The 53,073-nt window shown below is 56.3% G+C and overlaps 1 protein-coding gene across 10 annotated transcripts; it reads left to right on the forward strand.

Moving 5' to 3' along the window:
• CAPN15 (calpain 15) lies at positions 3,353 to 48,173 on the forward strand. Of its 10 annotated transcripts, XM_021411153.1 has the most exons (16): positions 3,365 to 3,869; positions 3,957 to 4,139; positions 6,731 to 6,783; positions 7,831 to 7,976; positions 12,868 to 13,187; positions 35,522 to 37,019; positions 39,989 to 40,197; positions 40,401 to 40,584; positions 43,077 to 43,300; positions 44,192 to 44,317; positions 44,431 to 44,583; positions 44,966 to 45,127; positions 45,411 to 45,640; positions 45,844 to 46,004; positions 46,267 to 46,445; positions 46,595 to 46,772. In XM_021411153.1, exons 5-16 carry the CDS (start codon positions 13,012 to 13,014, stop codon positions 46,770 to 46,772), a joined length of 3,480 nt encoding a protein of 1,159 aa, XP_021266828.1. In that variant the 5' UTR covers positions 3,365 to 3,869; positions 3,957 to 4,139; positions 6,731 to 6,783; positions 7,831 to 7,976; positions 12,868 to 13,011. The 10 variants fall into 10 exon arrangements, with proteins under 10 accessions (XP_021266836.1, XP_021266833.1, XP_021266828.1 ...); XM_021411154.1 differs by lacking the exon at positions 7,831 to 7,976; XM_021411158.1 differs by lacking the exons at positions 6,731 to 6,783; positions 7,831 to 7,976 and having other exon boundaries at positions 3,362 to 3,869; positions 46,267 to 46,452; positions 46,595 to 46,766.

Genomic DNA, 53,073 nt, shown 5'->3' on the forward strand with positions numbered 1-53,073 from the left:
TCGCGGTTCCGAGGGGGCTGCGCGCTGCGGGGCCGGCGGCCTTGGGGCTGCGCTGCGCGGGGCTCCGTACCGCCCCGAGGCTCCGCTGCCGCCCGGCCCGGGGGGAGGAAGGGGCTCCGCGCTCCCCGTAACCGCTCCGTTTGCTGAGCGACTCGTCCTCCCCGGGGCCGGGCAGCAGCGCTGGGATGGCCGTGAGCTGCAGCCGGGTGCGTGCCGTGCTTCCAGTGTCGGGTTGGTGAAATCTCGGCGGTGCCCGGCGTGCCGCGGGCCCACGCTGCGGGCGGTTGGTTTTCCGTGGTCGGGCAGAAGGTTCGGCCGGGGAGCCCCTGGGAGGCAGCGGGGCCTGGGCACGGCGCTTGTTGAGCTCGGCGTGGGATCGCGGTCTCGCGGTGGAGCCCCTGCTCGGCGGCTCCTCTAGGATCTCTCATTGCCCACCCCGTGGTGGTGAAGCGCAGCAGGACCGGGCTCCGGGCGAGGAACGAGCTGCAGGAGGGTGGGTGAAGCACCTGGTGCTGCTTTCCTTTGGCTCTGGTGCGAATACGACCCTAACGCGTGTCAGAGGGACGTGATCCGAAGTGCCGTGGTTTCAAGTAACCGGGGCTGTTAGCTAGCTGAAACTTGTCTCAGCTGCTGTTCGCATCCGAGGCTGATGTGGCTTCTTCCCCAGGTGGGCCCCGAGGCTGCGGAGCCCTTTGGGGAGGTTTCATGTGACTCGGCGCCTGCCAGGCCGGATTGCTTGGTCAGGGAACAGGAGAGCTGCGGGCTCAGTCTGGTGACTTGGAGCGTACGGGAGCCCGAGGCGTGCGCCAGGCATCGTGTCTTTTGAGTCAGAATAACATAAAAGTGCTCAAGTTGCACAATATAGGGGAAAAAAAAAAAAAAAACCAACAAAGTTTGGGTGTGCTGTTCAGCCTGGGGCTGCCTGGCAGTGGCTGAGGGATGGGGCGAGCCCCTGGGGGGGCTGGGCTGCTGGGGGCTGTATCTGTGGAGGGAATAGCCCAGAGCCTGTGGCTGAGTGAGGGGCTTTATCATGGGGAAAATCCACTGCTTTTGGCTGTCCCAGAGGCTCTGTGGGCTTTGTCTGGGGGACCCAGAGGTCCAGAGGCAGCTGTGTAACAGAGTGGGAGCTGATAAACAGGAGGGAGAACGACTTTTTTTACACGGGCAGATAGTGACAGGACAAGTTGGAAGGGTTTTAAACCTAAAGAGGGGAGATTCTTCGCACAGAAGGCGGTGAGGCACTGGCACTGCTGCCCACAGCTGTGGGTGCCTCCACGGATGGGCCCTGGGCAGGCTGAGCTGGTGGGGGGCAGCCAGCTCCCAGCAGGGATGGGTCTGGGGGGGCTGTGAGGGCCCTTCCCACCCAAGCACACCGTGGCTCTGTGCTGGGGCAGCACTCCTAGCAAGCAGCATTGCACACTGTCCTGACGAACCGGTTTGCTGGAACATGGAGCTCTGGGGAAGGTCGCGGGTAGCACAGCCTTGGGCAAGCTGCTTTTGTGGGTTGGACGTGGGAGTTGGGGGCTTCCTCCTCCTTTTTCCTCCTCAGCGAGGCGTGCTGTCTGCCTGCTCTCCCTCCTGCACTTGGCTGCTTCAAGTGGTGTTGCTCGCCTTGTGCTCAGCTGGGGCAGCAGAGGAAGGCAGAAGGGCTGCTGGCTGTGCATCAGCCAGGAGCGTTTCACTCTTGCCTTCACAGCTCCCCTCCCTGCGTGTTCTTGTCTTGGGTGGTGGGAAATGACGGGCTCATTCCCAAAGCTTGCTCACGTTTGGTTTCTTAGAGGCGAGGAGAGGTTTTGTTTGCCATTTCCTCTCGCTCCGGAAAAAAAGAATGCTGCTGCCCGGGTGCCTGGGCAGAAGGGGAAGCCCTGGAAAGGAAATAAGATCTGAAGAAATGTGTCACCAGCAGAAAGCACAATTGTTTTTCTGCACTTGCATCGCAGAGCGTAGCCCCGCTCATCCAGCTGATGCTTGACAGCCAAGATAATACATTTATATTGATGCAATTAGCAGGACGTGGGTTTTGCTGGATGGCTTGGGGGCAGCCTGCTTTTCGGGCCAACTCCAGCAAATAGATTCGGGGGGGGAGGTTGGGGGTTGGAAAGCTGCCGTGGGTTGCTGGAATTGGCCCTTTGGGTTTCTGGAGGTTGAGTACATAACTGCTGCTATTTCCTATTGTGCCGTACCCTGCCTCGCTGAAAAGAAAATAACTTGAGGGAACACGGGGTTATTCTTGCCAGCTTGAGATGGTCGAGTTTGATTTCTAAAAACCCGAGTCTTTAGGCTCGTCCATTACAAACAGCATCGGAGCCGTATCTCTGTTCCAGTGCGTGCCTGCGCGCTTTGCCGGTGGTACGAGCTCTGAAATGCGTTCGTAAAAAAGAAACGGCTCCTCTGTTCTCGCAGCGCGGCCCCTTTTGTAGAACCCAGGGTGCCTGCTAAAGGCTGGGATCCTGCCTGGCGCTGGCGTTAGGAGGGGATGGAGGCCGTGCAGCAGTGGCTGAGCCGGCAGCGCTTGGGCTCTTTACTTTAAGCCGCCGGGCGTTAAGCGGTTTCTCTTCCTAGACAATGCGTATGGGGACGCGTCTCCTGCAAGGAAAGTGACGCGGTGCGGCGTCGGCTGATGCAGGCAGCGATGGGTGCCCCGTCCTCTGGTTTTTATCTCGCTGTCCCCGCAGCTCTGAGATGACCTGTGGCTTTGCCGTGAGTGCCTCGGCAGTGCTGCGGGCCGGGCGCTCTCTGTGCGGCTGTGCTGTGCAGAGCCTTGGGCCAGAAGGGTCATTGTGGTCCCCGCAAACCTCAATCAACCCATTATTTGGTTTCTGCCGGTCCCTAAGCGGCATCTCTTGCCCGCTCCGTAGCGTTCTTCACGTGCTGGCTTGCTGTGGTTAGCAGCACGTGCTGCAGGCCCAGCTGTTGGCGCAGGTCATCCTTTTCCCACTGCCTGGAATCTCTGCGTTGTGCAAGGAGAGAAAGTCTGTGAATTCGCTGTGACCTACCCCAGCAGCAACCTGACAGCGTGGCTGTAGGGGCGAGGTGGTGGGCACAGAGCAGGGTCTGTTGCTCTCCTGTGCTTCTCTCACCCTTCCCCCCTGGAAGGCTCAGTGATGGCAGTGTTCTGGCTCAAACCTTTGCTTTTTTGCCTCCTCCCCAGTCTAAACCAGACAAAGCAAAAGCGTGCCAGCAAGCCGAACAGCGGTGGGCAAGGGTTCTTGTCGCTCTGTCTTATAGAAACCTTTCAGCGCTTTCTGTGAGTGCGAGTTTCACTAAAACACATCGCTCCGAGAGCAGGGAGTGTGAAGGGGTGCGGGGCAGTGCCCTGCGGGAGGCAGGGTAGCTGGGTTTGGTGCTCAGACTCCACACCTTCTGGGGACGGGGCGGGCACGTTGGACCTAATCACATTTGTACTTGGCAATTTCCAGCAGCTGGAAGTGCTAACGATGCTCTGGCCTTGATGCTCTGGCCGTGCAGCGTGGTTAACGTGTCTCTTTGTGTTTGAACATGCAGGCAGCGTGCCCCTCCAGCCTTCCCTGCGCTGCTGTGTGGCTCTCCGGGGGAATCCTGCCCTCCTGCTCGTTGTGGAGAGCTGCCCAGAGCCCTTCTCCTCGGGATCCTGCTGCGCTCGTGAGGCGCTGCGTGACCCAGCACAGCGCTGAGCGGCCGCCTCGCGTGCAGGGGAGCGGGGCAGTACATCACAGCCAAAGGGGCTGAAACCGCCGGTGAAGCGTCCGAGTCGGCTGAGAAGCAGACCGAGCCCTGTCTCCGGGCGGGATCGAGCGCCGGCCCGACGCCAGGCTGATGCTGCAGGAAGCACGGAGCCTTCTGGGAGCTGTAGTTCAAGCGGACGCCGATTGAGTGACCCAAAATGTGAGGTCGGTGGCGTGGGCTGGTGCGCTGCTGATGAGCCCGCGGGTCTCAGCAGCCCTCATTCTGACGTGTCTCTCCTCTCTGTTCCCCAGCCTGGTGCAGCTGCCGCTCCTCCTGGCAGGCGCAGCACGTTGCCAGTGCTCTGTGCAGACCATCTAGCATGCTCCTCCAAGCGGGCCGTGCAGCTGGCGCCAGCAGCAGCCGTTCCATTCCGGGGACGCCGGGCTGAGCTCACACCAACTGGGCATCGGACCCGCGGAGCTGAACTGTTTTGGGTGAGAGGCTTTTCTGGCTGCAGCTGGCTCCGTGCTGGGCTGGGAGGGACTGGAAGGAAAAAAGGCCTTTTCTCCTCTGTTTTGTGAGCATGGTTACCCCCGCTTCTTCTCTCCCGTGCCTCTTGTCCTTCTCTCTTGTTTTAGTTCCGTCCCTAAGTGTTCTCTCTCTGTCTGTGTGAGGGCCACAAGCTCTTAGGGGCAGAGATGCTGGCTTACCCTCGTGTTCTCACGGTGAAGAGGAAACTGAGAGTGGAAGAGAAAGCGTGTGGTCATCCAGGGCCTTGCAGCCTTAAGCCGTGGAATCCGTGTGGCTGACTGAGGATGTATTTGAGGCAACGCATGGGTGGGAAAACTAATCGAAAAAATTCTGCATTGCATTTCCTGTGATAACCACAGTGCCGTGGCAGTTCCCGGCACGAGCACAGCGAGGGGCTTTTTTTGTGTGCCTCCTGCAGCTTGGCTGCTTTTAGCTTGGTGGTTCAGGGCCTGGCCTGCAGGGCCAGGTGGCGGGCACCGGGCTGGGCTCGTGCTGAGGACATGGCTGGGGTGTCCCATGCAGGGGGTGGTGTTCTGGTGGTGTAGACCTTGTGTGTGGCCGGGCCCCGTGGCTGTGCTGGAGCTGCGTGGCTCAGCCTGCCGGGGCTGGCTCTGCCGTGTGAAGGCTTCCTGAAAGCATCTGCGTTAGTTTTCAGCCCCCTCATCTCGAGCGTAGCGTTTTCCTCATGTGATGGTTATATTTGTTCAAATAATTGCTCTCATGGGCACATGCTGCTTAAGGCCCTGCGTAGTTGAACACATCCTATGGCTTCAGCTGTATTGGCGAAGCAGACAGCAAACCAGTATGGTTATTCCAGTGAGGAAAGGGGAATGTCATAGGGGGGTCAGGCCCTGTTGTATCTACATCACTTCAGTTACATCAGATGTTATTCCAGCCATATAATTTCAATGACAGTGTCATCTCCTGGCAGAAACAATGGCATGGCCAAGGCACCAGTGTGCAGAAGGGTTTGTGTGTTTTTCAGGATGACTTAGATCAGGGTGCAAGCGAAATCTGGAGGTGGAGAGAGGAGTGGGCAGGAATTCGGTGCTTTTCCATAAGGTTACAGCACTGAGCTGTGCCTGCAGAGAAACCATCTTCATGGCCCCTCGGGTTCATTCTCCCTGTCCCTCCCTTGTTCCCTGTGCTCCCAGAGAAGTTCTCAGTAATACTTATGCTTTTATCTCCTGGTTGTTTGTGATGGAAATGCCAAATGCCACTGTTCTCTGTCAGGCTTATCCTACCTCTGTGCTTGCTTGAGGCACAGCCAGAGACGTGGTGGCTTAAATTGAGGTTGATTGTTTGGAAACTGGGACATGGTGCTTGATTAAAGCAAGGAAAGTCTAAATTGTGTTAAAATGGCAGGAGGAGGCATGCGGGTAGTGCTGCCCTTGTGAAAGGAGGCTTTTTTTGGCTCTGGACGTGGCACTGCACTGAAGACTGGGATTTGTCTCTAGTAAAGGAATGCAACTGGATGTGGTTTGGGTGAATTACATATTTATTGTTGGTCTAATCTCTTGTTGAATTAAAGCTGTGGCTGAAGTGTCTGGGGACAGTGTGCTCAGGGCACATCTCCTCCTCCCTCTTCCTCTGAGACTGCTTTTCAAGTCTGTGCCCTGGGCTTTCACTGGTTCTGAGACTGCACTTCTTGCTGCAACTCTCTTCCCCTCCCTTCCTCAGTGGCCAGCGCTTCATCTGCTTATCTGTCAGCTTAGCATGATCGGAAGATGCAATCCCTGGTGTCCTTTTGGGTCTGACCTTGTGTTTTTTGCCACGCTTGGGCATCTCTAACTCTCCGTGAACTCGAGTGGCTGATGTCACACAGCTAAGCTCTGCCTTTCTCAGTGACCAGGAGGGAATTCCTGGGTCAAGCCCAGTTCAACACTGTTGAAGGCGGTCATCTTGTGCAGGTCATGAGCTTTGCCAGGAGCTGACTGTCAGAACTAACTGCGTGCTTTTTCCCCAGCGCTTCTGGAGCAATTGGTCCAGAGATCTCCACTTGGAAAGGTTAGAAACTCTCCTCTGACTTCCAGCATCCAGTTCTCCTGGGCTGGTTTCTTGTTCTTGTGCCGTAGCACAGTGTTGTCTTGCAGATGAGAGATGACTTGCAAATTTTTTTTTCCTTCCCTGGTTCATCGTAACCTTTACGTCCTGCCACAGCCGTGGCTCTCGGCGTAGGTTTATCCTGAGCTATGTGAAAGCTGGTTTGTTTTTCTATCGTTTCTTTCTGGGAGGTTGGTTTTGTTGGGCCCGTTTATTTCCGTGTTGTGCTTTTGGCTTTTTTTTAAGTGCAGGTGGAGCTCTGAGCTGCACAGTTTGAGTGTTAGTGAGTACAGAGGGGCACTTTGTGCATGGCTGTCACTGCTGTCTTTTTGTAATGTTTGTCCTTGCTACTTTTGCAATCTTGCCCCTTCAGGAGGGAGAGATGTTGTCAGAAACACTTGAGTCAAGGTGAACTTGATAAAGCAAATGCATTGGAGAGCCAGTGCCTGGCTCTTACTCATGTTTATCTCTAGCTGTGAATGTGCAATAACAACAGTTCTGTTCTGCACAGGCTGGCACAGCCTCAGACTGGAAGATCTGCTGTTTACCAATCAACACTCTGCTGTAAGTGAGAAGGGGAAGAAAGCGTTTTATTGCTGCTGGGTAACCCAGAGTCTAGTTAAACCTATCTGGGGGGGGGGGGGGGGGGGAGAAGAAGAAAAAGAAAACTAAGAGCACACGTGTTACTCAAGATGCATTTTGCTGGCAAGAGGCCCACGTATGTGTTTTTCCTGCAAAGCATCCCTGCTTATGCTGCTTCCCATTAAAGCTGTGGCATATCGGTAGCATGCAAATAAAGGCATCCTGGTTTTCACAATGCGACTGGTCTCAGCAGGCAGTCTGTCAGGGTGATTTTTTCAGCCTGGCATGTTTTGTAGCTGGGGTAGTCTGTGGGCTGAGGGGGATGACAGAGCTCCGCTGCCAGGGTTATAAACGCACAGAGGAAGAGATCTGGAAATTGGATCTGCTGGTAAAGCTTCCCAAGGCTGGATGCTGTGGCTTGCCTTGTTTTGTTTCTTCCCCTTGTCTTTCTGTCTGTGGCATTACTGCGATGTTGCTAATGAGATGAACCGTGCCAGCCCACACACACTTCTGTTAACACTGCACTCAAAAGCCAGCCACAGTTGGCCGGTAAACTGCAAGATCCAAGTTGCCCTGTTGCACTTCACTGAAGTAATGTTAATTGACTGAATAGAGCCCTCGGCTGTAGAGATTTGTTTGTTTTGTTTTGTTTTTTATTCTGTGCAAATCCAGACCGTGCTTCTGCTGTGCCTTTGTTGCCCTTCTTCGTGCTTATTCAGACAAGGGCCTTCCCATTCTTTAGTTATGGAGATGGGTTTGAAGCTCACCTTTATTTTGAGGAAACCTTCCTGTCCGTCTTCTTCGCCCCAGCTTGCAATGAAGATGCCTGTTTCCCCTTTGGAATCTGTATAATCCCCCCTCTCAAAGTGACCGTGATAGATTTCCAGTAGCTCACTGGATAATCTGTCACTGGTTTACAGTGTGCTGTGCGAGGGAGAAGAGGAAACTTTTCAGGCTTTGACGCTGATTGCTTTGTGGCTAAGCTGGCTCTGCAGTAAATCTACTTTTCCTATCAATCTTTTGCTTCAGACTTTGGACAACTCTTCCTCTGCCTGCATACTTGTGAAGAGTCAGTGCTGGGCATTGAGTGCAGCTCAGCCCAACTCAGCTGACGTGTATGAGTTTCTTCTGTGTTAAAGTTGGGCCAGAACCTGTTTCAAGGCAGGTGAAAGAAGGTAAAGATCCTCAAGCTTGCCTTTGCATGTTAATGTCTGTGGCCAGAAAGATGTGCTGCTGTTCTGGACTTTGCTGAAGCGTAGCATGAAGTATGAGGTCCTGTTATGTGCTGGTCTAGGTTTCCAGGTTAAGTTATCTTGTTACCTCATTAATAACCTGTCTAGAAAACTGTATCCAGGCAGCTAATTTCATCTAATTGTATCTCCACGAGTAGCTCACCAGCGTTGTTCCTCGCTGTGATTGGGAAAACAGCTTATTTGCAGCTTCCAGTCCCCTAGATTTTCATCTTGGGCCAGGAATCCTGACTGGCCTCTCTTCTCCCAGCCCTGCTGCCCTGTAATGAACATTGGAGTGGGTAAGCTACTCCCTTTTCTCCACCTCCCTGCTCCCCCATTCGTGGTGCTGTGTAACGCCTGGCATCCTCGTGCCTTGCGAGCCTGAGTGCTTCTTGGCCCTGGCAGGTGGAGCAATGCCTTGAGTCCCAGGACTGTGCCCTGAGTCACACAGGAAGTTCTGTGGTAGAGCCTGAAGGCTGGAACAGCATCCTGCTGGGCTGTCCTTCCTGTTAGACCTATGCTTCACTCTGTTCCTGAAGGGACATTCCCACCTCTCCCTTCCGGCAACTTTGCAAATTAACTGGAACTTTCTGACAGCTTCATTTCCTGCCAAGGCTGCAGCACTTGGGCTGCCTTGGAGCGCTGGCTCGGCAGGTGAGGGCAGGAAGAAAGAGCAGCAGAACTCCATTTCTTGTCACCAAGATGCCAGCTTTGTGCAAGGCACTTGCCTGATCAGCGTGGGGCGTTTGGTTTGCTCGGCTGTTTTGCAGCATGGGTCTTGCTGGCAGCAGTGGGAGCTTTGCTGTGCTCGAGCCATAGAGCTCTCCTTCAGTTGGGGTTTAGCATCTTGGATTTCAGTCTGGCCTGCTTCTGTCTGATGTGGATGTCTCACTGCTTGTCTGCTCTTTTCCTGCCTTATGGGAAAAAGAGAGCTTGTTCTCCCATCCTCCCCCGCTGTCTCTTCTTTTATCAAGGTCCTCTCAGCATGGTGAATGCAGATCGTGCTCAGCTTGGTGCCCGTGCCTGGCTTTGCACATCCACAGGTTTTGCCACCCTGCCCTGTGCAGTGAGGAGCTTGGCTGGTTGTCACTGGCTGTGTACACAAATGCTTGAGCTGCTTTTACTTGCTGGGTTGGTATGACACCATCAGGCCTCTGCACTGCAACCATCTTTAGTTTCCTGTGCCTGACCTCTGACTTCAGGTGGGGACATCTCAGAAACCCTTGTTTCTGCTTGCAAGGAACAGGTTGCATGTGAGTGAGAGCAGGGAGCTTTGCTCCTGAGGCTGATAGCAGGTCCAGCCTTTGATTCCCAAGGCAGGGACATGCACACAGCTGAGGGAAAAGAAGAGCTGGTGCTGGCAGCCTCTGTGCTGTAGCAGGAGGCTCTCATCTTCCTCTGGCACAGCTCTGAGGATGCTTTTCCTCCAGGTGCATGGGGGACACTGTGAACAGAGCTGTCTGGTGTGCAGGATGGCTGTGGTTTCGTTCCTGGGTCCTAGCAGAGAAGGCAGTAGCTCAGAGGTGACTTCATAGGGTGGAGAAACTAATGAGGTGACAAACTCTTGGCCTTAGGTCTGGGAGGCTGAGAACAGTGAGATGTTGGAAGACCCAGGCAGGAGCTGAGCTGTGCTACGTGAACAAATAGATAGGTAACAAAAGGAGCTGGGGAGCATCTATCACATACCAGGGGGCTTCTGCACACGGGACCAAGTGAGGTGAATCTGCCCTTGGCATTCTCAGGGGCTGGAGCAGCTCCAGAAACCTGTCTCTTCCTGCTGCATGCCGGAGGGAAGAGCTTGGGCTCAATCCTAGGAAGATCTTGGGACAAGCTGATCCTGCAGTTTCCTAGATGCTTTGGAACATGTGAGCTAGGTCTTGTTTTTTTTCGTTTTTTTTTCACCTAGGGTTTTTGTTTTGTTTTGTTTTGTTTTCTCTTCAAAATGGAAATCTACTTTAGAAGGGAAGGTGACTGAGGACATCTGTGCTTGGCTTTGCATGCTGTGGCAGAAGGACAGGGACCCAACCTGCTGCCTGGTGTTGAGGTGTAGGTAGGACTCGTCCTGCACCCAGGCAGCCACTCTGCTCTCCCAGCAACCTCCGCAGGGAAGCTCTGCTGTCCTGAGCTTGCTGCCAGTGCCTGCTCCTGGTAGGGAGTGGTGATGTGAGGAAGGGTCTGCCTCGCAAACCGGCATAAATGCACACGAGTGACTCGGAGGCGGAAAGATGAAATCTATTTTAGTTTTGGAAGCAATATTTTGGGAGCAGTTGAGCGGTGCCGGTTGAAACCTGATAATTATTGCAGCTGCAAGGGGTGAAAAAACCCAAAATCCCAACTCAGCATCTTAGTAAGGTGCTTAACTGCTCATTTCCATGAATGAGTTCCACCCTTCCCAAGACACTTCAATCTAATCGCTTTGTTGCTTCCTGTCCTGATTGTAGGTGGGAGCAGTGCTTTATTTATTAGGAGGAAAAATCCTGTTTCTTGGTGCCAAGGCAGAGGAGCTGTTGGCAGTTTGCTCCCCTCCTGGGGCTGAGGTCTGCCCTGCTCAGCACGGGCTGTGTACCTGCGTGGGGCATCTCCCTGCCCAGTGGGAGAAGCTCCTAAAAATAAAGCTCAGTGCTTTCAGAGAGGCTTTCCTCTTCGCAGGCCTTTTTAATTGACCCCTCCCCTTGCTAGGGTGTAGTTTGCATTCTCATCTTTCCATCTTGCAGACTCTTCCTTTGCTTATTGTTGGCCGAAGGCGTTTTCTGGCTCAGCGTGGCAAGCAGGTACGTGCTTTGCATTGAGCTTTAGTGATGCCTCTCCTCCTGTTTGCAAACGGACTTCGGCCAGTGCTCCCCTCTGTGCACTGCTTGCTGGCTGCTCTCACCTGGCAGGTGAAGGGTAACCCTGGAGAGAAGGATTTACTGCTTTGCCCAGGGAAATCCGATTTCACGCAGCGCTCGCAGCCAAGCAGCCCACTTAGACCAGACAGTCTTGGAGATCACCAGGACTTAGCAGGGTTATCCTGCCCCTATTTATAGGGCCCTGCCCAGCTCCGCCCACTGCGGGGTCTTACCGCAGGGTTTTAAAGCAGGATTCCCAGCCTCTCTCCTTTCTGCAGCGTGCTCGGGTCCCGGTGCAGAGCTGAGGAGGAGGAAAGGCCGAGGCCTGAGCGACGCGCTGGGAGCCAGCAGTGATGCTGGCAGCAGGAATGTCCTGTGCCTGTTGTGGTGAGCTGAAACTGACACTTCTGCACGTAGGAGGAAGAAGCGAAGGGCTCTGCTTTTCCAGCTCAGGACTCGGCGGAGGAAGCGGTCTCGATCCTGCCCGTGGAACGGCTTCGTTAGGCAGTTTGGCTCTGTGCAGAGGAAAAGGCTGTTAACGAATTGAGCATCGCAGCTTCTGCTTGACACTGCCTGGGGTGAATGCTGCCCAACATGCTTTAACGTTCTATTTTTTTTCTTGTGGGAAAACACAACTCCGAAGGTGAGGCAGCTTGTTCTCTTCGCGTGGTGTGAAACTGGGCTGTCTCAGTCAGACTTGAGCTCGTGACGCTGGGAGATACTTCCCCTCCCATCACCGCTTTCAGTTAGCCAGAAAATCAGATTTATTGCAAGCTAATTGCCTGAGTTGCAGGAAGTGAGAGGGGAAGTGCCAGGGATCCACGTTGGCTGGACCTGCAAGAAATCAAAGTCCTGCTGTTGTGCAGGGAGCTCGGTGTAGGGATGCGTTGTCTTCAGTCTGCCCGATGCACTGCAATTAGGCAGACCAATTACAGCGAGGTAATTGAGGCAGGGAAAATTGTGTTGTCGAGCTTTTATTTTTACCAGTTCTGTTTCCTTAGCGCAGGCTTTGCAGGTTACAGAGAAGACACCATGACAAAGTAGCTAATGTTCTTCAGTTAATGGCCTTATGCAGGCACGTTTCAGTATTAAGCTTGTAGCAAAACTGCACCTGCTCCTTGAGCTGCCGCGTTTGAGAGGCTGTTATCTATCAAGGCCTTTCTTGGTCCCTTGGAACAACCCCGGGGTTGAAAAGCTGTATTTTAGGAATCTTTGTTTCAGCCTTTTCGCTGTGCAAAGTAGATTCTTCGCAAAGGTCTTTCTACAGTTCATTCATCTCTGTAAATCCTGGTGGGTAATTGAATAAGCTCAGCTGTGCTAGTTTTTCCTTCTTCCTCGTTTCTTCTTTTCTCTCTGTTAAATGTGCCCTTGATCCATTCCTTCTGACACACGTGCAGATTGCCATGCCTCTCTCCTTTAAGGAGACATATATGTTTAAACTTCTTTCAATGTCAGAGGACAAGAAATGTGTTTGGGCTTTAACTGTGAGATTCTAAGAAGCGTGAAGGAGAGAGGGTGAAAAGGAAGAACATTCAAAGCCCCAAACCCACTTCTTTGGGTAGGGGAATGCTCAGAATCTGCTAAAAATTGGCTTGAGCTGAAAGGGAGTATTTCATTGCCCCGTGTGAGAGGGTCACAGGAACCATACTTGTGCAGACAGCTGGGCAGCCCGTCTGCAGCGTTAGCGCGGTGTTAGCAGGAAACAGGAAAAGAGGAATATTTAGTTTTACATACAGGAAAAATGAAATCTCCTCCCTGCAGACAAACCGGAGCCTGGAAACTCCTGGTCCTTACCTGGGGAGATCCTCCTCTGCAGCTCTGTGCTCCCCATCTCTAGGCAGCAAAAGCTGGCTTCAGTGACACGGCCCTGGTCAGAGCATGCATTAACAGGCTTCTAAGACTGGAGGGGTGTTGCTGCAATCATACCTTATCTTTCTCTCTTTTTCCTTTTTTTTTTTTTTTTTCCTTCCCCTTTTCTCTTTGTTTTTTTTCCAACCCTTGATCAGAACCGACCTTCCTTTCTCCGCTGAGTCGGGAACCTGGCAGCAGCTCATGCCGCAGCGCCTCGCCTATCCCACCCGACCTGCCTGCGCCGCTGCCTTGGACCTAACCTAGGATAAACCTCTGCGTGGCCTGGGTAGGGGGGAACCATGGGGAGCTCTGCCTCATCGCTGGCCACAGAGACGGAGTCGGACCATGGCTTCACTAGCCCACCCTACCCAGGGCACCCAGCTGTGGGCTGGTATAGGAGTAGTCACGGTGGCCCCGTTTGGGAAAGTGACCTTATAACGCGGCAGCAACAGCATTTGCACCACCGGCTGCGAAGGTAAGGAGAAGGGGAAGGAGCCTGCTTACCTGCTTACCTCTCAGCTTGAACCCTGGGCAGCGCAGCGGGGATGAGTCGCTTTGCATCCTGTTGAGTGTCGGGCTCGTTCATCCAGAGGCTCAGCTCTCGCCCTTGTGAAATTGAGAGCTGAATTTCCACTGCTTGGAGTGGTGTCAAGCCATATCTCGTTTATCAGGCTGCCAATGTCTCCTGCAGAATAACTGCAGGACTCATCCCACCTCTTCCTCACTCACCCCGGTGGTGATGGTGTCTGCCTGGGAATGGGATCTCCATTCCACTAACGAGCTTGCCGCCTTCTTGTGGCTCCCTTTTCACCTCCCAGCTAACTGTAACTGTCAGAGATGAAGCATTATGACTCCAGGTTGAGTGGGGAGAAATAGCAAGAGTCTTTGCACTTAAAAGAGCGAGAGATGCTGTTTTCATGAAAATGCAGTGAAATGCTCTGAATATCAGATCACGGGGAACAAACCGCACCAAAATGACAGAATGACTCTGAAAGAGAGCTCGGTGTTTCCTTCTCTTGCTTTCTGTCCCTCCTTGATAAAATCAGCATCTCAAGACGTGCCTCTGAGTCATTTGCTTGCGCTCATTCCCCATCAACCACCTGAGAGTGAGGAATATTTCCTCCTGTTGGAGGGCTGTGTGCTGTGTTCAGGCTCTCCCAGGCTGAGAGGTACGCCGAAAGCAGCTAGAAATCCCCAGCCCGGGGGCCTGACTACAGAGGCTGCCGTGTTTAATGCTAACACTATCTGAGCCTTGGCCTGAAGCCCGCTTTCTGCAGATGCCAACCTGGTTGGGTGTCTGTACTTGCCTGAGTCTGTTTGGAGCCACTAGTATTTTAGGAATAGCTGCTTGCTTCTGAGTGTCCCCAAGCTGTCGTGGCTTTCCACCGGAGGCGTTTGCTGTGATGGTCACGTCCTGTCTGCGGCGTAGTCCTTGTTTTTGTTGTTGCTGCTGCCAGTCCCAGCAAGTTCACTTCCCAGTGTCTGCTGTACAACTCGGGGAGACCTCGAGGCACACAGAGTCATGCTCTGCTCCTTTGTAGGCCCTGCCTTGGGATTCCCTGTTGGGCTTATAGCAGCATGGAAGCAATTAGTCATTGTCTTTGCTCTCGGTCTTGTGTCTGAGTTCTGGCAATGCCTAAGAGGCCTTTAAAGGCTGCTTTGTGCAGTTCCCCACCACCACTGCTGTGCGTCCCAGCCTGCAGGGCTGGCCGTCCTGCTTGGCAGCCTGTGCTCTGCCACTCTCGAGGGATCCTGCAAACAGAGCTGGGCTCTTCCTGCAGGATTACTCCCTCCAGACTGCTGCTTCCTCCTCTCTTCCCTAGATGAGGTGTGGAAGGTGTGGAAATGGCAGCTGACTGCCCTGGTTCGCCTGTGCACGGCCAGCACTGTGATTGAGGAGCTGGCAGTGCAAAACAGCACTCGGTGCTGCAGGGCCGTGTTTGTGCAGCCCGGTGCGTGCCGGCTGTGCCTGCTGCTCCCAGGGCTGAGCCTGCAGCTTGCTGGAGCTGGAGCTGGAGAAATGACGTGAAATCCTAACGCACAGAAATGCACTTCGTGCACAGCCAGCCTCCGCAGCGGGGCGGATGTTGGGGCAAGCACAGGAACCGCTGCTCTCTGTGCAGATAAAGGCAGCGTCCTGTTAGGAGCGGTTTGGTGAGAATGATGCTTTTCCCCCGCTGAAGGAGAGAGCTCATCCCGGCTGAGTGCTGCGTGGTTCCTGGAGACAGGAAAATAGCTGGCCATGATTCACCGAGCAGCCTCTGCGTGGGAAGGCCTTGCTTTAGGCGGTGATTATGGAAGCGGGTTCAAAAGACGTGCTGAGATCAGCCGGGCTGCCAGGCATCAAAGTCCCCGCGGTTCCCATGGTGAGACTGGTGCAGCAGCGGGGTGAAGCAGAGGCAGCTGCTTGGTTTCCAGAGAGAAACAGATTAATATGCTCCAAAAAAAAAAAAAAAAAAGTAAATAGACGAAGTCCAAGTAGGTGGGTCCGCCTCTTCACGGCCTCATCCCTGGGGCTCTATAGCGCAGGAAGGAAGTGCAGTACTGGGCAGTCAGTCTGAGGCCGGCCAGGAGTTCTGGGATAGACTTTGCTTTTCCTGCTGGTTTCCTGCCCCTGCCTGTGGCCGCCTTCAGAGCTGCTGATGTTTGGCTGCCGAAGGCCAGCACAGAGCCAAGGATGCTGTGGTGTGCCCCGTGCCTCAGGGATGAATGCACACCTTCCTTGTTACGAAAACAGGGGGTGGGAGCGCATCACGAGCGGGCTGTTGTTGGAGGGAGGCCTCCCTCACAGTGGGGGTATGAGTCAGGGAAGAAATCAGCGCTGTGTGGTGTTTGAGGTGTGCTGGAAGCTGGGAGGAGGCTGTGGTGCCTCGAGGGCTGAGGCTGGTGGTGTGCAGCCCTGTCTGCTGGGAGCAGATGGACACGGGAGCAGCAAAAGGGACTTGGTGATGGAAGCAGTAGCCTTGTGACATCCAGATCTGAGTCCCTGTTCTCTTCTGAACCAGGCTGTGTAGTCTCTGTACATGTTAGCATCTAATGTTTTAAACAAGAGCATGCCCCTGCCCTCCCCAGTGTACCGGGAGGCTACAGCTACCTATGGTTAAAGGTACAAATACACGGTAGGGAAAGGAATCTTGTTGCTAAAATCTCTGCTTGGGGCAAAGGTTTTATTTTTAAATAAATCCTCGATAGCTGCGTGTACATTCCAGATAAATTCTGGCTTAGCTGCAAGTCTGCTCGGGCTCCTTCTTGCTTGCGTACGTGGAGGTGTTTGGGCTGCAGCTGGGTGAGAGCATTCGGCTGAGCCTGCAGACTCTTCATGGCCAAGGTGACGTGCCAACCCTTCATGGCAAGGTTCCTGGCACGCCAAACCCTTCGTGAAGCTGTGCAGTGTTGCAGGTGCTGGTGGCAGGACCTTGCTCTGCTGCTGCTATTGAGAGCTTTGGGAGCCAGGGGCTGGCAGTGCCTTCTCGTGCTGCTGCTGCTGGAAGTGGCGGTGGCAGCTCTTTGCCGTGTGTCCTTCCGTACCTGTAAGGTGCTAGGAAGGGGTCAGGGCACTGATGGTCTTCGAGGTGAGATTTTAGAGAGTGTTTCTGTTCACCTGGTCCCCATTCCCCATCGTTCATGAAGAGGGGCGGCAGGGTCCTGTTCTGGTCGGGTTTTTGATGGTTGCTTTTGCATCGCTGCAGAGAGATGGGCCTTTCCCTGCTGGGCCCTCTGCTCACTCTGGGCCTTTGCGAGGTCGCTGCCAGAGCTGTGCAGATGTCAGCACGAGGCTGCTGGGGCTGGGAGCACCCCTGGGTTGCAGCATGCTTAAACTGTGAGATCTGTGCAGCTGAATCCCAGCGGTTCTGTCCACTGCTTGGTTTGACCGAAGCTTTCTGGATGCCTTCCCTTTTCTGGAGAATTGGCATTTTCTGGGGTTTCCTGCAGCATTTTGGAAAGGTTCTGTACTTTTCTCTAAAAATCCTTTTCAGAATGAATACCTCTTGTGGAGGGCCACAAAAATGATCCAAGAGATGGAACACCTTGCCTATGGGACAGGCTGAGAGCCTGGGGCTGTGCAGCCTGGAGAAGAGAAGGCTCTGGGCAGACGTGATAGCGGCCCTTCAGCATGTAAGGGGGGCTGTAAGAAAGAGGGGACAGACTCTTTAGCAGGGACTGCTGTGACAGGGCAAAGGGAAACGGTTTCAAACTAAAAGAGGGGAGGTTTGGATCGGTGCTAACATCGGCTCTGATGCTCAGGACGTGCCTGTTCATCGTGCTGGAGCGGAGCTGGCGCTCCCCAAGTGCTGCAGCGAGGTGGCTGTGTCCCTGCGTGGGTTGTGGTCCACTGGGAGCTGTGGCATCTGAGTTCAGCTGGGATGTGGTAGGGGAACCGTGCTGCGGGTGGTTGTGGGTACCTGCTTGGTGGGAGCGTTGGGCTTGGAACTGTTTGCTTGCCAGTTCTCACCAAATCACGTGGCAGCTGGAACGCTGCCTTGCCCCAGAGAGCGTGCAGTGCCGAGGAGCTGGCAGCACTCCGTGCTGTGGCTTCCATCCCTGCCCATCCGCTTTCCGTGCTGGCTGTTCCAGCAGTCCGTTTCCTCTCAAAGCCTCTTAATTGTCTAAATTGAGACTATTTATAGCTCTGGAGCTGTAAAGAAATGAGAGGATGGCACAGAGGAGTAGAAACTGAAGTTCTTAGTATGAACCCAAATGGCCCCAGTGGTATGAGGGCAAATTTCCCTTGCTCTCCTTTTCCTGCCCCATGCCCCCAGGCCACCTTCCCCATCTCTGTTTCCCACAAGCGTGGGTAAAAGCCAGGGCAGGGAGGCAGAGAACGTGCTAAGATCTTACCAGAGATGCCTGAACCCCATGCCTGGAGTGTTGCTGTCACACTGTGGAAACTGCAGCAGGCCTGTCCCTTCAATATGCTATCAAGAAAGGGCAGCAGCACCTTTATGTGGTTTTGGGATGCTCTGCAGTAGCTGAGCCCCCTTGTTCACAAAGGTAGGGTCAGGTCCTTCTCTGGTGCAGGAATGTAGGGTCAAGTCCTTCTCCAGGTGCAGTAATTGGGTAATTTTGCTTTGGTGCTCTCAGGATGCAGGTGTGCATGCAGGACGTTGGTGTCTGTCTGTGGCTATGCCCAGATCCATGGTCCTGTCCTCTTTCTCTCTTTTGGGAAGGGATCCCAGGGCTGTGATCTTGCTGTGAAGGGGGACAGCCTCTTGTACGCTGTGGTCACTCGTGCTGGGAGGGCACTTGGGTGTTGTACTTGGAGCAGGTTGTTCCCAGATGTGCATATGCTGGGGTGAGCTGGGAGGCGGATTGGCAGGAAGTGAATTTGCTGTTCATTTTTTAAGAGTAAAAAAAAAATAGAGCAGCCAAAGCAGGAATTTTTCTAGAGCAGCCCTTCTGCCTTGCTCCTTTGACTTTCCTCTTGCTGCAGAGGCAGAAGCCTGGCCAAGTGCTTCATGGCAAATCCCTTGGCCCCTGCAGGGGTGTCATGCATGTAGCCTGGAGCTGTTGAAGCAGTCTCCGTCCTCCAGCAGGAGCTGGTGAATGGATGCTGTGACAGCAGGAGCTCAGGAGCCTGCCTGAGTGCTGCAAGGAGGGAGCTGGTGGAGGACATGCAGTGTGTGGAGCAGAGTCACTTAAAAGAGCCAGGGTGGAACCACACACCCCTCCAGCTGATGCTGTGCAGTGTCTGTCCTGCAGGGAGATGTCCTTGTGTCAGGGCTGTGCTCCTGCTGCTCTGGGCTTGGCAGAGAGGGCTGAGGGCAGGACCAACTTGCTGCCTGCTCCAAGTGAGCTCCCTGCCCCTGTGAGCTGTTCAGCGCTGCCAGGTGCCCTCTGTCTTCCAGGCTTGTTTTGGAGCTCATTCCTTCCTTCCAAAAGTAGCAGGCACCAGTTGCTGCTGGATTTCCCCCACCGGTAACTTAATCCGGTTTGACACCTGTGGGTCTGGACTTGGTTCTCTGACTTAATGTGGTTCAGAAATGCGGAGGAGAATGCATGAAGCTGCAGTGTCCTTTAGCCTGCCAGGACCGAGGTGATGCTGATCCCATCTGGGCTTGGGGCCGGTGCTGGTGCGTGCTGGGACGGGGCAGCACGTGCTGAGCAAACCCTCTGAGGCCTTTGTTTGTTCGTGTGAAACCATCTTGCTGTGTGGGACTGCCACGAATAAAAGGGCGCTTGTTCAAGGGACACGGAGAGGAAAGATAAGCTGTGGTTTGATGCTGTTTCAGTTTGGCAAACTGAAGCTGCAAAACAAATGACACATCTGTCTGCTCCTGCCCAGGGATCTGCAGCTTGCCCGAGGAGATGGCCTTATCAGCATCTCTTCATCTCAACAACCCACCCTGGGCTTGTATTTGAATTGGGATCCTCTCCGTGCTCCGTTCTGACCCTGCTGGGTACAGCAGGGCCGCGATACCGCAGCCAGCAGCACTGAATCCATGTGAGGGGCAGGTGCTGCAGGCCACGGAGGGGTGGTGTGAAGAGCTGATCCGAAGGAACTGCTCCTGCCTTCCAGATGGTGTTCATGAGGCTGCAGTAGGACGGGAAAACCAGGAGGAAACTTGAACTGTGAACGCAGCCCTTCTGGATGGCGGTGGGACGAGCAGCAGGAGGCTCGGGGCAGTGCCTGGGGTAGGGAGGAGAGTTTGGGCTGCAGGTGCTTTGGGGCTGCCAAGCTGGCAGCTTGCTGGGAGCCAGAGGGGCCTTGCCTGCCCTTGCTCAGATCTGCATAGCACAGCTTTGTCTCCAGACGCCTGGGTTTGTGCCCTGCTGCTTCTGGCACGCAGTGTGGAGCGGAACCGCGTGCTGGGGCTTATAGGTGCAGGGAGCTGGGCTTCTGCATTTCGAGCGTGGCAGGCTCGCTGCAGGTGCTGGAGGCTGGCTCTTGCTGGCTCTTACTGCCTTTCAAGATGCAGAGGGCAGGTCTGTACACACTGTCCTTCCATACCATTCCCTGATTGCAGAGAGGGGAGAAGGAGGTGCAGGTGATCACAAGCAGGATCGTTCGTCTTCCTGAAAGCCTTGTTTTTAAGCTGCGTACCTTGGAAAAGTGAAGCTCTGTGTGTGTGTGTAGGTGTTTTTTTCTGCTGGTTCCTTGATACACCAGGCGCTGGTGCAGCTGGCGTGTGCCCTGTGCTGTGCTGGCACTTCCCATCACACTTGTGCCACCAGCTGCAGCAAATGGATCCTCCTCACCCTTCCCTGCCATGGAGCCCAGGCTTCTGCCACTGCCTCACCCCACAGCTGCTCTGACTGTCTGCAGAGAGGGACAAATGTGGAAACACTTGTTGCTTCTGAAATGTGCAAAAGCTTTTGCAGAAGCTGCAGGGTTGCAGCACATGGCACAAATCTGCCTGGTCGCTGCTTGCTGTTGTCGTTTTGCCTAGCAACTCCTATGGTCCGTGCAGTAACGTGTGTTGAGCACATCACCACGTACCCCAGGGCATCTCCTTAGCAAACAGCACACAACGGCCTGTTTTCCTTAGGTTGTCTTTTCCTACAGCAAGAGCTTAAATGCTTTCTATCTTCCCAGCATGCTGATGTGGGAACTGCAGCCCCTGGCTCGCTGTTGTGCTCGCAGTGCTGATACAGTGGAGATCCATCCATCCTGTGCCCAGCAGTGCTCATCCATCCCATGCAGAGATGCGGGCAGGGCTTGTGCCTTCTCTCTGCCCTGCGCCCGTGGGTGGGCACCTTCAGGTTGTCCTTGCAGAGTGTGCACGCTGCGGTCACCCGAGAGACTCCAGTGGGAGCGTGCATGGCTTGGAGAGCTCTGGGAGCTTTCAGGAGGAGCAGGAGCTGCCTTCTGTGGTGGGAAGCATCGTGTCCTGCTGCGGGGACAGGTCGCTGAGCTGTGGGGAGCAGCCCCGGTGTAGCCTTGGCCAGCTCGCTGTGACGCTTCTCGGTGGCGTGTGGACACGTGAAGGTTAACTGCATGTGCTCCAGCTGGGAGCATCCTCTAGGTTCCAGCTGTCAAAGCACTAACTTAAGTATGCTTCATCTTTACGAGGCTGTAAACAGTGCCATAGTCTGAATTACTGAGTCCAGAGGCCTCCTGGGGGCAGTATGAATTGTAGTGACTTCCCTGGTAGTTACGGTCTGACTGCCGGAGCAGGGCACGTTTCGGACGTGCTGCTGGCTCAGCGGAGGTGGCAGTGGCTGCAGAGCGTGGGGTGTGAGCAGACTGCAGTGCTGCTCTGCCCCTCTTCGCTCCCCAAAGCCCACCCAGCGCTCCTCTGAGAAACCAAACAGATGCCGATAACCATTCCTTCCAAAGTTCAGGCACATGAGAAAGTGACCTTTGTAGGCCCGCTGCACGTGGGCATTCAGATCCATTCATTTGAAGCTGCTAGTGGTGGGACCTTGGTGGGTAGCGATGGAGTTTGTGTTCAGCCAGTGCTGGGATGAGAAGGTGGAAGTTAGGGAGTGACAGTCGGGGCGTCCCTCCTCCTGCCCCCTGAAGCTGACCCCTTGTGCTGTTCTCTGCCATTTGTGCCAAGCCTGACTGCAGCTGCCTGTGGAGATGGATGGGCTTCTGTTAAGCACACCTTGCGTGTGCTCCCCTGTGAAGTGAGCCCAGGTATTAGCACGGCAGGAAGCGAAGGCAGGAGCACAGCAGCTGGGAATGCAGGGTGATTTATTCCGCGGAGATGTGAGTGATGGAAGCAGACAGCTTCGGAGCTGTGTTGTGGCTCCAGTTCTCCTCCCTCCCCTTCCTTTCATTCTCTCTTTCTGTTCCCCAACTCGTCTTTCCGTTTTATTTTAACAGCACTCCAGATTGCGGGATAAATCTTAGCCGAGTTGATGTCCACCACCAGTGGATCTCTTCCATCTCCCCACACTGGAGAAAAGTTGCACAGGGAGTAAGGGCTGTGGAAGAGTCCCTGGTGTGCCTGGTTTACAGTGCCATCAGCTTTTCCTGGCTCTCTCCAGCTGTGGCCCTCAGTCTGTCTAGTCTGTGGGATTCAGAAAATTCTCTCAACCAGAGCTCAGACCTGGTGTTTTGGAAAGGGGCGTGAAGTAGCGCTGAATGTGGGAGAGGGTGATAGCATGAATGCATAAGTTGCTGTTGTTCAGCTGTGTGACATCTGAAATTGTTCCCTGTTCTTAAAGATCATAGTAGTTGGTCTTTATCCCAGCAAGTGGACCTCTTCCTCCAGCCCTGGCCCATGCAGGTGCTCTTCTGATGCAAAATGCTTATATCATCTACAGGCTGTGCACAGTGTTAAGGCCCAGTATTACGGGTGCGAGGTAAAAGCACAGACCATGCCTTCATCTTAGCCTCCTCTTTGCTGTTCTTACAGCTCTGGGCAGGCGTTGTTGAAAGCTGCAAGAAGGGGTCTGCTTGAGGTCGGTAAGGTTTGCTTTTTGGTACTGATGAGGAAACAAAGATGCAAAGGGGGACAGGGAAAAGCTGCAGAGCTGCGCTGCAAAACCGTGAGATCTGGGGGTTTGGAATAGCTGGGATTTCTGCAGAGAAGCACAGGACCAGCAGTCCCTGCAGTGTCTAGGGACTGCAGGGCTCTAACTCCAGATGGTTGCCTCGTCCTTACCCTGTTCTATTCAGGGAGCGCAGGCTCCTCTGAGGCACACTGCAGACCCTCACTTGAAAAGGAATTCCTTAATTGGCTTAAAGACGGTTAGGGAAATGAAAACAGCAAGTAGAGCTTCCTCGCCATCCAGATTTCTTTCCTCCACAGGGATTGCTTTTGGAGTGAGTGTTCAAATATACCTCAAGTGCAGGTGGCAAAACGGGGGAATCGCGTGTCCTTTGGTCTCAGGAGTCCACCCACCTTGCTGAAGCTGTCCCGTCTTCTCAGAGGGAGCAGCTTCATGAGTTCAGCTTCTTGCTCCTTTCCTTGCCTCTTCCCCTCCCCACTGGGAGCAGGTACATCTAAAATGCAGCCGTGGGAATCAGCCCCGTCTTTGCTTTTCTGTCTTACGGTCTCACATTTGTAGCACTGAGGGGCTCCTTCTCATTCTCTGCCTCCCTGTTCAGATCCTCCTTCAAGGAGCAGCCAGGTCTCTGTTCCTCCAGGGTCTGTTTCAACTTCGAGCTGGAGAGAGGTGATCAAGACTGCCCTTGGAAGGTTTCTGTGCCCAGGTCTGTGAGCTCCTCCAGTGGTTCTGCAGTTTCCTCTCACAGCTGGGCTGCAGGACACACAGCAGGTTGGTGGGACAGCAGTCCTCGTTGGGATCGTTTCCCCACCAAAGAAAAGTACTGCCCATGCAGCCCAGCATGCTATGCTACCATGTCACTGGCTGTCGTTTCTCATCTGGGCTAACTCATCTCCTGCACAGAGCCTGCTGCAACCTCCTTGTGTTAATGAAACTAAGGCAAAGGAGGTTGCACCTACCCCCTGAGGGGCTTCGCAGGTAGCCAGGACCTGGAGCTCACTGCCTGCCTGCCTCACTCCTCCCTCTTGTGCAACACTTTGCATACTGAGTCAAGCTGAGGGTGCTCCTTCAACAACCTTGACTCAGCATGAATGCCCTGCCTTCAGGGGCCATGCGTAGCTGCTTCAGCTCCTGTTAGATCCTGTGTAACCTCATCTTTGGCTCTGGCCGTGTCCTGGCCACCCTGTTCAGGGGGTGGCTGCTGTTCTAGAAAGGAAGTGGGAATCCTGATCATCTCCTGAGCAGTTGTAAGTCAGCACTGAAGACATCAAGTGTGATGTCAGAGAGGAGCTTGGAAGTCATTCACAGCTCTTGCTTTGAGGCTGTTCTCTGCTCCTCTGTGGCCAGGTGCTGGTATCAGGGTACTCAGAGGTCCCGGTAGCTCACCAAGTCCCAGGTTTGGATGCTTATTTTGTTCTCTTAAGATTCTCTGCACATACACCCACAAACCCTTTAATATCTGTAATAAACCATATGCCCCTGTTATTTAAATAAAATAAAGTTGGAAAAGCCTCCCAGGAGCATCTGGAACTTCACCACCTGTAGAAAATCGATAATTAAAGGAGCTGTGGGGAGAAGAGCCCATAAAGGCAGTGTCAGTGGAAAAAGAGGAGTGTCTGAAAGTCTTTCATCTTCCTGTTGGCAGTGCTCAGATGTGACTCCAGCTGCTTTTTATTCTGGGATGCGGGCAAATGTGTGGTCCCAGGGGGGCTGGGGAGAGCATGCGAGGGCTGTGCTGCTGAAAGAGGCCTTCCCAGCAGTCCTGGCTTAGGTGAGGCACAGGCTGAGCACTGAGCAATGGTCCAGCATGCACCTTTCTGCCTTCTCACAGCTTGGTCGCCAAGCCCTGCGTCTTCTGGGCTAAGAACAGTTTTCTTGGCCTGCTTCATTTCTGTGATTATGACTGTTCACAGACAGCAGGACTGGCTTGACCCGAAGGTTTGGAAATCATTAAATTAACAAGTAATTTAGAGGATGGTGAATAATCATTGCCAGGACTTGAGAAATTCATATTTGGTTTCTGGACTTGTTGTAGACCTAGTGGTTGAGCATAGACTTTGGTTGCTCAGTGCCTTGTTCACTGCCTGGATCACAGACCCCTGCAGGAGGAGAATCCAAGGCTCCAAAGCAGGCGCAGAGCTGCACAGTTACTTACATAGACATGCATGCAGTCTTAGCTGTTTCAGGTGCTGGTGGTATTTCTTAGGCTGGAGTGGCAAAGTCTTTCCCAGTCCTGCCCAGAACTTCCCCAGATGCTTGGTGGAAAGAAGTAATCTGTCAGCCAAGCAGGCGTTGCAAGGTAAGGAGGACGCAGTCATGTCTGTGTTTGCTGGAGACCAAAGGGACGCTGGAGTTAGGTTGCTTCGGGAGGAGCTGTGCTGCTGCCTGTGTTCTTTTGGCTAATCTGAACACTTAGCATCCCAGATCCTTCTTGCTGCAGATCTTTCACAAGTTGACAGTTTTAATTTCCCGACCTCTTGCCCTGTGGACAATCCGCAGCCAACTTGTTGCTGAATGCCCCTTCGTGCTGTGTCTCATTCCCGAGGCACTTGTGCCCGAAGGTTCAACCATTTCTGAGGTGAAGGGTGGAGATGTGACCCCTCCAGATGGGCGTAAATGGAGAGTTGTCCCGGCGTGTATCCACATGCAGTGGCCAGCACACTCTGTGCTTGCCATCCTCCAGGATGCTGGGTAAGTAGGCAGGTGTCTTTTGCAGCCTGCTTCTTCTGAGCTGCTGATATCTCCCTGTGTGAGTGATGCATATATCATTTGACTGCCAGTACCCTCCCCTCGCTGCTCCGGCACGTAAGCCTGTGTGTGGTACACCGGGTTTGACAGAAGGAGCCAACCCTGCTGCAGGCTTTCACCGTTTGTCAGAATAAATTGCTTCTTCCTCCAATTGCGAGGAGGAGATGCTGGTTCATTTGCCCTGAGCCCGAGCAGCACCCAAGGCAGCTTCTCCCCCTTGTTCTTCCTCCCCCTGAGCCTGCAAGGAGAGCAGAGCCTGCTGGCTGCAGGCTTCCCAAAACACGCCTGATGCAGCAGCAGATTTTGTGCAGTACTGCATTCATCTGCATGCCCTGAAATAACATGGCAAGGGGAACGGAGCTGGAGAAGGTGCGGATGATCCAGGAGGGGAAAGACTGGAGGCAGCTGTGAGGTTGGTGGGGTATACTCCTCTTTGAAGCCTCTGCTCTCTGTGCAGGGCCAGGCAGCTCTATTCACCCTTGTCCCCGCTTCACACCCCCAGCATGGAGTGAGATGTGGAGGAACATGGCTCCAGTGCAGCAGGCTGCTCCAAGCCCCCTTGCCCATTTTTTTCCAGTGTCTGGCAGTGGGTGAGTGTATGTGCCCTTGGAAGTTGTGTCAGGAGCCAAGGACTTGATGGTAAGAGCAAGTGGGTGCATGTGTGTGCGAGCTCCCATCCTGATTTGTTTGGGACGGTGCCCTGAGCTGCTGCTCTGCGTGTTGAGATCCTTCTCTGGAATCAGTCTTCTTCTGAGGGGTTGCAAGTGTTGTTCCTGAAGTAGGAGAGAGAACTTTCAGGTTTGCGCTCTGCCTTCAGGCTTCTTTTTGCCAGTGGAGAAGAGCTGTTGAGGTATGCTGGGAGACTGCAGTGCTGGTTGGAGGCACTGATGGTTGCTCAGGAAGAACCACCATCCTCATCTGTCCACTCAGTGCTGTTTGTGGGGTGGCAGTGGTGGCTTGATCACCGTGCCCTGATCTGACCAGAGAATGAACTCCATGGGCATCAGGAGTTGCCAGAGTTCACCTTTCTTCTTCTGTCTCCTGGCAAGCTTTTCTTTTCTGCACATCAGTGCAAAGCATGCTGGCTGGGTTACTAAGCTAAAGCTGCTTTCGTGAGGCAGAGGGCTGGCTTAGTTTTTCGTTAAGGCATGTTAATCACTCTCAAGGGAGACTGACAGCCACTGACACTGACCATGGTGCTTCACTGCCTTTCCTACTTGCAGCCGGCTCACGGTCCTGCCTGCAGTGCTCTGGGCATGGCTGGTAGCTTCATGGGCTGGCACAGGACGGTGACGCTGCAGAGCCCGGCAGCGTGGGCTGGCTCCCAAGAAGTTTCCCTGTTTGCAGGAGGAGTGGCTGGCATCAATTCTGCAAGGAGCCAGGGTGCTGGCCAGGTTACGGCTCTGGACCAGGAGCTGGATGCTCCAGGCTCTGCATCCTCCCTCTGCCAGCGCTTCACTGCGCAGCTCTGGACTCCCTCCATCCCAAATGACTCGGAGCTATTGATTACTGTGGGCTTTCTTAATTGCGCCTTGAAGTTATGCCTTGATTTTTTTCAGGGAGCATTTAGGGAAGAAGGTAGGTGTTGCCCTAGCAAATGGCGGTGCCCCATGCAGCTGATTGCAGGCCGGGAACTGGGGTGACAAAGGCAGAGAGGAGCTCGGCAGGTGCTCCTCCCCCCACTTCCCCGCGGGTTCCCCCGTGCTGCCTGAGCTTCCACCACCCTGTTTGCCCACGGGACTACCCGAGGGGGCGGTGGGGCCTTTCCAGCCTCGCTTGGCTTCCTCCAGCAGCACTATTTTGCCTCTCAGCAAATAGCGTCGAATTTCCTTTTCATCCCAGGAAGGAAGGAATTTAATTTACTCTTTCAAATTACAGGGCAGTATGAGAATATGTCCGAGAGCGGTGTCCCGTGGGCTTTGGCAGTGCGGGGCCGTGCCACCACCCTGGGCAGCTGTTCCGTGCCCACCACCCCCTGGGGCAGAGCCTTTCCCTCACCCCCAGCCTTCCCTTGCCACAGCTCCGTGTTGCTCCCTCGGGCCCTGTCGCTGTCCCTCCGCTCCCTGTTTGGCCCTGCTGCCTGGCAGCTCCACTGCTCTTCTCCCCAGGCTGCTCCTTCCTTCAGTTCATCTCTGTTACCGTCCAGGGGAGGTGTCTGCTGGGACTGAGCCATCACAAACCCTTGGGAAGTTTTGGGAGCCGCCTCAAGGCCGCTCCGTGGATCCAGTTTTGGAGTCCCTGCGCTGCCTTTGAGCTCTTCCTTCCTGTCTCAGGGGGTCTTTGCAGAGTATGAAGTTTCTCATTTACCACCTTTTCCGCAGAAGCGTTCAGGCATTTCTGCATGTGAGTAATTGCAGATTCCCTCCTGCTGGGGCCATCGAGGTGAGCGCTTGGAAGCAGCAGTGCACCTTAACTCTAAATTTGTTCTCAGCATCGGTGAGCAAATGGGCTCAGGGGTGTCTGCTGGCACACGTGCATGGCGAGCTGCTCACACCGTGCTGTGGAAGATGAGTCTGAAGGGCCACGAGCTGGGTTACGGTGGCTCTCACGGTACTGCCTTTTTGTTTCTACCTGTTGACCAGAACCTTACCCTGTTTGAGCACATTTTTCTGATCCTCAGCCTTGGCGTGATGGCTGAGTGTGAAAGTGCTTTTTTCAAGCCTTTTTATAAAAGCCATCTTCCAAGCAGATAAGTATTTTGTTTAGGAGCAGATCCATGAGATGCATTGTTCCCGTTCGTGGGATTGACTTCAAAGAGTTCTAACCTTCCCCCATCTCAGCTGCTCATAAATGTCGCCGGTCAGTTTTATTTTATGTGGGAAGCTTGCTGGAATGCTCTTCAGACCAGAGATGGAACATAGTGGGAAAAAAAAAACCCAACACGCAAGGATGCTGAATCGAATTGTGTCGGGCTTTCTGAAGGACAAGGCTCCTGTTCTGCCCTTGCCTTCTTGCTCCACGTGTTGAGGCAGCTGAAGCCACGAGCATCCAATGTGACTTGGCTCCGTTCATCTTCCGGAGGTCAGAGCTCTCTGTTCTCTGGCTCCAACATTTGCAGCGATGCTGAGAACGGCGCAGCACCAGGAGTTCGTCACAGTCTTGTGCATTGCTTTAGTGATCTTTATTTTTCTTTTGGAAAAGATTTTTCTAGCAACAACAACAACAAAGTAAATTCTTGAATTCTTGTGTTTCATTTGCTGGAGGTTTGGGGTCTTTTTCACCTGAGAAGGCAGCTTTTGTGGGGCTGCGTGCACGCTGAGGCACTCCCAAATGTTTTAGCACAACCAGGATGTTTCTTTGCTCTTTCTACGCCCAAATTATACCAATTTCCTGAGTCTGGGACAAGAAACTGTAAAAGCGGCGTACCTCCTTTAATGTATTTGCTCTTAAGTGGATTCAAATAGCAGCTGTACGTGGATTTCAGTCAAAGTCAGTGAGGAAATGCACTTAAGCGAGGCAAGATGTAGACGGAGGCCATTAATTCATCACTCCCTGAAGCAAAATCAATGTATTAAGACACTGTCAAACCTGTTTAAGCCGTAGTAAGATGCTGGGCTGAGTTAATGGCACGCATATTTTCCTTATGGAGCATAATACTTACGTGCAATTGGACCATAATATTATTTGCTCTTAATCTCCCCGCGTAGCCAAAAACTAGGGGAATTAGGTATAGAGAAGATAAATAAAGTGGTTGTGCTGAGGAACGATGGCAGCACTAGCAGGTTTATTTAGGGTATGCTATGCAGCCAGCGCTGCTGAGGTTTGAACTCATCGCATTGGCATAGTGCATCTCTTCCAGGCTCTGCATCCCCATGACCCTGGGGTGGTGCAGGAGGTGCTGCCTTAGGGTGGGATGTCTGGTCCCTCATCTGAAGATGGTGAGCCCGGAGCTTGCTGAATTTGATCAAAGCTGGGACTTGGACTTGGCAGCCTCCTCGAAGCGCTCCTTGTGGCTCTTGCTCTTGTGCCCCCAGGGATTCTTTTTCTTCTGGCAGAAATTTGGGTAACCTTTTCATTTGCGGGGGAGCCCTTGAGAGTGGTCTTGTCTCATTGGTCTGTAGCTGCATGGTGCTCTCCTAGCCAAACTGGTTTCCTCCCCAAAAATAGTATTTCTGGGCACTGAAGCAATTAAGGTGTATTAAAGGCTTGTGATGCACGGCCTGTTTTTCTCACAAGGCAAGCCTTCCGGAGTCAGATTCTGCTTTGAAGATTTTGCATGAGGAATGATAAAAGACTCCAGCACATCAGCTCAGGATAACGCTGCCTGTATGTCTGCAGCCTTAGAAGAAAGCAGGTGTGATGCATGCCCCTTCCAGCTGCATTATTTTGCCTTCTTGCAACAGCTGCAGGCCTGGAACTCCAGTGCCCGCTTCATCAGATACGCTGATGCCTGCAAAGATTCTGCTCTTTTTCTCCTTTTCCCAGGTCAAACCCAGGCAGGGATTTCAGATTTCAGACAAGAGGACTCTGCAAGTGATGAAGAGCTTCACAACTTCTTTCCTTCATCAAGGACAGATTTTGGTGCATCTTATTGGAGTTTCAGGGTGCTCCTGTCTCTGCTGTGCTTCTGCTTCTGCTCGATTCCCACCTGGCTCTGGGCACCTCCTTGGGGCCTCTTGTGTTGCCAGTGAAGGGTAGAGAAGCATTTCTCTGTTCCTCTTGCATCCTTTGCAAGCAGTTGTACTTACAGTGTAGCCTTGGAAATCGTTTCTTCCCTGTCCTTTGGCAGAATGTCCCCTCTCCCCAGTAACATCTTCGTTAAGACATGCAAGCCCTGTTCTCTGGGAGTTTGACTGCAAAGTAAATTGCTGGGAAAGTGGCAGTTTGAGAGCAGATTCTGTGGTTTTATTGGCTCCCACAGCCATATACTGCTGAATAAACTTCATTTAGCTGGGGCCTATATTTTTTTCTCACACTCCTAATTTAGTAGAGTTCAATTTTCCCCTGAGAGCCTCCTTATTAAAACCCACAGCCTCTTCTCTCCCTGGCCAGTGAGTCACACGTGAGCTGGCCGAGCCCTTTGGGAGCTGTGTCCAGCACAGGAAAAAGTGTAGAAGCTGAATAGAAACTGTGCAAGAACACACATGAGATCTGGTGCGACGGGACCAAGAAATTCCCAGGAACTGGAGTGTGTCATCAGCTTGGAAAACCTGTAGTGTCTGTCTGAGCCTCTTGGCCCTTTGTAGGGAGCATTCTGTGCTGCTCATGGGTCTTTTAATGGCCCTGCTCACCTTCAGGCGCTCACTCTTGCAAGGTCTTCTGCTGCAGAATTAATTTTTTTTCTCCCTTCTACTCGGATAAGTGATCCTCCTCTGCCACCGTTACTTCGTTAAACAGAACAAATAGAGTTGTCTTGCTCCATCACGAGTTATTAGCATTGGCAGTTACTGTTCTCTGTGTAAATGTAATTGCTCTGTCCAAGGAAAGCTAGGAGCTCAGACCAGGGCCCCAGCTCCAGTCTTGTCTTGAGGGATCCGCCTGGTGTGGATCCTGACTTTGTTACTCTGGTATGATCCTCCAGGAAAGCATGGGTGAGCCCAGGGGCCGTTTTCTTTGTGGTCTTCCCTTCTACAGCTGAAGAACTGTGCTGGGGGGAAGTGGGCTATGAGCACGAAGGGACAGGTCCCTTCTTGTGCTTTTGTTTTGGCTGCACTTCTCTGTGAGCTTGGGTGAAGGTCACTGGAATTTCAGCCTGTTTTATTGACTTGGCTCGCTTTAGAGGAGTGAGAGAGGCAGGATTTGGAAATGCTTATGCAACCTGCACTGTTTGTATGATGCTGGCACAGAGCTGGTGACACTTCTGTAGCCTTGGGGGCTAACAAGTGTGAATCAGAGGCTGTTTTTCTCTATTGATGCTCCTATAAAAATCTGTAAATATTGGAGAGTCCCTGCTCATAGCTTTTCTGTGTTGCTCTGCCAGTACATCTGCCAAAACCTTCCCCTGATCCAGCCCAGCCCTGCCTGGCTCTGCAGGAGGAGGGTAGCTCAGCTGCCAGTATCTCCCTGCCTGGGCTGCACAGCGTGTAGGCAGGAGCCAGCGGTGCCAGCCACGCGCCCTCCCAACAGCTCGACTGCCAAGAGTGGTGCTGCGTGTTTCCTGACCTCCTGCAGCCATCCTTGCACAGCCATGGCTGTCTTCTGCTGCAGCTGCTGCTGGAGGTGTGGTAGGTCCGTGCGTGAGACTGCTCCCCTGGGTCAGTGCTGCTGGAAGGAGTTAAACAGCAAACAGCTGCATGGGAGAAGTGGTTTACAGCTCGCAGATAATTGAGGCAGCGTTTTGTTTGTTTGGTGTTGTATGAGCTTCCTTTTTCCACCGCAAAGATCTAGCACCCTTTCTTGTATTTATCAAGCGGGAAGATTTTGCTACAATACATCCCGTATCAGAGAACTCGGGGCTTGTTTGTTGCTGACTAGAACAATTGATTTCTTTTTATTTATTTGTTTATTTATTGCTGGAGAGAACTGAAGCAGTAAGTTGTAAGGCTTTAGCTTCACTGGAGGAGCTTTATTTAGAGAGAAACAGCCTGATCTTGGTGCTGACACAAGCTCATGCAGCCCTGCATGCTGCTGGGGGCTGTGCAGCAGAGCGCTGGATATCTCGCTCCAGTGCCCGGGTGACCTCGAGCCATTCACAGCGGTGGTCTGAGCTTCTGGCCAGGGCTGGCTGGCATCTCTTGCCCTTGGAGATGCACGGTGCTTGGGGCTGGCACAGCACCAGCTCCCTGCCTGGAGGAAAGACGTAAACTACAGGTTTGGGGCACTTCCCAGTCTTGCACCCTGCCCTGTTCCTTCCTGTCTTGTCCTGCTCTGGGGAGGCCTCCAGCAGTGCTTTTGGTCCCAGATGACACCCAGAGGTGATGGAGACCTCTGGCTTGTTTGGTGGCTGTGCGGATGCCAGGGCTCTGGCAAGACAAGCAAGCTGAGCAGAGCCCTTGGAGGAGGTCACTGCTGTCCTGAGGTGGGTTTGGAAGTGCCTTATGAATCCCTTTGCTGTCTTCTGCCCTGCTTTAGTTAGAGGAGGACTCCTGCTCCTTAGAGGGAAGCAAAGGACCAGCGATATCTCTGCGGTGACTTTCCTTTCCCTCCTAGTGACAGCCTTTCCCTGCCACCGTGTCCTCCCTGAAATGGTGTCCAGAGGGAAACAGCCACATGCTGGCCTGGACTTCCCTCCCTAGAGGCTGTCATCTTGGCTTTGTGGCACTTGTAAATCTCCAGTGAAGGGTGAGAGTAAGGTTCCTTGGGACCTGATCACAGCACATCGAGAGCTCCATACTTGGTAGAGTGATTTATACATCTCTGAACACACTGCTGGAGATAGGGGGTGTTATGGTCCCTGCTGCCTTCCGGCTGGAGTGTGCCACATCGCAGGGTGCTGGGAGGCTGGGCACCCTTCGTTTGCATCATCTTGCTCCCTGCAAAGTGCCTGCTTCCAGGAGAAAGCCCTCCTGTGGGTGGGTGACTTTGCAGGTCGCCGCAGAGCGGCTGTTGGAGAGGAGAACCCCTCTCCTGCCGGGCACTCAGGGAGGTGGCAGGCGTTGTTTATCTCACTTGCGTTTTCTGGGGCTGGAGAGCATGTGTGTTAGCATGCAGCAGATGGGCTTGAGGAAGAGATGGCGGAGACAACTGTATTTTCTCACACAGGCTTGTTGCCTGTCAGGAAAGGAGCCAGCCAGGCTTTATAGGGAGAAGTAGAGACCCTGGGCAAGCTGTCAAGGGTTCCTTCTTCACCCAGCATCTTAATGCAAGGTAAGTGGGGCAGTGGCTGTTGCCACAATACTCTGAGTGTAGGAATGAGGTCTGCTGCATGGTAGGCCAAGGGCCAGCACCCAGCATTGCCTGTTCAGCTCTGTACCTGCTGTCACCTTGGGACCCTGCGTTTATCATGGTGCTCCAGGGGGGGGAGGGGGCCAGAAACAGGCTGCAGTTGTGCACTGCCGGTTGTCCAGGCTGGTGCACCAGTGCTGGGGACAGAACTGGGCTGGGGACAGCCCAAGATGCCTGCCCATGTCCCCTTCCATTTCGATGCATCTCCTAGTGGATTGCATGGAAAGCTGTGTGGCTGCTGGGCACTGTGGCAAGGTGTGACAGCCTCCTTGAGGACAAGAAGACAGGGATGTCCCTATCAGCTTGCCATGCTGGTGGCCCTTCCGCTGCCAGGAAAGTCACAGACCCACGAGGGATCAGCAAAAGCAAGAGCTGGCCAAAGGCAAGCTTTTCTGGGAGCTGTCAGAGTCAAGCAGATGGAAATCCCAGCAGTGAGCGGGCTGGTGTACCTGGAATGGGTGGCATGGAAGGGCAGAGGGGGACCAGGACTGGGACAGCAGTACCAGGGAGAGGCAGCAGCTCTCTGTGGCTGCTGGCAGAACTCGGGGCAGAGCACAGGCAGAGCAGAGCCCTGCAGTGTCCTGGCTGCTGCATCCCTTCTGCTGCCTGGAGCTCACATCGCCCGCCTGGCCAAGGGAAGCTGTGCTGCCTTCCCAAGCCTGCAGCTCCGTGCTGGAAGCACATCAGGCACTCCTGGCTCATCCCACTGTCTCCTCGTGTCTTGCTGGATATCCTGGTTTTTCCCTTCTCTCTGCTGATGCAGGAAGGGGGTAGGTGATTTCTTTTCGTTGTCCTTCGTGCAGCGGGAGGAGCGGTGGCTGGAGGGTCCCAACCCGCGGTAAGCAGCGTGCCACGTGCAGTTAGGGGTCAGTTTTTGAGCCCGTGCTCCTCCAGCACAGGATGCTGCAGGATGGATGTGGATGGCGCAGGTTGCTGGCAGCCTTTGCTTGCCTTTTGCTGATGTCGGTGGTTTGATGAGCCTCATCCAGTAAGACAAATGGATGTGACAGGATCACGGTGCCCTTCATGGCCCCTTTTGCTTCCCTGCCTCCGCTGGAGCTGGTCACACGGCTCCTTCCCTTTCTCTGTTTGAAGGCTGGTTTCCCTTTCAGATGTTTGTGGGCTGCTACAGGGAGAGACTGTGCTCATGGCTGTAGAACTTCAGGCAGAAAAATCAATGTTTATATTTCTTTTAGCTGGGAAAGATTCTTGAAAGAATTCCAGTAAATAAATGCCTTGTAAAGTTCAAACTGTGAAGGCACGGTATATGAACCCAAATGAATTTTCAAGCTCTCTCTTGAAATAAAATGGATTTTTTGGGTTCAGGCTTTATTTAGAGAAACGTTTGATTAAAGGAGGGATTTGAAGGTTGCATCTGATCTCCTTGTGAGGGAGAGCTGCTCTGCTACTAGCAGCGAGATGGGGTTGGGAAATGTGGTTGGATGCTGCCGGGGTGCTCCTGGGAGAGCATCCCCTGTACCCAGCCATGGAGGGTGGCTTTTGCTGTGTCCTGTGTCCCCTCAAGGCCCTTCTGCTGCAATGCAATCAGCTCAGCTGCCTTGGAAAGCTGCTCATGCAGGTGCTGCTGCTTGGGATGCTGAAGGGCAGCCAGCACCACGCTCCCTCTGTGGACTGCATGGGCATCTCAGAGCTTTCTGTACCTGCCCTCTGTGGTACAACATGTTCTCTCTCCCTTGTTTGTTCCAGTCTGTGCTGTGCTGATGGTGAGCCCTCTGATTCAGGCTGCTGGCTCCTTGCTTTGGGGCAGCCTGAAGTCAGTGTTCCCAGGAAGAGCTGAGGGTGCAGGGTGGGCTCGGAGGCTCTTCATTATCTGGTTTGGAGTGCACGGAGGTGGGGCTCCGGGGTCTGGTGCTTTGCGTTTACCTGCGGGAGAACTGTTTGGTCTTTGTACAAAGGAGGAGGAAGCAGGAAACTCTGCTTCAGCTCAGTGTGGTTGAAAGCTCCAGGAAGTGACCGGAGCAGGGGACAAAGGGCATTTGAAATGCTGCAGTTCTTCCTGTTGCTCGTTAGCACACGTGCAATCAGGGCATTGCCTTCCTGAAAGCACCAGGAGGGCCACAACGAGGAGAGCTGATCTCTGTAAGCCCAGAGGCTACCGTTGCCTGTGGCATATGTTGGACCTGTTCCCACATTCGGGTGTCAGGCTTTTCCCTGCAGGTCTGGAGGCTGGAACCAAGGACTGCCAGGGTCTGTGGCCTCTCCACTTCCCAGGTAAGCAGGGCTGCAGCTGGGGCACGGTGCCCCTCGTGGACACAAAAGACCTGCTGCTGCCTGAACTGGGGGGAGTTGGGAGCTGCTGAGCCCCGGAACTACTGGTGAGCTGTGCTGGTGCCAGCAGAGGAGATCTTGGTTCCCCTCAGCACAGGTAACTGTGGTGAGCCAAAAGGAGAGGAGAGCAGAAAATGCAACGAAGGTGGACAGAAGTGGCTCTGAAAGAGGAATGAACTGACACTGGGAGCAGAAAAGTAAGCTAGGTGTTGCCCAACGGAGGCACGGGTGGTAATCAGGTGTGAATGCCCGTGCTGGTCAGGTGCCCTGCCCTCCTGCTCTCCTCCCTGGTGCAGCAGAGGGCTCACTGGAGTTATGGGCTGCTTTCTGTGCCCTTCCCAAGGTGTTTTGGGTGGAAGCTGGCACGCTGCTGTGCACTTGCAGAATTTCGTTGTCAGTGCCAGAGAAATGAGTTCCTGGAGAGCAGTGGCTGGATTGCTGCTTGTTCCCTTCCTGGAAGCAGGGTCCTGCCCGTGCCTGCCTGGGGAACACGTGGCACCCCCGTGTACCTGCTGGCCCTTTGCTCACGCTGTCTTTGCTCTCTTCCAGCCACTCCCACTCTCCCGGCTCCATGGCTGCCGTGCCCGAGTGGTCCTGCACCCGCTGCACCTTCCTGAACCCCGTGGGCCAGCGGCAGTGCTCCATATGCGAAGCCCCGCGCCAGAAACCCGACCTCAACCACATCCTGCGGCTCAGCGTGGAAGAGCAGAAATGGGCCTGTGCCCGTTGCACCTTCAGGAACTTTTTGGGCAAAGAAACCTGTGAGGTGTGCGGCTTCACCCCGGAGCCGGGGCCCAGCGGCTCTCCCCTGCCCGTCATCAATGGCATCCTGCCCAAGCCTGCAGTGCTGGTGGAGCCCAAGGGCGCAGCCAAAGAGGAGGCTGCCAAGGTGGAAAGCAGCAGCGAGGATTCGGAGGGGAAGAGTCCCGACGAAGCGGAGCTGGAGAGCGGCTGGGCTTGCCAGCGCTGCACGCTGCACAACACTCCAGTGGCCAACTCCTGCTCGGCCTGCGGCGGGCCACGCAAGCTCTCCCTGCCCAAAATCCCACCAGAGGCGCTGGTCGTCCCTGAGGTCATCACCCCTGCTGGCTTCCACATGGCCCCCTCCACCCCACAGTCTTTAGTCCCCACAGAGATCTCTGACGGTGACGCGGCGGCCGCTCAGGGCCCGGTGGCAATGGAGCAAGAGGCACAGAAGATGGCGGCCTTCAGCCCCTTCTCCCCGGGGCTGCAGAACAACCCAGTGCCCCGCAGCCGGCGCGAGGTGCCCCCCCAGCTGCAGATGCCGGGCCCCGAAGCACCACAGCCTGGGGCTCAGGGCCCTGCGGGGCAGAAGGGCTCCCCACAGGGCCAGGCCAGGGCTGTGCCGGCCGCCCGCCTCCAGGAGCTGCTGTCCAACAAGCGGCTGAGCGTGCTGGAGGAGGAGATGGAGGTCAGCCCGTCCCACTGGAAGTGCAGCGCCTGCTCCCTGCTCAACTCCGCCGGGGCCGGTAAATGCGAGGTCTGCAGCACCCAGAAAGGCAGCGACACCATCAATTTGGTGGGGGACTCGGTGAGGTTCACCCCCTGTAGCCCCTCCAGCCCTGACTTCACCACCTGGTCCTGTTCGAAGTGCACCCTCAAGAACCCCACCGTGGCCCAGAAGTGCAAAGTGTGCGGCTCCTCCAAGCTGCACGGCTTCCAGGAGCACGGCCCCCAGGGCGAGCCATCCCCACGCTGCCCCGAGTGCGGGGCCAGTGAGAAGGGCGGCTGCTCCTCCTGTGGCACCAAGGCACCCTCTGCCCGCAAGGTCGCCCGCCTCTTCCCGTCCCAGCTGCCCGGCACCCAGGAGCGGCCGGGCCAGTGGGCTTGTCCTGCGTGCACCCTGCTCAATGAGCTGAAAGCCAAGCACTGCGTGGCCTGCCATACCCCGCAGCAGTACGTGGCCCAACGCAAGGGACTCAAGCCTCTCAAGAGGAGGGAGAGCATGCACGTGGAAAAGAGGAGACAGACAGATGAAGGAGAGGCCAAGGCCCTGTGGGAGAACATTGTGACCTTCTGCAGGGAGGTGAGTGTGAGCTGAGCTCCTCTTGCTCCTGATCTCACTTGGAGAGTGCCCTTGTCACCCCTGTCCCATGGGTCTGGGATGTGGCTTTGCACAAGCAAGCTGTAGCTACGACCTTGGCCCTTGGGGTTGCAGAAACATTCGCCTTCAATGGGTGCATGCTGGGTAGTAGCACTGAAATGTAGTGTTTTAAATTGGTGCAGCGTAATTTCTAGGGTCTTCAGGGGCCTTCCAAGGGACCTGTCCAGTTCACTCTCTGTCCAAGGGTGAGAAAGTGTGAGCGTGAACTCTGGCTCATAGTGATACTTTAAATCAGAGAGAGAGAGAACAAGCAGAGCTGAAGAAAACATTCCTAGGTGATCAGTCCAGTTCTTGCCTGTCCAGGAGTGAGGAAGGCTGGGAAGGAGCAAGTGCAGGTTTGCTGGTGGCCCCAGCGTTTCTGGGCAGCAGCTGCAGTGCAGGTGCAGGAAATCGGGATGCTGCAGGCAGAGCTCAGGGAGCTGGCAGGAGTGTGAGCAGAGGACACTGTTACCTCTGCAGCTGCGTGTGAGCCTGGCATTCTCACCGCTTCCAAAGTCCTGCGGCACTTTGTGGCACTGTTTGTCCTGGGGCTTCTCAGCCTGCAGGGTTTGGTGTTTGCAAATACGCAGCTGCAAGTGCCTCACCACACGTGGGGAAGGACAGCTGAGGTTGAGCTTTGTCCTGGCTCCAGGTGAAGGTCTCGAGAGCGTGTACACTCCCCTTCCACTACGCACTATCTGGCTTAATTTGTTGGGTCTCAGTCTCAAACAGTGTTCTGATGGCCCCGTTTTTCCCCTGAGTGGCATAAGATGCTCCTGCAAATGCTGCTCTTTCTCTGCCCTCCTTCTGGGGTAAGCCTCCAGCTTCTGTGGACCAGATGGAAAGGGAATTGCAGTCCCATTCTGACGCAGAGACAAGGCTCTTCCCGCTTGGGCCAAGGAGTGCCTCCATGCCTGAGTCTGTGCTGCACAGACTGGTGACCATGGAGATGTTTGACCTAGGAAGGAAGCCGCTGAGGACGATTCTGTTTTGGGGTTGTTTTTTGTTTTAATTGCTATGCGTCCTTCCTTAATAGACCTGGGTGTCTTTGTAGCGGAGAGACCCTGATCCTGTAAGCAAACGGTCCCTTTTGTAGGCAGGGAGCATCTGCTACGTCCAGTGGAATCAGGTCTGAATTAGGGGGGATGGCCAAGCTCAATTAGCAGCTCTCCTCTGCCAAAAAGGGAAGGAGCCTTCCTCGCCCCATCCTGTGCAGCTGTCCGTCAGAGCCTGGGCTGAGCTCCTCCAGCTCCTCAGCCTGGCAGTGCCGCACTGTTAGATCAACATGGACAGGCTGGCTCTTGGAGCTCCCACTAAAGCTGATATTTTCAGATGCTGTTTGCAGTAAGTCAAAGGCTCCACAGGTGTGTGAGAGGAGCGGGCAGCAGCGGTGGGATGGTGCTGCTCCCTGGCTCCTGCTCTCTCTTCTCCCTGCGTGTCTGTGACTTCTCGCAGCAGCCCAACCAGCTCCCCCTGGCCGTGCTGGGACGTCAGGCAGCCTGAGAGCTTCCTTCTTCTGGCCTCCGTATATCAGTGCTGGAGGAGAGCATCAACTGGCCAAACCCTCTGTCCGCTGTCCGTGAGTCCTGGGAGCAGCTTGCCTTGCAGCAGGGATTTCTGTCCACTCTGCTATTCCAGCAGTGCCTTTCTCAGTGCCTGGACCCCATTTTTAGCTTTATCCTCCCCCATTTTTAGCTTAATCCTTTCTTGTTCATCTGGGAGGAAAGATGGGCTGACCTCTGCTCCTCCACACAGGGCTGCTGCTTCCTGCTCTGTGCTGCCCCCTCTCTTGCTCATCCCCCTGTCTCATGCTTTTCCTCTCCTCTGGTTCAGTGTCCTTCCCCTTTCTGCATAACAGCGCGTGTCAGCAGTACAGTGTGTTCTGCAGAGCCAGAAGCACGACCCAGGACTCTGCTGTCTGTGCCTGCTCTGGCACCTCTGCCTGCAGAACCATTCTGCTTGCAGACTTATCCCCTTGCAGGACAAACAAGCAGGGCTCCTTGTCTGGCACCGTCTAGGAGCAGACACGCTGCTGCCCTGGCGAGCGTGCAGGGGCCTGGCCAAGTCCATCAAATGTCCCATGCAGCCAGTGCTCCCCAGTCTGTCACAGCACAGGGCTTGGTGGCGTTTGGATGCGTGTGCTCTGAAATATGCAGTGCCAGCTGCACTCCGAAGCGTGGATCAGATGCTCTCCTTGAGAATGCAAAGCCTCGGGACATGTCCTCCTCGGCCTGTATGGGTGTTTGAGTGGTGACAATTAGCTGCAAAACAGGACCTGGAAGCACTAATTGAGGTACCATGTAGAAAGGGTTCACATCAGTGAGCTAGGACTGCAGCAGAAGAGGAAGGACAAATACCAGCTTGTTGTGTATGAAAGCTCATTTAAAGCAGAAAGAACTTAATTTCATTTAATTAAACAGTAACAAATCCCGGTTCTTACTTCACCCTGTGTTAAACTGTCCGGAAAAGCCATCCTCCTCCCCTTGGAGAAATTCTGGGCTTCCGTCCTACATCTGCAGCTGATACCTACAGGATCATCTGCCTTTCAGTCCATCCTATTTTATTTTATTCTTTTCATTCTGTGATTATCTGGGGCTCAGGGCTGGGGCTGCAGAGCCCAGGCAGCTTAGCTCAGGGAGCGTTGGCTGCCAGATGCTCCCTGCAGGCCTGCTGCTCGCCTGCTTCGCTGCTTGTACAGGCAGCCAAGGTTCCCCACCGTCTGACTTTTAGCACCAGCGTGAGGTGTGAGACATTCCCTGCCCGGGAAGGTTCCTGTAAAACAGAGAAAAGCAGATTTGAGCTACAGCTGGGAGCCCCGAGGAGGGAACGGGCTTGGGGCTCTCCAAGCCGGAGGCCCGAGGAGCCGCGTGTGCCACACACGCTCATGCTGTCCTTGCCTTTTGCTCTTGCAGAACAAAGTCAATTTTGTAGATGACAGTTTCCACCCTGGGCCCAAGTCTGTGGGATTCCCGGAAGGTGACAGCGTGCAGCAGAGGGTGAAGCAGTGGTTGCGGCCCCACGAAATCAACTGTAGCATCTTCAAAGACCGATCGGTGAAGTGGTCGGTGTTCCGGACACCCAGGCCCTCGGATATCCTTCAGGGACTGCTGGGAAACTGCTGGTAAGGAGGAGTGAGCTGGGTGACCCCCGCTGCTCCATCCCCCATCACCCAGGTTGGGATCTGACCCCTCAGCCTTCCCCAACCCCGCTTACGTGGGGCCCGTCCTCCGCCTCGCCCCTTCCCAAGCGCTCCTGTTTGCTGGGCGGGGGCATTGCCCCATGCTGCCCACCCGGCCCCACTGAGCTCGTCCCCATCCCCTGCAGGTTCCTGAGCGCCCTGGCCGTGCTGGCCGAGCGGCCGGAGCTGGTGGAAAGGGTGATGATCACCAGAACGCTGTGCCCCGAGGGCGCCTACCAGGTGCGGCTCTGCAAGGACGGCACGTGGACCACGGTGCTGGTGGACGACATGCTGCCCTGCGATGAGTGCGGGTACCTCCTCTTCTCGCAGGTCAGTCCACCACGGGGGGACTGGGAGGGGTGGGCAGCGCCCTGGGGAAAGGGGCTTGTCCGTGCAAGGGTTTGCATGAGGCGCCTGCTGCGGGCTGCGTCGGGAGGGCTGCTGGGTGCTGTTTGCTGCACCCTGAGGTCAGCTGAGCTCTTTGAGGCCGTTGTGCAAACCCGGCGTAGACCTTCTGGCGTTTTCCAGGCTGCGATGGAGATGTTTCTTTCGCAGCTGTTTCGCATCGCTCCTCTCTGCATTGCAGGGCAATTCACTGGCACGGGGGGGACATCTTCACGTGCGCGGCAAAAGGGAAATATTTCTGCCTGTTCTTCCACGGAGGGGGCAGAGAGGGGCTGAGCGAAAGCTGTTCCTTTGCTCTGCAGGAAGATCTGGCAGCTTGGCTTTGCCGGGGAGGGGCCGTGGCGAGGGGGGGATCACGCAGAGCAGCCTGTTTGGAGCCAGTGCCCGGTGGCTCTGAGCACGCTCGGGTGGCATCTGCTAGGATGAAAGAAGCTCCCTGAGCCGCTCTGGGACGTCACTGCGCATTCTGCCCTGCTTGCCAGGCCCAGGGGCGCTTGCTGGGATCATTTCCATGAAGGAGACTGAGAACGTCTTTATTGAAACTCAGGCTGCAAAAATCTGTCAACCAAACGGTGCCGGAGACGGGGAGCTGGGAACGTTGGGTTTGACTTTGTTCTGCAAATCCAAATCCTGTTTTACAATGCACACAGCCCCAAGCACGCAGACAGTGAGGACAGCCCTATGGGGAAACAAGGCCTGGAGATGAGCACTCGGGGAAGCTGCATGCTGCTGCAGCTTGCAGAGTCCCCAGCCTGAGCTGCACTCAGCAGCTCCCACAGCGTGGCCATGCCCAGTGCTGGGCCTCATGGTGGGCAGGATCCAGGCAGGTGCAACTCTTTATGTTCACTGTACAATTTGCCTTTCTAGACTTTTTTTTTTTTTAACCCCATTCCTCTTCACTTTCTTAGCAATTTTGAATCTGCATTGGGTTTTTTTTGTGTGTTTTTTTGAGACTGAGGCTTTTTACAGGCACGGGGCTTTTGCCTTTTTTTGCCTTGCTGCTATTTCCAAACGCATCTGAATCATGATGAGATTTTTCTGCGGGGTGTTTAAGTGTGCGAGCTGCATGTGGGGGCTAACAGCAGAAAGCCAAAGAATTTTAAAATGAAAGGAAAATTGTGCTTTTGTCAGGGCTCAGAGGCTGCATCTCAGGCAGAAATAAACGACGTGGATTTTGTTGAGCAGGGAAACTCAGAAACAAACCCAAGAAGAGCACTTGTGAGCTTTGTTGAGTCTTTGCAGCCCTCCTTTCCCCTCCCAACCCTTGGCTGCCCCCTGTGAGCCATACACAGCCACACATGCACCAGAGCTTTCCTCTGCTGCCCTCCCAGCACAGTGCTGGAGTATCGCCAGCTGAACTGGATTTGTTGGAAACACGGAAGCCACTGCGTGTCTCCTTGCCTCCTGTGCTTGCACACTTGCAGCCTTTGCAGCCGTGTTTCCTCCCAGGGCTGGCTGTGCCCGGGACTGTGGCAGAGCACTGCTGGTGGGTGGCTGCACCGTGTGGCATGGACACAGCTGGGAGGGCTGCGTGCCAGCCCCGTACTGACGGCTCTGACAGAGGCTTTGTAGACCTCTGGGTACATTCGTGCATCTTCTGCATCTTTCTGTGTATCCGTGGTCAGTCTGGCTGTGCCAAGAGCGTTAGGCTGGCAGCACAGCAAGGGGAGTTTCCCCCTGTGAGAACGCATCGTCTCGTTCCATCTCGCCTCTGTCCCTGTGCTGGAGCTAGAGGAGTTTGCCTGTGAGTTTCTGGAGCTCGTCCTTGAAACAACCTCTGGGTTCCATGTGTGAAATCTGGTTGGTCCTGGAGCCGTGTGTGCTCTAGGCAGCCTCTTACACCAAAGGTGTGTTGGTTTTTCTTTGCAAGTGTGCGAGTGAAAGCCAGCTGTTCCAGATGTGCTCTTATGGAGCATTTTGCCGTCTGAACCGGTGAAGAAGGAATTGGGTAGGAACCCCCTTCTGGGTGCCCTGGGGGGTGTAGCTGTGTTGGCATCTAAGCTCTTGATGTGTCAAGAAGGAAAACTTTTCTTATGGTAAGGGAGGTGAGGCACTGGGCACAGGTTGCCCAGAGAGGTGGTGGATGCCCCATCCCTGGAGACATTCGAGGTCAGGATGGACAGGGCTCTGTGCACCCGATGGAGCTGTAGGTGTCCCCGTTCATTGCAGGAGAGTGGCACCAAATGGCTTTTGAAGGTCTCTTTTGACTCAGATGATTTGTGATTCCATGATTTTCCCAAGGGGGAGTTGAACCACGCACACAAAATGCTGAGCAGGCAGCAAAGGGCTCATCCATGGCCTCGTGGGGATGAGCTCCTGGTCCCGCTGGGGGCTGGCAGGGGTGGGTGAGCAGGGCTTTGAGAGTGCTTGTCCATCTCCTGCTCGGGGTGGCTCATGATGTGTTTCTCTTTCCCCAGGCCCAGAGGAAGCAGCTGTGGGTCGCCCTCATTGAGAAGGCCCTGGCCAAGCTTCATGGTTCGTACTTTGCCCTCCAGGCAGGGCGTGCTATTGAAGGCCTGGCTACACTAACGGGTGCCCCCTGCGAGAGCCTGATGCTGCAGGTCAGCTCCACTAACCCTCGTGAGGAACCCATTGACACTGACCTCATCTGGGCCAAAATGCTGAGTTCTAAGGAGGCTGGGTAAGACCAGGCTGGAGTGGCCATGGCAGGAGTGTGGAAGTTTGGAGAGGGGAGTGAGGGGACAACTGTCATCTGCAGAAGCTCGGGGCGGGGGGGGCTAGTGTTTTGCTTGGGGTGGGGCCCTCCACACTTGGTGTTCACCTGAATTGTTGACAGACCCTCCCCGCTGTGAAGTGGGTTTTCTTTTGTTTAATTTTCATATGAAATTAAAATCCCGGTGGACTTCGTCGTGCATGCTTACTGCTGTCTCCCAGAAGTTTAGATGGATGGCATCGAGCCTGCAGGGTTGCTTCACCCACGTGCAATGTGGGGTCACAGCTGGGATTTTGCCATATGAGAGGCTGATGCATCCCCAGCCCCGCCAGCTTGGCCCGTGCAGCTCCCCCATCCCGAATGTGCTGTCCTCACTGCTGCAGAGCAGCGTGCAGTCAGCTGTACCATTTGCCTTCCCACGTGGCCCGATCCGTGGCAGGACCCCAAGGCCTAGCAGAAAATGGGTGAGGGTTGGGCCTTAAAGCTCTGTTGTGCACAGACCACGCTTCCAGGCCTGCAAATGGGAATTAATGGGGGATTGGGCCGGGTGAGGATGGCTCTGCCCTGTTTGATGTGATTTAGAAGTCAACCAAGCGCTCTGCTCTGAGGGCACTGCTCAGAGAAGCTCACTGTGGAGCCTGGGCTCAGCAACGACCCCAGAGAATGGAGGGAGCTCACTTCTGCCCAACAGAGCTGTGCTCAGCGGGACCAGGGCCCCGCTCCGGGGAGGTTTGCTTGTGGTTGCAGAGGGATGTATGGGAGCCTGCTGGGAAGAGTCTGTCCCCTGCCTCGAGCAGTGGGTATGAGCCTCCCTCACGCCTTGCAGGACACCAAGCATTCTGCTGTCCCCCCCTGCAGGTTCCTCATGGGTGCATCCTGTGGCGGGGGCAACATGAAGGTGGACGATGTGGCCTACGAGAGCATGGGGCTCCGTCCACGGCACGCCTACTCCATCCTGGACGTGCGGGATGTCCAAGGCTTCAGGTGAGTTCAGGGCTGTGGTTGGCATCATGCAGCCGGTGTCCTGCCAGCAGAAAACCCTGGGCACGAGTCTCCTTTCTCCTGAGTGTCTGACCCCATTGGTCCCTGTCCCCTAGGTTACTGCGGCTCCGAAACCCGTGGGGTCGCTTCTCTTGGAACGGCAGCTGGTCCGACGAGTGGCCCCACTGGCCTGCCCCCCTACGCCACGACCTGATGCCCCATGGCAGCAGTGAGGGGGTCTTCTGGATGGAGTACAGCGATTTCATTAAGTACGGTAGCACTCTGGGTGCCGAGGCAGTGGGGTGGGAGCAGGCAGCGTGACCAAGGGGACTGTGGGGTGAAACCGCCTCATATAGGGTCATGGGAATCTCTTTGCTCAGAGGAGGCAAAGCCCCAAAAACAGAGTAATGAGCAGCAGTGGAGCCCTGGGGCTGCACCTCACCTCCCAGTCTCATTGCAGGGAGGATGAGAAAGGGGAAATGGGGCATAGAGGCAAAGTGGGGTAGATATGGCCAGGCATTGCTCTCTGGGTGCAGGTGATGTTGCAGTGGCTGCAGCTCTGGGCTGCGTGAGCTGCAGCATGCTGAGGAGTGGGACAGAGCAATGCACACCTAGAGGACCCCACAGGCACTGAGCCCAGCTTCCCCACAGGTATTTTGACTCCGTGGATATCTGCAAGCTCCATTCAGACTGGCACGAGGTGCGTGTGCAGGGCATGTTCCCCAACAAGGCCAATGGACCAGTGACGGTGACATCGCTGACGGTGTTGGAGCGTGCTGCCCTGGAGTTTGCCCTCTTCCAGGAGGGCAGCAGGTGAGCTGGGCAGTACAAGGGCTGCAGGAAGTGACCAGAGCAGGGAGAAACAGGGCTGTCCCTGTCATACCTCCTCCTCACCCCATACTGTCCCTCGGGCTTGTAGAGCTCGGGGATGAGCCTCCGTCGGCATTTCTCCGACCCCCATGGCTCACGTTTCAGCCAGAACCCAAGCCCAGGCACCAGTTCCTGGAGCAGCCCCCAGTGCAGTGGAAGGACTCCGGACCCACCGCCCTACCCGTGGCCTCTGCACTCTGTGACCCTTCTCCCCATCCTGGCGCAGGCGCTCGGATGCTGTGGACAGCCACTTGCTGGATCTGTGCATCATGGTTTTCCGGGCCACCTTCACCAGCGGCAACAAGCTGAGCCTCGGCCGCTTGATGGCTCACAGCAAACGAGCTGTCAAGAAGTTCGTCAACTGCGATGTGATGCTGGAGCCGGGCGAGTACGCCGTCGTGTGCTGTGCCTTCAATCACTGGAGCGCTGCGCTGCCGGGCCCCACTGCCGCACAGGGTAAGGGGCTGGGTGGCCTCCGCGTGGCGGTGCTGGGGGAGGCGTTGCGGGAGGCAGAAGCGAGGTGCCCTCCATCCTCAGCACAGGAGATCTGCTGGGAATGGAGGTTGCCCACGTGTGCAGCGCCCCGGAAATTCCCTGGTCTCGCGGAGCTTGGGGGCAATCTCACCGATCTCCTTCTCTCTGCGTTGTCATCTCTGCAGCATCCAGTCCCACCAGCAGCCGGCCGGCCACCGATTACTCCAGCTACATCCTGGCCATCTACAGCTCCCGCCTGGTGATGGTGGAGCAGGTGGAGGCTCAGCCCACCACGCTGGCAGATGCCATCATCCTGCTGACTGAGAACAAGGGCGAACGCCACGAGGTGAGTGCAGTGGCACGGGGAGTGGGACAGCAATGCCAGCGAGAGCCCAGACCCTGCCTTTACCACATCCTCAGTCTGGCAGGAGCCGGCCCAGCCCTGGCTGCCTCCAGTCCCTCTCTGCCCCACGGGTGCCCATCTTTTTTGCCCCCTGGTGCAGCATGGGGTGCTTTGGGGGTGGGCAGCACTCAGTGGGAGGGGGATTGTTCCATCGACAGAGGACTGCCTGCAAGATTTGCACCCCTGACCGTGCCATTTGCTGCAGGGCCGTGAGGGGATGACGTGCTACTACTTGACACACGGCTGGGCAGGGCTCATCGTGGTGGTGGAGAACCGGCACCCCAAGTCCTACCTGCACGTCCAGTGTGACTGCACCGACAGCTTCAATGTCGTCTCCACGCGTGGCAGCCTCAAAACACAGGACAGCGTCCCTCCCCTGCACAGGTCTGGGGTAGGCAAGGGCGGGAGGAGCGGGTCGGTGTGGGGCAGGAGGTGATGGCACCCCGGGGGTGCTGGGCCGAGGCAGAGCTTGGGGCTGGGGGAGAGCCGTGGTTCACAGCGTGGCTGAGCGCTGAGCCCCGCTCTCTCTGCAGGCAGGTGCTGGTGATCCTCTCCCAGCTGGAGGGTAACGCCGGCTTCTCCATCACCCACCGCCTGGCGCACCGCAAAGCCACCCAGGCCTTCCTCAACGACTGGATGTCCACGAGAGGCACCCACAACCCGCTGCTCACACCCGAGGTCGCTGGACTCCACGGACCCCGACCTCTATGACGAAGCGCCGCTCCTGCCCTGCTCCTCTCTCCCGTTGCTTTCACCGAGCCTCCAGCCCAGGGTCTCCCCCAGCGCTGCCAGCACTGAGCCGCGGGGCAGGGCCGGAGCGTGGCACCGAGCACTTTGCCCTGCGCCGCGGGGCCGGGGCAAACTCTCAGGGCCGGGACCAGCTCTGCCCGCTGCCCCCCCCCACGCACTTTACAAGGAGCAGTCGGGGGGCACGGGGCCATCTCAGGATCCCACCCGCTCTGGGCACACAGCGTGGTAGCAGGGGGCTGCAGGAGACGTGGGGGCTGGAGGATGCTGTCAGCGTCCTTCCCAGGCACCACGCTCAGGGCTCTGCCCCATCCTGCAGCACCAGGGCCCCGGTGCTCCAAAAAAAAAAAAAAAAAAAGAATATACCTCTGACGTCTGTCCGTCTGTGTGACCCTCTGTCTTGTCCCCTCTGTTGTCTGCTGCCAGGACTGAGTGGGCACTGAGGTACTGTAGCCGGGTAGCCGGGGCTGCTGGGGTTGTCCCCACGTGTTGGGGCCGGGATGGAGGGGGCGCGGGGTTGTTGCAGAAAGCTGCTGCTGTTGGTTTTCACCGCATTTCGGGGCAGAACGAGGGCGTGCACCTCTGCTCCAGGGTGGGGAGCAGGGCTGCGGGGTGTTGCTCCGTCCCCCCCCCCCCAACTCATCGCAGTGTTACTATGCAAAGGCGGCCGCTGGAAGCAGCGCCTGGAGAGAAGCCATGCGTCCCCTCCCCGCGCCCTGCGGGGTGCACGGGGCAGTGGCACGGGGCAGTGGGGACAGAGCCGGGGCCTGGGGAGCAGCTCCCGCAATGTGGCTTTGCTGGGGAGAGGGGCAGTGATGCTGTGGGCCGGTGGTGAGCCCCATCCATCGGAGGGACAGCAGTCAGCACAAGGCAAAGGCCAAGAGCTGTGGGGGCCGCCGGGGTTCCACGTTGGGGTGACCCTACGGCTGGCTGGCTGCACACAGCTCTGTGTGTGTGTGCGTGTGTGTGTGTGTGTGTGTGGGTTGTGGGGGCACTGTGCTGGGGCAGCCCGCAGCAGTGGGGATGTGTGGGTGCGGGGTTTGTCCCTCTGTCCCTCCCGGCCCCGAGGGCTGGGGCTGCTGAGCCAAGCTCTGTCTGTGTGTCTGTCTGTCGCTCTGTTCTCTCTCCCACCCCCTTTCCCCCCCCCCGCACCTTCCTCCTCGGGATGGTTTGTCCTTCACTTTTTCTCTCTTTGTCTTTCTGAGCTGTGAATATTTTTAACCCTGTACATACTGTCCAGCTCTGAAGAAACATAGGATATTTTATCACTTGTAAATCAGATCAGTAATCCCTGTATGATATGAATTATCCATGGGTGGTTTTCAAACTCAGGTTCTGACGGACCAAATAAAGTTTTGTTTTTTACTGAAGCTGCCTGGTTTCGCCGTGCTCTCCACTGCAGAGAGGTGACAGCCACCACCTGGCTTGGGGACTGGGACCCTGGGGACTGGGGCAGGCTCCCAGGGCAGTGGTTGTGGCCCCAGGCTGCCAGTGCTGCTTGGACACCGCTTTCAGATGTAGGGTCAGGACACATCGGCGCAGGCTGCAGGCTGGCCTGCTGGAATGGAGCTCTGCGCAGGAGGAACTGGGTGTACTGGTGGCCGTGAGCATTCAGGGTGCCCTTGTGGCCAAGAAGGCCAAGGGGATGGATCCTGGGGTGCACTGCAGAGAGCCCAGCAGGTGAGGGAGGTGCTCCTCCCCTCTGTTCTCCCTTGGGGAGGACGCATCTGGAGCACTGCTCCTGTGCTCCACAGTTCCAGGCAGGCAGGAGAGAGCCCAGCAGAGAGTGCGGAGATGGAGGGGGCCTGGAGCATGTCCTGATGGGGACAGGATGGGAGCCCTGGGGCTGTTCAGCTGGGGAAGAGAAGGCTGAGGGGGGATCTGATCCGTGCTGAGCAATATCTGAAGGACAGGGTCAGGAGGATGGGGCCGGGCTCATTTTGGTGGTGCCCAGTGACAGGGCGAGGGGCCGTGGGCACAAACTGGAACGTAGGAAGTTCCGTATGGACGTGACGGTGCCAGAGCCCTGAAACAAGCTGCCCGGGGAGCTGGGGCAGCTGCCTCCTTTGGAGATGCTCAAACCCCCGGGACGCTTTCTTGTGCAACCTGCTGCAGGGAACTGCTCACGGGGGGGGTGGCACTGGGGGATCTCCAGAGATGTACCGCGGTTCCGTGACTGATTTTGGGCGCGGGGCCGGATTCCGCCGGCGATCCCGAGGGACCGAGGCGGGGAGATGTTCCATCACCGTGCGACAGCGGCGCGGCCAGAGCCGCAGCGGCCGGGAGGTGGCAGCCGCCGCCCGCGGTCCCGCTCCTATGGACCCGACGGCGCCGCTGTATCCGCAGCGCAGCGCCGAGGTTGGAGGGGGGGGGACGGGGGGTGGGCACGGGGACGGCTCCTCCACCGCGGCCCCCGCCGGGGCACGGCTCGGCTTCCTCCCCCCGCTCCCGGCTGCCCGCGGGCCGGGGCCGAGGCCGGCTGGCGCGGAGCTTTCCGGCTGAGCGGAGGCGGCCGGCTGCGTGCCAGGGCCCTCTCGCCCCGGGTGGGCACCTTGAGAGACCAGTAGGGAGAGACAGAAGGAGAGGATTTCTGTCTTTCTTAGAGCAACTTGTAATAGATTTTCCGGGCGAAACATCTTTGCATTCAGGAGGCCCTGTCACAAGCCATCAGCCTCAGCCGGGGAGAAACAGATGGGGAGTTAATTTTGGTGGGGAGGGCGGGGAGGGCACTGCCTCTCTCCTTCGCTCTCCTCTCTCAGTCTGTTCGGGGGTGGAAACGTGACGGCGGAGGCAGGGTTTAACCCCTGCGTCTCCGCAGCCCTGCTCCTGGTGGCAGCCGCGTGGCGGTGGCGGCGGCCGATGCGGTCGCCCCAGGTTGGATGCTGGCGCTGAGCCCGCACGGTCCGACGCGCTCGGGACAAATCCTGCCCTCCTCGCGCTCCCGCCGCGCCTGCAGACCCAGCACCCGCGAGGAGGGGACCTCGGCGGTGGCACCCGGTGGCCCGGCAGCGCCGCTCCCCGCCAGGGGACGGGTGGCATCGGCGCCAGCCCCCGGCCCCGAGCCGTGGGGTCCCTGCGGCGCCAGCTGCGTGCGGATGCGTTGTGCTGGGGGTGGGGACGGGGATGCTTATGGACGGGGCACGTCTCACACCTCCCAGCAGCAGCTGTGCAGATGCGGTGACAGCAGCGGTGCCGCCTGTGTCCCCGGCCCCCAGCACAGCCCCGGAGTGACAGTGCGACACGGGACCGGGGACAGCGGCTGCGGCGGGGCGGGAGGTGACGACTGCAGCCGTTAAGGGTTAGAATTAACTGCTTTACAATGACATATAATTGTGCGCCGAAAAGACAGCGTTGTGTTTGAATTAGCAGTTCCGTAGCGGCGTGATGCTTCATGGACAGTCCCTGCGGTCCCTTAAATCGGTCGTAAAGGGGGAGATGGGGACGGGGCAGCGGAGCAGCTGGTGGCAAGGGAGGCAGAGAGCGGGATGGGAAGGGGGGAGCGGTGTCAGACCCACGCACGCGGCACAGTGTGCGTGACGAGGGGCGGCAAGGGGCTGTCCCACGGGGCCCTGCTGTGACCTGTTCGTGAGACCCTGACCCAGGGGATGGGGCTATGAAAAGGTGTGGGATGGGGACGTGGGGGTGGGATGGGGCTGCCAGCGTGGGATGGAGAGCACCAGAGGGCACGGAGCCGCCACGCACGCTGTTTGTCTCTTCCACGGACACAGATCCCTGGGCTGGAGCTGCTCTAGCACTTACCATCATCGCCATCACCCTCTGCGAGGGGGGGGACGATCCCATCCTCCCTCCACCTGCCAAGCCCGGGGCTGGGCACTGCAGGTGAAGGTGAGGGTCCTTGCCGTGTCCCCAAGCGCACGAGCGTGGCCCTGGCTGCCCGTTAGGCCCTGCCAGCCCTGCCAGCACTGCCGGCCTGTGGCCACACTGCAGTTTGCGGGGTCCTGGCAGGGAGGGGGCACACCGGGGAGCGCGTGCTCGAGCGCTCTCCGTGATTCACTCTGACTATAATGGGAGCTGCTGGTGAATATTTTATGGCTCCCACAGGGCAGATAGAACATATTGTGCATTTTACGCCACAAATCTCCGCCTAGAGACAGAGAGAGGCTTAAAAAGAACATCATCACCAGCGCTGCGCGGCGGTGGGGGGGGGGCTGTGCGGGGTCGGCGCTGCTGCAGGGCCACGGCTGGGCCGTGCGGCTCGCGTCCTCGTCCCGTCTCCATCCCCGTCCCGGTCGCGGGCGGTGCGGTGCCGTGCGGTCGCTGCCGCTGCGTTGTGCGGTCGCTGCGGCTCTGCCCGCCCCGGGCTGGGCGCTGCTCTGCGGCTCTGCGGCGCCGCAAAGTGCTTTGCCCGCGGCTGCGTGCTGCAGGAGGGGCCGCTGCCCGCTCTACCCGCGCCGGGGCACGCCTCCCCCTCGTCAATAATGCAGCCCCTGCCCCGGACCGCCCGCCGGCGCTGCCCGCAATAATGGATCGGGGACGCGAGATGCGCCTGGCTCAGCCCAGCACCCCCGACCCCGCGCTCAGCGGCCTCATCGCTGCCGGGAGCATCCCTGGCCAAGAGCTGCCGCCCCGCACCGCCCCGGCCGTGAGCCACGCAGCGTTGGGTGCTGTGTGCACCCCGACCCCCCGGGTGGGATGGGAATGGCCAACACCGACAGTTTGAGCTGAGGGGTGCGGAGCTCACGGGCCCGGGCAGCAGGGAACCAGGTCTGAGCGCCGCTGATGGGGTAACGGACTGAACCCCGCACCTTTGCTTGCCCTGAAGTCCCCAGGTGGGCAGCAAACTCCACCCAACTTAAATGCGCACCGCGCTGCGGCGCTGGAGCCGGGCCACGGATTCGGCGTGAGCCGCAGCGGGAGGAGATGGGGACACGCGGTGTTGTGAGTGCTGGCCCCGCATGGGCTCCATGTGCCGTTTTGGCCGCTCGGGCTCCCTCTCCACTGCTCCAAGCACAGGCACTGCCCGGCAGGCAGGAACCATTAGGGGTATTGCCGGCAGCTGCCTGCGCTGATGTGGCCTCGGTGGGACGGGGTGGGGGGGGGCAGCTCGGAGCGTGGCAGCAGGGAAGAGGAGGACAGTGAGGCTGAGGATGATGAAGACCTGTGAGTGCTGAGCACTCCTGGCTCCCCGTGCAGCATAATGTGGCACAAGGGCCTGATGCCAGGGACAGCCAGACCCTCAGGTTTGTGCCCCCTGGAACATGGCTGTGCCAGCCCTGGGCACCCCCATGCTCTGGGGCAGCCCCCAGTCCTATAGCATGGCCATACAGCACCTATGTTCTCAGTCCTGCCCTGTCCCATCGCTGTTGGGAGCATGGGGTCCCCCAGCATCTCCCCCAGAGAACAGAGCAGCGCCCTGAGGGTGGATGGGGCTGGTCCTGACGGTGGCACATGTCTGGGTGGCTTCACAGCAGTGGCATCCTGGGGCAGCACTGCCCAACCTGCATTTGGGACCGTGAACAGTGCCCAAGGAAGCACCACAGCATGGTTAGAGCCAGGGGAAGCGTTGGCCGTGCTGGGAGGAGAGCCCTGGCCATGTCAAGCAGCTCCCAGTGCCTCCTGCCCATCTCGACGTGGGCATGCTCTGGGATGGGGCCGGCTGGCACGGCTGGGCTGCAGCCACCACATCGCCCGGGCTGTCACGGGCTGGGCTATCGAATCTGAAAGCAATTAAAGCCATCATCAGTGCTAGCTCGGGGCTGGCTCCAGGCTGCGGGGAAGCTGCCACAACAGATCATGCGCTCGATGCTGCTGGCCCGAGGACCCGGCTCAGCCTGCGCCTGCTCCCGCCCGTGCCGTGGGGCAGCGCCCCACAAAACCCCGGTGCCATCCCCGGCTCTGCACTGCCAGCACCAGTGGGTGCCCGGCCCTGGGTCTGAGCCCGTCTGGTCCCCACGGGTGTCCCACTCCATGGGGATGTCACATTGTCACAGCCTCCCAAAGCCACACGAAGCTACCACCAGTACCGGCTGCATCGCTGCAGGGCTCGGCATGATGGGGGGGGGGGGCCGTGGGGTGGGTGCCCCAGGGTGCTGGGGAGGGGCAGTGTCCTCGCTGCCCCCCCGGCCCCTGGTGGATTGGGGACACCCCAGCAGCTCCTACCTGGGCTGGGGGCACTGAGGGGTGGTGGGGACAGAACCTTGGCCCCATGGAGCTGGGAGCTCCCCCAGGGCAAAGCAAGGATGGGGCCCCCACCGGGTCCCCAACATCCACAGCACAGGGTCTGTCCACCTGCCCCCCCTCCTCC

This window comes from Numida meleagris, chromosome 13, assembly GCF_002078875.1.
Source record: "Numida meleagris isolate 19003 breed g44 Domestic line chromosome 13, NumMel1.0, whole genome shotgun sequence".
Classification (NCBI taxonomy): Eukaryota; Metazoa; Chordata; class Aves; order Galliformes; family Numididae; genus Numida; species Numida meleagris.

Bases quoted from the DNA above. Each gene is read 5' to 3' on its own strand.
- CAPN15 (XM_021411153.1), top strand. From the start codon at position 13,012: ATGGGGAGCTCTGCCTCATCGCTGGCCACAGAGACGGAGTCGGACCAT. The intron at 40,198-40,400 runs GTAAGGAGGAGT...CATCCCCTGCAG, and splicing joins GGACTGCTGGGAAACTGCTG to GTTCCTGAGCGCCCTGGCCG. The intron at 43,301-44,191 runs GTAAGACCAGGC...CCCCCCCTGCAG, and splicing joins CTGAGTTCTAAGGAGGCTGG to GTTCCTCATGGGTGCATCCT.